This window comes from Dasypus novemcinctus, chromosome 11 (genome assembly GCF_030445035.2).
Source record: "Dasypus novemcinctus isolate mDasNov1 chromosome 11, mDasNov1.1.hap2, whole genome shotgun sequence".
Taxonomy (NCBI): domain Eukaryota; kingdom Metazoa; phylum Chordata; class Mammalia; order Cingulata; family Dasypodidae; genus Dasypus; species Dasypus novemcinctus.
Window position 1 is genome coordinate 61847218 of NC_080683.1, and position 72089 is coordinate 61919306.

Consider the following 72089-nt stretch of genomic DNA (forward strand, 5'->3'; position numbering starts at 1 on the left):
AGCCAAGAGTGCCTACAACTGAAAGCAGGAGGATTGCATCCAGCATCCAAGTGGAATCTAAGCCCCCTCTTGACATAAATGTGGAATGGACACAACCAATCCAAGGTCCACAGGATGGAGGAATAGAATATAGATTAGAGTGGACTTACTGATATTCTATTCATGAATTATTGTGATTAGTAATTGAAGAAAATGTGGCATTGGTGTGGAGAAAGTGGCCATGGTGGCTGCTGGGTGTGGGGAATGGGAGGAAGAGATGAAATGTGGAGGCATTTTCGGGACTTGGTGTTGTCCTGGGTGGTGCTGCAGGGACAATTACCAGACATTGTAGGTCCTCCCATGGCCCACTGGATGGAACGCGGGAGAGTGTGGGCTATGATGTGGACCATTGTCCACGAGGTGCAGCGATGCTCAGAGATGTATTCACCAAATGCAATGAATGTGTCATGATGATGGAGGAGAATGTTGCTATGGCGGGAGCAGTGGGGTGAGGGGGGTGGGAGATATATGGGGACCTCATATTTTTTTAATGTAATATTAAAAAAAGTAATATTATGACAATGTTCTTTAATTATGCATAACAAATGTGTCGCAATGTAAGGTGCTGGTGGTAGGGTGATATATGGGAATCCTGTATGGTATGCATAATCGTTTTGTAAACTCACAACCTCTTTAATATAAGCAAATAGATATATAGATATAATAAAAAAGATTATAAGAGTCTAAGAGAATCCATGAAGACTGAAAAAGTAACAGGGTCTAAGGAAGAGGCACATATTCTTATGTTCATTACTTACGCCGATATATGCAAACAAGAATGCAAAGATAAGTGAAAAGAGACAAGGAAGGTCTCCAAAGTGAGTATAAAGCTGATTGAAGTGTCAGCTGTCATCTCTGTTACTTTGGGATCCATTGTGGAGGAAAAGCTGAGGCCCTACTGGGAAACAAATGTGACAAGGACTGGAGTGTATCTTTCTCTTTTAAACATATTCATAAAAAATAACAAGCAACTATGATTTTATTCTACCCAGCTTGTTTTGCTAGACTACAGGTTTTACAAGTCAAGGTCTTTGTCTTTTTTCTTAGGCACTGCTGTTTGTTACAGTATCTAGTACTTAGTGTGCGTTTTCAAAATTCTAGACCAATTCATGTCCCTCCTTCTTTCCAGTATCTATGTGTTCTGCATTGGCATTGACATTCAGGGCAGATTCAGTAAGATTTGGAGAGATGCCTTTTATAGAAGATGGTCCTATAAAAGAAGGTATGGTGGCGTCATAATGAGTGTAGACTCCGAAACAGACTACATGGGTTCAGATCTCCATTTTGCTTTACCAGCTATGTACTCTTGGACTTGGACACATTTTTAAACCTCTCTATGTCTTAGTTGCTCCATCTGTAAAAAGAATTGTCAGGATTCAATGGCAATATATTTAAAGGACCTCTAATGCCTGGCACATAGCAAACACTCAGTAAATGTCAGTTATTGTTATTACTGTTGACAACCTCCTCTGCTTTTTGAGAAAACAGAGCTGGCTGTGCCCAGTGTGAGGTGAAGCCCCACTTTCTGGAGCTCCTGCCCAGAGGCAAAGGCTGTAATTGTCCCAGGGTTCTGAAGTACCCTCATCTTTAATGGTGGAAGAGCAAGGCATATTTAGAATGTACATACAGCTCAGAGCCTTTTTCTTTCTTTCTCACCTTGCAGGCAAAGGTGATCTATTCCATACTTAATTCCTGAGAAGATGAATCAGGAAGAATGCTTCTGACCATCAATATGCAGAGCAAAGTCCAGAAATATTGCTGTGTTGTAGGGTAATGTTATTTTCAGGTGTTGATAAAGCTGGTGCAGTGGTGAATGGGACAGCAATATGAGGATGATATAGTCAAAGCATAAGTAAGAACAAAATGTGCTTCACTTGGAGAAAACCTCTCTGGGAAATCAATGGGACCAGGTGGTGGAAAGACCAACATAACTGATAGGACTACAGTACCTAAAGGAAGGTGTTCACCTTTCTCTCCACACCTCTGCATCCCCTAAAAAGCATTACAATCAAACCAATTGCACAATAAAATCTTTAGAAAACATTATAGTTTAGTTTAACCCACTAACACAATGACAGACCTTGGCATTTTTCATTACTTACGGTTTCTTTGTGGAAGGAATCACCCCATTCTGTGACAGCTGTCCTTGAGCTAAAATCATATTTAATTTCTCCTTTTTTTTTTTTTTCAGATGCAAACCAGGGACATTTGTGACTTGCTTTCAGTGTCTAAAGCACTTGGGTTTTAATTGATTATTTTTTAGAACAGCCAAGTTTGCATTGGAGAATTCTTTGAATTTTCAAACAAAGCCCAATGCCACAGAAACCCTGCAGAGTTCCAGAATAAAGCAATATTATATCCCAAAGAAAGTGTTTGATTTCAGGAACAGCGGTGCTGATATTCAGCAACAATATCCTTCACTGGCCCCAGTAGGTGCACAGAAGTAGCCTCCTGCTGGATGAGGGGACCGTGGGCTGTGACCTTCTACTTCTCTCCCGACCCAAGTCTCAGATTCTCTGACTGCGCTCACTGCCCAGAGTCAGAGTCTCCAAAGAAGAAGCCACATTCTCAGAAGGCAATAGCAGAGGTACAAAATGAGAAGAAAAACAGCCTTCATGTCCTGAGGTGGTTTCTTTAACAGCTTCTGTCAGAGGCAACTATGTGAGGACATTAAGGAGATTAGGACAGCAGGGTAGATCATCTAAGTTGCCTTTATTGCCTGAATACTGTGCCTTGTCAACCCCTGAATTGTTACTTGCTTATTCTAAGCGTTTCAAGTAATTTGCACTGGTAAAAAAAAAAAAAAATATGTTAAAAAAATAACTTCTGATCCTTACATTTCCTGAGATCACAGCTGGGTGACCCTTTCCTTCTTTTTGGTGGAACAGCACATGAGGGTGAAAGGACAATAGAGTATATTTAGCCCAACACACCTTGACACTAATGGAATGTATGGCAGACATGGCAACATTACACTATTTGCATTAGCTCTCCCTTGCTGCTAGCAATCATGCTGTGATGAGTGTCATCTTCAACAAGAAGATAACCTCAAGCATTCAATTTCGACACAAACATCTCTTCCTAGTAATGAGAAATCCCAAAAAAATAAGTGCTTACACATAAATTTCCCTTGCATACACTGACCTAAGGTAAGAAGAATGCAGAGGCTGACTAATTAGCAAGATGTTTTGAAGCTAATACCCAGGAGAGTCTATGCTCCTGATTTCCACTAGTAAATATTTCCATTTCTCTCTGCCCGTAATGAAATTCAAAGTTGGTTGTAATGGCTGTTGGTTGGCTTTAGGGGTTTTTATCTGGCAGGATTCCCTCAATCTGGTATGAGGACTTAAAATATGCTCCTAGTTTATTCAGAATGTGTTATAAAGCATTCAGCATAAAATTTATGTATACCTTTGCAATATGTTATGCAATATCTATCCCACCAGTCCTTCTACTAGGTCTTTCGGTATTAGAAGATTTAAAGGGCTGATCTGCTTTCCTGTATGGAAAACTGGAGATGGACCTTTGGGGTCCAGCTAACAGAGTACTTCTTGTTCTCACTTGGGGGCTTCAAGGAGACAAAATAAATTTGCAGATGCTATACCTAGAAGGATTGTAGTCAGAACCTAAGAAAAATTTTGGAGGCAACTCACTAAATACAAACAAGTCTAGGTGAAGAAAGTGAAGATGCAAAGCCAAACATTTCAAAGACTCAGGGGATTCAATAAGAGAAAATATTTGAAATAGAGGAAGGAAAATGAGTCAAGTAAATTCTGAGTTGGGATTCTGATCCTTACCTATGCCCCCTGGACTAGGTGCATTAGAGGGAACCAATTGTAAGTGGACAAAATTACTTCCTTACGTATGTGGGGTTTGTGGGCTTTTTACATGAAACCCAGAAATCTCAAAGCATACTCATTTGGAGATAGTTTTCATCTCATGGAACACTAGGAGTACAATAATATTGATCAACAAAGACAGAAAAAGTACATGCTTCCTATGATGGGCATGTAATTCCTCAGTAGTACCATAGGTCTTTAAATATTCTCTTGTGACTTAAATTTGACCTATCTTCCTAATTTCCTCTATTCACTGATAGGGCATGAAAACAATGAGTGGGCTCAGAAGGATGGAGTTGAAGCACAGAGGTGTAGTGGTGGAAACGAACAACTTCCCTGTGATAAGGGCAAAGGAAAACGATTTCTATAGACAAAGAAAACTTTGAGTAAATTCATGAGGTTTGAGAAAGTTTAGAAGAATAGCTGCAAAAGGTAACTTGGTTAACTTGAGAATGGTAGATATCCATCCAAAATACTCAAAGGAAAAGACGGAGATGTGGGAGAGAGGAGCAAGGTAGGAATAAACATAGGTCTAGGCCCCACAAAAGTGCACATTTAATTTTAAGTCTTATTTTTAGGAATACCTGCTCAAGGGCCACCTTTGCCTTGACTATGTGTTGATCAAATCCCTGGGCCTCAGTTTGCACAGTTTTAGGCTAAATCCATAAGACCTGAGTTTTTAAAAACTGGCTAGGCTGCTTATTTTTAATAAGCCCTTATGCAAGTTGCTTAAACTATTTGAATCTACAGTTGCCTAGTGTAAAAGGGCTTCCTACATGGCTACTCTTTCTTGTGAACTATTAGGTAGATCAAATATTTTTAAAATCTCAAGGATGGGCTCTCACCATGTTGCAAACAAATATAGATGCTGCAAAAATATTTCTTCCCCCATTTTAATACATTTACAGGCTCAAAACAATGAAAAGGAAATCTTATGTGGCAGAAATCAAGAGAGAAATCAAAAGTGGAGCACTGTATTGAGCTGATACTACTTGCCTAAGTGGGCTTCCGATTAGTTATGTACTTAGGGAAATGTTGGGAAATGGAGACAGGATGGCCTTGGGAGGATGAAAAATTACTTCTTGCATAGAATTTGGAGGCTAAAAGCCACCCTACTTTTGAAGATCTGGAAAACTGCTTACCAGCTCTGAAAAAGTGGAAAAAGCAAGAAAAAAATTGTTATTTGTCCAAAGAAGGACAAGGAAGAGTTGCCTATGAGAAATTTAAAGCCTCTGTGAATTGTGCCAAATGTAGGTAAAAAACGACATTTATTCTACTAGAGCAGAAAAGAAAATTTAAGCTATGAAATTAACATTAGTGACTGGTCTGGGTTAAAATGCCTTGAAATCCCTAATGGAAACTATCTGAAAGTTTCAAAAGTGGTTTTTTCCCCCCTGCACCATCCAGAGCAATTAGGATCTCCAGGAAAAAATAGGCCCTGCAGAAGATGAGGTCACAAATTTAAAAATTACAAATCACACAAGGAAATGAATCACCATGAAAGAGAGTCAACACATAAAAACAAATGGAAATTAGCAACCCAAGTCTTGAGCATAATACATTTTAGACTATGCAGATTTTTAAAGAATTTTTTAAAAAAAAGCTTCTGGAAAGAAAACTATAGATATTAAAATAGAAAATGCCGAATTGTGATGAGAAGTTATGTATCAGGAAGTGATATGTTTTTACGTTATACAATAATGGCAACAATTATGAGAATGAGGGAGATTTAGGTAATAGTTATTCATGCTTGCCTAGATCTGTATGAAGTTCAGGAGATACCAAAATCAATTAAGACCCAGTCCCTGGTCTTGTGGAGCTCATATTCTAGGACAGATCAACAATAGTACAAAAAAGAAAAGAAAATAATATAGATGAAAGAGAGTTTAAAGGAGGGAGTAGCTCACTCTACGGGAGCTGAGGGGGAGAGCAGTCAGAAGAAGCTTTTAAAAAAGTGTTGGAGATGTTTGAATGGAATTGTGAAAGACAGGTGGGTGTTTTCCAGACCAATAAAGATGGCAAGACCTTAAAAGTAGAAGGTGTATGGTAAAACCACTTGGTATGGCAGAGCCAATTTGTGTAAAAGTTAGAGAAAGGGTAGAAAGGTCCCAATGAAAATTTTTCAGATCCAGGTACTCTTACTGTGCCTTCAGCTTTTCATGGGTTTTTCCAAGGACTAATTTAGGTTCAAAAGACCTTTTTTCTTAAATTGGATCTCAGTAAAATCTCAAAAAATCAATAGCTGATTATAGTCTGTTTGATTTCCTGTCTTCATCATCCTTGAGAAATAGAATATGGGCCCTCAGCCTCCAGCAGGGGGCTCCACGATCATCCAAAGAGGCAAAAGGTCAGTGCCCTGCCCAGGACCAGGCACGAGGGCCAACCATTACATAGGCAGAACTTTGCCAAGAATATATCCCAGGGATTGTGTCTTCTGCCCTGCCACTTGTATGCTAGCTACTTAAAGTACCTATGTGCTTACTGACGGAGGATCTTCTATGGTACTCTGTGTCGGGGTATTCTATGACTTCTACTCTAAAAGTAGGTCCAGTTAATTGCAGAGCTTTTATTTCCTAATTAGGTATGCAAATTGGGACAATACTATCTTTGGCCTTCCTTTTGGCCCTCCTTACAGCTAGTACTCAACCTATATCTTAAGGTATATGTTGAGTAAATATTTAATGAAAATCTATTTCATTAGCTTGCTGCGCAGAGCCTTCACACATCTCCATCAGGCCAGAGCAAATGGATCAGTCCTAGATCACAGTTTATCGAGAAACAACCCAGTGGTGTGTGCTTGGTACATTCTCTGGGACTGTCCAGCTCAAAGGATAGTCAAGCTGCTGACCTAACTGGAAGCTTAAGCAGCAATTCCTGGTTAAAGCAGTATCTCTGATGCTGAATCTAATCTTAGAGGCAAGTTTTGTCCCCAAAGTTTGTTTGTGAGGTGCTTGTTTGGTGTTTGGACAGTGTTTTCCTACAGCCATCTTGTTATCTTCACCAGGTCAACCTACTGTGCCAGAGAGTAGCATTAATGATATTGCTTTTTAATCAGACACAGCCATTATCTATAAAGGACAAGGGGCCATGCATTTGGATGCCAAAACACATTCCTCACCCTCAATGGTGGAGTCCATGGAAGTAACATTCAGTGACTCAGCATTGAGTTAGGGGAAGTATGGAGGAGAAAGGAAGGACTCCTTCAACAAGGATGTTGTGCTCTTTTATACTTCTACATCTGCCTAGTGGAAGAAAGCTCTCAAAACTGTAACTGAGGGTTAAGAGTTAGCAAATGATTATGATTATGGAATCATTACATAGATGCCTTTTTACTCTCTATTATATTATAAAATAGCCAAAAGAAAATTCCTGAAATCACTGACCCCCAATTTGTATCCTCATCCTGTTTTACAACTTGAAAATCTTATCATCACTAGATACCTCCTGAATGTTTATTAATGAGGAAACCTAAACCAAACCCACGCCCAAATACACATTAACATAAACCTGCATGTGTTTGAATACTATAAAATTATCAGAATTACTGCAGTTCAAGGAGGCAGATTTTATGCTGTTAGGCTATCTAAATCCTTGCTATGTGCTGCAAATAAACTCTTTCTCTCTTTGAAACCCCCATGTGTAAGGAACTGGTCATTCTGACATGCATCGGGCAAAGAACCCATTTTTGCATGGTATCAACACTAAATATAAGGTCCCTCTTAAGGTTCTGTCCTAGGGACAGCAGGCGTTTTGGTGGTGGGTGTGGGGCGGGGAGATGGAGGGGTAGGTTGGGCTCTGGATCATTTTAAAACCAAGGGGGCAGAGGGTGAGTGGAGTGTTACCTGTTGGGAGCCTTTGAATGTAGTTTCCCAAATGGAGATGTTGAACTTCTCTTCAGACAAAGAACAAGAAGAGTTATCAAAAATTAAACACTTGTGCTGTGGACAGAATATCGGAATCAATATGGGATGCCTGGTATTCTACTGTTAATTCAGGATACCTGGAATTTGTTTTAGAACCAAACCACAAAGAAAGAGGTCCTGAGGCATGGGGGATTCCATAGGTCTGGGGCAACTTTTTATCTGCGTGAGATTGGACAGTGCAGGGGCAATGAGGGCAGGGGCTGCACTACAACAATGGTGGAAATGATCAAGGCAGGAATTTCAACAGATTTTCACTATAGGAAACTGCTTATTTCAGGAAAAGATGTCCAAGATAATGAGTTGAGAATGTTTACTTTTAATTTTCAAATGATTGACCCACACTGCCCTTTATCTATTATTTCTTATGAACTCTCATAACTACACTATTGTTACCGGATTCTATCTAGGTTCTTGGCTATGCTGCAGAAATGAATTTCAAGAGAACGATGGGTGAGTTAGGCCAGTAATTTATTCAGGTAGGGAGGGAAAAGAAATGGGAGAAAATTACAGAAAATAACAGAACAGGGGTCCCAGGTAGTGAGGAAGGGGATGAAAAAGGATGAAGAGGACTAATTTACAAGTTACAGTTCCCCATTATAGATTATAAATCCCCAGGGTTACTTGTGTGGTCACAGGGCAGAGGAAAAACCGGCAAAGGCATACAGAGGGGAGGACAGGTCCAGGCAAAAGAGGAAGGCGAGAGAGAGCACTCAAACCTCACGGTTTGCTTTTAAATTGCTAATTATTCCCCCCCTTTGTTAATGGCAGGGGAGGTGGTTTCAGCTGTTTGCTGTTTGGATTGATTATCCCACCCATCAATTCCTTAGTGAGAACCCAATGATAAAGTTCCTAGAGAACATCCAGGCTTTTCCTTGTTCCCAGGAAGAAGTCTTTGTTCTAGGTAGCAGAATCTCAGGGGTGGGGTTCCTCCAGCAGCCATCTTGGGTGTTCCAGATCCATCTATGAATTCCCTATCTTATTAGCCTGCTTCACTATGAGGTAGGCACTGTTATGCTCCCCGTTTTACAGATGGGAAAAATTGGGGGGTACAGAGAGGTAAAGTAACTTGTGCCAGGCCACAGAATGGTAGAGCTGGGCTTTGAACCCAGCAATTCCGACTCTAGAGCCTATCCTTTTAATCAGCAACCCTTTGTAAACTTAGTCACTCTGAGTTTCTGGATTTATGGACAGAAGAATGCACCAGCCTTTTGCAGTTGAACCTGTCACAGGCGGAGGAGCCTCTGTATTCTAAACTAATACTTAATGTCACTTACTCTGCAAGTTCAATTATGTATGCAGAGAGACTGAGGGAGATTTCAAAGCATTGATTTAATTTGGAAGTATTCCTTTGGAGTATTTCTCTCACCTCTAGCCTCCACTCACTTCCCCTAAATCATTTAAGGAAGATATTACAATGACTAGAATGTTTTAATTCTCGGATCTATGTGTATTTGTACCTGACCTTAAAGGGAAGACGTTCTCAGGTAATTCTAGTATCTACATTTGTAAAAGGCAAGTAATGGCTATTGCCTGATGGATTTTTAGAAAACTGTTTGTAGGTGGCACTTGGCTTCTTGGGTCAAAGAATTATATCAATTAAAACAGAAATGAAAGGTCTGATATAAACACCAGTTACTGCTGGGAAATGAAAGAGTGAGCCTACAATAAGAGCCATGGAGAACAAAGGGCAAATGCATTCAATTGAGTGAAACTAATAAATTATTGGAAAACACTTTCAAGTAGAAGAAAATGCCACATATATGAACAACAGCTTCCTCACTAATTCTAAAATAATATGGTACTTCCCACATTACAGCCCATAAAAATCATCTTTAACCACTTTTATTCAGAAAAATGAATTATTACAATGTTTATTTAGAAAATGAAATTCCAAAGGTAGAAGAAGCACTTACTTCATTGATGGAACTCTGGAAGCTTAAAAGGCATTAGATGAGGTGGTGAAAACAGCCTACTGGCCTTCTCATAAATGGGATCAAATACACAGGAGAATTACCAGAAGAGCTTTATGTTTGATCTGAAAATGAGGTTGAAAATAGCTCAGGATCTACATTGTAGAAACGTGTTATTTGAAACAGAGAATATACATAAAATCTAAGATTATGAGGCAGTGCCAGAACCATATGGCTTTTGAATCTGCCTAATAACACCCTAACAATAGACAAAGAAAAATCCCCTTTTTTCATATTTAGGCAGATTAAAATTTGTAAAATTTGCCTTCTTACAAGATTTAAATGGAGAGAAACATCAGATTTGGAAAAACTATTTTTCATTGTTCTTTTAGATATCTGAAAGGAATTTGGAATGGCATGAATCCTATTATTCCCTTTTCCCTACTTAGGCTTTGTGGTAGGAATTACTCACTTTTGTTGCTAGAAATTGCCCTGCTCTTTTCTCTGTGACAGTAAGAACAAACCTCAGTATCCATACCATGCCCCTTGCTTTACTAGGAAACTTGTCATGCACAATACTCTTGGTTCCTTCTATGCCTTTTGAGGTAGAAAGGGGTGTCCCTATTATTTTTTCTGTAATAGATGGAGAAAACCAGGCACAGAGAGGTCAAGGATAATTTAAAACAGACTATGAAACAGTAGAGAAATTATCCAGAGTATGGTTTGAGGGAAGGATATCTGTTAAGAATCAGGAAACATTTAGAGCAATACTCAGTACATAGTAAATAAAAGTGCTGGTTAAATGAATATATATAATGAAAATTATTACTAGAAAGAATTCACATTAAAGTATAAATGACTCATAAGTTCAATGTGCCATAAAGGTATTTGCAGTGTAATAAAGGATCTTATTCCAAATTACTTTCTGATTGGAGACATTTCAGCTTCTCTTCTCCTAGAAAAATTCATCTCCCTCATCTGTGAGATCAATGTCTGCCTTATGAATTAGTTCCATGGGATATAAAATGCACAGAATCAATATTGCTTCATTACAGGAAGTCTCAGGTCATCTATACTTCTTTATCCTAGTGTTACCAAGCAAGGGCTCACTGCCTGATGCACACAGAGGCCAGTACTATGACATTGGTATTTTGAGAAAAGAAAGAGTTTTATTGTGATGTCAACCAGGAAGGAGACAGGAGGCAAGGCTCATATCTGTCTCCCTGATCTGAGAGTTATGGGAAAGTTTATGGGAATGGGAGGTGAGAGATGGGGATAGAAGTGGGGAGGTTTGACTTGACATAGTTCAATTGGTTAATTATAAAGTTGTCCATATGTGGATATTAAGCCAGCTCTTCCTTATTGAAGGACCTCTTGTGTTCGATTTGCTTCTGAGGTCTCCCTGTCCTTGTAACCTTGGTTATGAGGGAAGTGATCTTTGTTCCTGGTGTTCCAAAGTTTGCCTAATGGGCAAGAGTCACATGCTTGGGTTATATGATCTGCAGTTTAGCTTGGCTGCCTGCAAAATAAGATCAGAAGAAAATGTGCAGGAACAGAGGACATCCCCCAAACTGGTTTTGGCCTGGCTATGGTTCCACAAACACCTTCACAAATGACTTCACATCTCATGGGACTTGGTAGAAATAGTCATTCTTGAAGTGAGAATTAAGGTTGTCAAGAACCATAATGGATATTAAAAATCAGGAAATATAGATCCATGATTACAGAGGGTCCCTTCTATATTATAAATTAATGAATATCCATATAACCTTCATGGGGCTCTGAGGTGTTTTCCAAAATGGGTGAGAGATTTGCAAAATGAATGTAAGTTGAATGAATAATAAACTTGATTTGTGCCACCTTTTCATCAAGGAATAAAATAAAACAATCTGGAAACAGATCCCTTGATTTTGTCTTCCCTCAGTATCCCAGCATGACTAAATAGTCAAGCACAATGTATCAATAAGCAAGTATAACCAAAATATCATAACATGATATTTTGAGAGTTTGGAATCATGGTGTAATCCTGTGCTTTTTGAATAGTCAAATGCACAAGTTAAGTTTTACAATCCCTACGGTACCAATTCCCCAAATTTTGTCTCAAATCGAGACTGAAATAGAGGAATCTGCTATGTGGAGAAGTTTCAAGTATACCCCTAAACCCACTGGGAATCATCTATTTTTTTTATTCTCAGTGTCTTCAAATCTTTGCATATATACGATCTTTGGAAAAAATAATATCTATTGGAAAGAGTTTAACTTTATGTATGAACTCTGTGCACATAGATTGACTGCTTCTTAGTCACCCAGAAAGCTCTGGGGAGATCTAGGTGGACCTTAATTTGATCAGAGAAGACAGAATCATATTTTTAAAAGAATTCTCCCAGCAATTCAGCTACAGAGCAGAAGTTTGCCATTTTTCCTTTCATTGCTAGCTGCAAATGCCCCAGCCCCTTTCAGGCTGTCAGTGCTCTGGGAGGGCAGAGGGAGGTATGCAAAGTTGGGGGATGAAATAGAATAAAGGGATTGGGCCCTGCAGGAGGCTCAGAGGAGACATACTTTCTCATCACTACTTGCTGCTATCTCATGCTCTAAACCATCCTGATTAAAACCTTTCATTAATACAGCATTTTAAAGATTGAAAGTATGTCCAGAGAAATGATCCCATTTAATCAAAATTCCAGCCCTTTGGCCCTGTAAAACATTCAGGAGAAAGCTTGTTGGGGTCTCATATATGGGGCAAGAAAGAGTAAGATTACCCTGGTGACCGTGCCAGGCACTGCACATGGGCCTGATATCCTTTCTCAGAGAGCAGACAAGCCTTTCTAAGTCTCTGCAGCTTGGGGGAGCCATGGCCTGAGGAGACAGGCAGTGATTGTGGTCCTTCTGGAGAACCTTGGAAGGATTGTCAAGATACCATGCTTGGCCATGGTGCTTGGGCTCCTTGGGACCAAGTGAATGTGGATAAAAACATAGCTAAACTGAAGTAAAATCCCCTCTGGAAGTAGATTAGAGTTTACCAGGGCATGGAAAGAGGAGGGAAGGGGGAATGGAGTACATGTTTGGTGGGTATGGGGTGTTCGTAAAAAACATAATAATAATAGAGATGGGTTCATGACATAACGTTAAATTTCTAACTTGCTTGGGCCATGTTGGCAGTCTTCTTGTTATTTAGGAGGTAAATACCCAGTCATCAGAATATCTCTTCTCCCAGGCCAGGGCTGCCTGCTCCTTAATCTGCCTGTTATTTCTGTAAGCAGGAAGAGGTCAGCGAGAGAAGGCATCAGAATTTAATCAGCCTCCTCCCTCACTTGTTAGCATCAGTGGCAAAATCTTTGATGAGGACAGAATTTTTCATATTTGGCTCCTGAGATATTTGAGGATTATTTATGGATTTCATTACTCTTTTGATTCCCATCCACTTATGTTGTAAATAGCTGACTATAGCCCTAACATAATTTCACATTTGCAGAGGGGTCCCATACCCTAAAATACTGAATGTGTTCAGTTCATCATGTCTGTCCCTAGTAAAGAATTCTGGGTTACTGAATACAAAGCCCACAAGAAATGTAGAAGTTAGAAGATAGGATAGGTGAAAAAGTCTAAAATGCAGGAAAATCTTCCCTTGAACAATAGAGCTGTTTCTGAAGAGTTCTTGAATACTGGATTTATGAACACTTAGTTACATTTTAATCAGAAGAGATGACAACTTAAGACACACCCCACTATGAGCTCTTTTGCAGGTGCAAAGTATTTTTGTGGGGAAATAATTCCCTCCCTGTTTATCCTTTTTTGTGAATTTGAATTTTAATGTATCAGCTTGTCTTAAAACACCTGTATAGCCAATTCTGCCAAGTTGCTTCTCATTGAATACCCAGTAGATGAACGGACTTATTCTCTCAGGGGAACATTATAATCTGCCTGGCTGTTTCCAATTTCAAAGCCAAGAGGTGCTTTGGACATAAGGTTTTCAATGGGCCCCACCTGATCAGGTTCCTACAATTCTTGAACACTCACTTTCTGCATGTAGGAGAAAAACAAGTGGGCCAGTAAAGAAAGGCAGGTTTAGTAACTTCTGCTTTATGTAATATTAAAAATATTGGTTATTGTGTTTATATATATTTGGGTAAGAAAGACCTATTTGCTTTTCTTAAGCTTCTAAATCTAGTATCTTTATAAATACTTTAATCATTTGCTGACAGAATTTTCATTTAGACCTCAAGAGTTGGAAGGAGCTCATTTTCATTTATAAATTCCATGTTCTTTTCTGCTGTTTATGCCTCATCTTTGCTCTTCTATCCCTAGATGAAAGCTTGCATTTTTAACTCTCCTTTTCCAGAAGATTGCTCTGTCTTTGCCATCATTTGTGCAGACAGCCTCAGAGTTCCAGCATAAACATATAGTCCCATGAAAAATATGCCAAATTTTTAAGAAACATGTTTAAAGCATAGTATATCTGCTTTTGCCTACTGTTTGAGTTTCTCTTGGCCCACTGCCTGACATCCATTAGATGCACTCTGAATATTCTAGCTCTGGACACAAGGGAAAGAGCTTGCTTTTGACTGGTTTGTACAATTTACTGGCAGGGATGGTATTAATGAGAACAAGGGCATTGAGCCTTGTTACCAAGTCCTTTGATTCACTGTTGTTCCCTGGCTGTGGTATTCATTCTTTGCATGTAAGATGAGAAGTCATATTTTGGCTAATGACCACATCCCTCAAACACTCATAATCATCTTTGGAAGCAGACCTGGGAGCTCTTTTGGTTTTCATTCACTCTATTTTTTTTTTCCCAAAACATTTATTTATTCCACCCCACCCCCACTCCCCATCTTTGTTCTTGCTGTCTGCTCTCTGTGTCCATTTGTTCTCTGCTTGTCTTCTCTTTAGAAGGCACTGAGAACTGAACCTGGGACCTCCCATGTAGAAGAGAGGTGCTCAATCACTTGAGCCACCTCATCTCCTTGCTTTGTTGTGTCTCCTTGTTGCGTCATCTTGTTGTGTCAGCTCACCATGCTTGCCCATCACACCAGCTTGCTGTCTTGCTCATCTTCTCCAGGAGGCACCGGGAACCAAACCAGGACCTCCTATGTGGTAGGTTGGAGCTCAATCACTTGAGCCACATCTGCTTTCCTTCCTTTACTCTTAAAAGGACTAGGCATGTGGCTAGTAACAATTAGAAAATGGAGAACAACGGAAGATGATTGCGGTGGTGGGTAATGCATTTGAACCATATTGTTGTTTGACACCAGCTCTGAACAAGGAAGAATAGTCTGGTACTATGCACACAAAGCCACAAGAAGATCCCTGTTCCACTTCAAGCATTTCCTGAGGCCACCTTGCTAAAGAATTTACTTTCCTAATCAGTTTTGAGGAATCAATATTCATTTTCCTATTTCCCTTTTCTTGGATATAATGTGATTAGAACAAAGAGCTCCCATGCTGTGGGACTGATCCTAATTGTTGCTATAGAAAATACTGCTCAGCAGTCCTCTGCTCACTGCTTTTATTCTTCCATTTGGACATTGTAATCATGTGAAAAATGGGGAGCTCAACCAAGCAAGTTGGGGTTCTAGGAGAAGTGAATTCATGAGTGCCCCATATACCTGGAGGGCCCTCTGGGAGGGACAAATGATGACAAGGTCCTGTTGCCCCGTATGTGCTATGACAGCTACATGTCCCATCATACTCCCCTCTCTCTTGAGGCAGTCCTTGGGAGATGGTGGCACTTTGCAGTAACTGACCCCTTCTGGGCCATTCCAAGGAGTGTTTGCATCCATTTAATTCAGGCAAACAATGCCGAAGTACTAGGGGTTTTCTCTCGAAGAAATGGAGGGCATTTCCCAAGGGTTTTATCTCTAATTCCTTGATCTGTGGGAAGGGATTAACACTTGAAAATATTCACATTGGATGATAGATAAGATGAATTGCCTATAGTCACCCAGGTGAGAAAGATTGGGATTTAATAAGACAAGCAGTCAGAGGCTGAATTGAATGGCTAAAGGGGTCTGTGTCCCCTTGTACAATAATCAGAGGTTTTGAATGAGGCACACAGCAGAAAAAATGTTAGGTTTAAGTAAAGTCTTTTAAAAAACACAGAAGTTTCTCCCCCTCTTAAAAATTTAGACGTGAAATTTATTTGTGCCAATTTTGTGGATTTAGGTGAATCTTTAGAAAAACCATGAAATATGAAATTAATTTGGAAAAAGGTTAGTGCCAGAATATTTTAGAGCTTTACTCACCTCCTCACAGAAAAACTCAAAGATGTCCTCAGTCTTTTCCATCCTTTTATAAACTTGAACTCCTAAGTGATAAAAAAAAAGCCTGTGTTATTCAGTGTGAATAAAATAATTACACATGGTTCAGGTGTAGGGTTGGATGGCTTTGGACAGTTTAAAAAGATTCTCCTTCTCAGTCTTTCTGTGCTTGCTCCCTGAAGGATTTCTGTGTCCCTTCAGCAGCAGCAGTGATAATCTTATTTACAAAGAGGGCAGGAGGGCAGAGGGTTGGAGCCCCAAGGGCCAGCATTGAATATGGTTCCTGTCATCCTGAGATCAGAGGGTTTGCCCCAGCCCAGGTGAATAATGACCAGCAGCACTTTGTGACTGATGACTGCTCTCTTTGGGCAGCTAATTGATGTCCCTCCAGCTCCTTGTGAATAATGCCCTTTCTAGCAGTGACAGTAATGTCCTCATGAAGGCAAATATGTGGCCAGTTAATAAGGAAACAGGACATAGACTCCCAGCCCCCTCCCCTCAGTGCTCTACTGGGTCAAGCAGGAAGTGATGCTTTTACATATGTATATGATGCTTTGTAAAAATCTCTTTGAATTAGCAGAACTAGGGAAAAGACTACCAAAACTTTGACTCTGGGGACTAATATTATGAATTTGTTTAGGACTGTAAATAAATGTGCAGGCTCACCTTGGTGATCTTGCCCCTGGCCTCAGGCTCATCTCTCTCCTCTGGGTACCGTCCCAGCCAGGCTAGACTCGGCCATTCTCTGCACATATCATGTTCTCTTACATCTCTAACCTGTCCCCTGCCCCCTCCATCATTCCTGTCTCCGTGACAGCCTTGATCTTCCATTTCCCCTTTGCTTTCTTCCTAGCCAGCTCCTCTTCAGTCTTCAACACTCAGTTCAAGTATCACCTCTTCCTCTAAGTCAGGCTATGTGTGCCCTTTCTGGTTTCCCATAGCCACTTCTGACGTAGTGTTCATAGCACTGCATTGAGATGATTAGTTAAAGTGTTCACCTTCTTTCTTCACATCTTTAGTAATATAAGGGCAGGGCCCACAACTTACCGTGACTTGCCATGGTAGATACTCAATAAATGATGCTTATGTTGAGTAGAACAAATGCACAGTACAGTTTGCTAAACAAACATTGGCTTGTGGATCTCAGCTTGTCAGAAGTGAAGGGGTTAAGAACAAATACAAGCTCTACCACTTAATTGTATGACCTGGACAGGTTACTAACTGTCAGATGGGGATGATAATAATGTTGAGAAGATTAAGTGAGACCATGCATCTCATTATAAATGAGATAAATGCTAACCATTATTACCAGTGCCAAGTACAAGGTAGGTTCTCGGTAAATACTGACTGAATTGTATTTTACAGTTTTAATAAACTACCTTGCATTGGCTAGTAGAGCATTTTTCTTTATATATCTTATTCTACTTACAAGGTTTTTTTGAAAAAGCAAATGAAGCAGTGTTATGGAAACATTCCTATAATAAGTAGTCAAAGGGAAAACAGCTCCTGTAATGGGATCAGGAATATATTTGTAGTGCCCAGCTCAAGGCATAAAATCAATTAAACTTCCTTTCAGCCACTGTTCCAGCTACCAAAGGTGAGGGATGACTCATGCTAGGCAGGTAATAAAGAACACAAATTTAACTTATTTTGACATCCAGAATAGAGTTGATAAAGTTTTTGAACTGCATTGCTTCTATCTGGAGAATGAAGGAAGGAAAATGCAAGTAGCTGGCTAAAGCAATGTATCTTATCACACACATTCCATGCTCCCCTAAAGTACAATGGAAAGATCCAGAGTTTAGAGCCAAAGGACCTGAATGTGAGCCCCAGAGATGCAACTTACTACTAACTATCCATGTGAACTTGAGCAAGGCACTTGATCTCTTTGAGCCTATATATTAGGAAATGTATTGTAAAACACTAGAACTTTGGGTATTATTTTTAGTAGGCATTCTGGCAGGTAGAGGTGGTCTTTAGCTTTGTATTTCCTAGCACTGGGAAGTTTTCAGTAAATACTTGTGGAATACATGGCTTTAAATGAATGAGGAATGGAAGTAGTGTAATTTATTAAAAATAATATGGACATGGGGATCAGGAATGACTGGGTTTTAACCTTATCACACTGAGCTTTTCCACCCACCTATGGTATGAAGTTAATAACATATATATCACAGGACTGATGTGAAGATTAAATATGTAAAATGCCTATGTAAAGTGTGGTACAACACCTGGGACACAGTGGGCACAACAAAATGTAGCTCCTTTATTCATGCTCATTAGCTAATGGAAAGGTATATACATCAACTGAATAATTAAGATAAAATTGTTTGAACACAATATTAATTGTCATACTTTACATTGGTGTAGTCTTTCACAGTTTTCATAGCTCATCAAAACACTTTATATTACCCAATTCTACTGATATTTTCAAAGCTGGCATTTTTACAGTTGAGAAACTAAATCAGAGGCTGTGGATTGTCCAAGGACAAACATCTAGAAAGTGAATGATCCAGAACTACATTATAGGTTTAAAAATTTCTCCTCCAATATTCTTTCCAGCACAATAGCTGCCTTTGTCAGTCAAAGCTGGATATCTTTGACATTTGCCATGATTCTGATGCTAGCCCCAAAAATTGTGTACTGGGTAAGGAAACTTGGAACTTTTTCAAGTGGATCCAGCTTGTTCAGAAAAGTAAAGAATTCTATTATTATTATTATCATTTTCATCATCATCAACTAATGTACTGCATTTCATTAATCACTTATTTCATAGTGTTAAGAGAAAAATTAATTCATTTGCTGTACAAATATTTGAGTATCCATATTCAAAGCAACAACGAGGTGTTGCAGTTAATACTGGGAAGTTCCAGGGTCTCTTTTTTCTCTTAATCCAAGACTGCAACTGTAACATTCAAATTATTCACCCCATTTGTGAATTTCTTCCTGTCATTCTCTTTTCCTTTGAATATATCACAGGGAACTATTTATGCTATAATCCTACATATTCATTGCTTAGCCTGGCCCAGGAACTGCTGAAGTGTTTAAAACAACAGCTCAAAGACTTGTATTTCTTAAATGTCCAGAGACCACCTCAATCCATGTTTCATCCCCTCCTAAACTAACCAGGCGGGTACATCCCAAATTTCCCTCACCAGCATTCCAGGGACAGGAAGCTGAGGAACAATGCTGAAGTGTATTGTTCACCTTCTATATTCCAGCTTGGAGCTAAGAACTTCTCATTTGTCACCTTCAATCCAGGAAAAATGCTTATCATAGAATATTCTAGGAGTGAAAATGGGCATTTTTTCCAGTTGGAAACATCCATGGGTGATGCTGTGGAGCTTCTGCAATACCTCCACTGGTTTCGTTTCTACATAATTCAAATGCATATTTCAGTATAGATGGCAGCACATATTATTGATTGAGGGTCTGTTTTTGAGTTTTTAGATGCCATTTGAAGACACTGAAATATGTGTTCTTCTTCCAGCAAGTCACAATACAAAATTTAAAATGTAAGAATGCATACCATTTACTTTTTTAAAAAGAGCATTCAATATATGCAGTTAGCCACAGTGTTTACGAATAAGGTAGAATAATGAAACTCCCTTAGTTATTAAACAAAGATAATCTACTTTCAAATATTGATCAACTCCTCATTTGAAAAATTTAAAACGTTCTTTCAAAATTGACTGCAAGCATACTTTATCTTAGTAATAGTATGTAAACTTAACTGTCATGCTTTTTATTTCATTAGAAAATTTTAAAATGTATTTTCTCCAATTGTTCAGATAAAAATTGTGTGGGTTTTTATAAAATGTTGAAAAGCAATCTTCTCTTTTACATGGTTCAGAATATATGATGCTTATGAACTCCTTAGATTTATATAAGTTTTACTAAGTCTGCTAGGTCCCAATTTAATTTATACATTGTGAATAGTGTATTCATTTTCATTCACTGGAAAATCATTTAACTTTAATGAAATAATCTTTAAAGAGATATGGCAGGCTGTTCTCCTTTACTGTGCAAATGATGACTCTTTGTATGTTCTTCCCATGTTAAAAATGAATATATGAATTCAACTCGTCTCCACATCTCAAATAAAGTATAAAGATCTTCTTAGAGAAAAATAGTTGTCCAACATTTTTTTAAAGACATCAAGTCCCTAGTGTTTTAACATCAGACTGTGAAATAAGAAAGGCAAAATTCAAAGCATTTTATGATCCTCATGATAATCTAGAATTTTATTTGATTCCAGGTAACTTTGGACAATTGACATGATGGATGTTTTCGCTTTGAATAAGTAACAGTTTAATTACATCATTGAAATAAAATATTGCGTGGGCTTAATACATTGTAAATTTTACAGAAGTACTACTTTGCTGTAGGAATTAAATGACTGAAGCTACATTTAATAACAATCTTACCAGTAGTTGTATACAAAGTATTATACAGATCACTAACGAAGATACTGCAGCAGTTGCAAGGATGATACCAGTTCAACAAACATCTAACAATACAATATTCTTCTAAGAGGAAAAGTAATAATGTTAGATTTACAAACAAGAAAAAGTTATGTTTTCCACTTGAAACATTGGAAATAAGAATTCAGATAATCTGGTATCTTGATTCATATTATTACAAGAAAGGCTTCCTTTCTTGGGGAATCTGATCCCCAACAGGCCTAGTACATTAAGTGCACATGAAGGTAGCTTCTAGGATGCCACAGCACTGCAAAGAAACTTTCCTATCTGAAAATTACTGATTTGTAAGCCACCACTTGAACATCTGTTTTTTTTAAAACCTATTTACATACATTCGGCCCAAATCAGTAGATAAAATGTTTTGTCTATATTACAATAGGCATTGCTAACATTTCATCAGAGGCCAGTGCAAGGCAATTGTTAATAGCCTTTGCCCAGCATTTAGGAGATTTTAAAATATCATACAAATATACAGTTAGATTGTGAGAAATCTAATTTTGCGCATGGTCTCAGTAGTCTCTTGTACACACATGGAATGGCAGAAATCAAGCAACAGGACGGTAAGTAGATGCTACTCATCCAAGGCTTAATTCTCATCTGGTGGTTGGGCCTGTTTCCTGCAGAGCGGGTTTGGGAGGCAAAAATCCCTTCCCACTTAATGCCAGTTCTCTCTGACTCAAAGGGTCAAGGAGGCTTGGATTCATCTCCAGGAGGATACAATTGTAGCTTCTCCGGATCCCATGTTTCTTTTACCTAGACTTCTGATGCAATGAAAATAGTGGTTCTTGAAGACAGCCTTACTTGTCTAAATGAAACTGTTATACTAGGACCAAAGATTCATCATTACTCTGAAGCAACTGAGCAGGTTGGGAATTTGGCCCTTTCTGAAGACATGGGTGATGGTGAAATGCCTGGTCAGGACAAATATGTATCCTTGGAGGGAAGCTGGTAACTATGGAATTGGACCTTATGCAACTTACTGATATAGAAATTATATTTAAATTAATGGATTTAATTAAGGGTTAATTAATGAATTATACTAATGAATGGTAATCCTAATGAGTATGGTCATTAGGGAGAAGATTTTAGCCACTTGGGTTAGGAAATAATATTAAAAATGTTAAAGTGAATGGAACTAATTTTAAACATTTTAAAATGAAGGTGGTATAACATACATGAGAGTTCACAGATATTTCTTAGAATATCATTAAGCACCAAGTTTAGTGCTGTCAGCCCCATTGTCCCTTATTATATACGATTTGGATCTTGAAAGCACAAGACACTATAAAATTTACATTGCATACACACAAAAGCAGTTTCAACAATGAATCCTGGTATTTTTTTTATACCTCTAACAAGGATTTCCTCTTCACCAGGTCTTCAGAGCTGAGAAGAGTTGATATATCCCTGAGCTCCAAAACCAGTGGACTAATATCCAGGATGACTCAGGACAAAAGACTAGTGATTCTTCAATGGAAGCATGACCCAGTGAATTTTTTCATAAGCAAACTTCTGTCCTTCAAAAGACAATTTATTAATTTTCTAGCACCCTGAGCCATCATCTGCATATCACAGAGAGGTAAAGTGAGGGAAACTTTCAAGTGGATTCCAGCTGTATGGACAGACAAAAGTATTCCAGCATGGTACACAGATCACACTCAGCCTTAGGCCATAAATTGTAAGCAGGGACATTCCCTCATCAGACTGTGTGGCCATCTCCATAGCTAGAAATCCCCAGAGAAATACCAGCTCCCCAACTTTGCTTTATGCTATGCAGGCCTCAAAGCACTGCAGGAGTCATGATTTATCTGGATACAGACAAGAGACAGTAAGTAAAATTGGTGAGGGTCAAGCAGCTTCTTAAGCAATACCATTCCTTTCTGGAAAAGGGCCCAATTCTGAGCATCCCTGGCACCATGAAGGAATAGACGACAAAAGCCAGGCTCATTTGCATGCTTTAGCAGAGCTTGACAAGCATGAGTGGAGGAGCTACTTCTTCAACCTAAGCCTACCCGGGCAAAGCCGGGTGGCTGGGTTGTCACCAAGGGCACCCGAGGCAGGCACAGGCCATGTGAGCCCCAAGCATGAGTGTGTTAGCTTCTCACTGCCCTTTTCTCTCACCCACTGCCTGACCTGACTTCCCTAGCCATGTTGGGTGGGGCTGGTAGTCTTACTTTAGCATGCTGTGTCCAGTATACCCACTTACTATAGTGCTATTTAAATGGGGCCACACTACTTACAGCATGGGCAATAATCAAAATGCTGAATTACAGCATGGGTAGTAATCAAAAAAGTGGTCTCATTGGCATATATGCACTGCTTGTGTTCTACTGTTTTCATAAAAATCTACCTTTCCCTTTTGCTGAACTGAAAAGTGTTACAGTTTGTAGTTTTTAAGAACCAATTCCATTTTAATGACTTACAACTCCATGGACTTATCAATATTAGATGCTTAGAAACTAAAACACTCTCATTTCTCACCCTTAACACTGTAAATACAAACCTTCACTTGAATGTTTGTCATTGATGATTCCTTGCTAAACATGGGCTTTGTGTAATATTTAAAGGTCAATTTATTAATACTTGGCCCGATCTCTTAAAGGGAGGGAGGCTTCTGAATATTTATAGTCAGTATTTTTTTTTAATCACCAGTATTTCTGGAAGAACTCAATTTTAGAAACTGAATTCATGTGCAAGAGTGCAGCAAGGTACAGTTTATACTTGATCACAGTTTTCTCACTTTATGACATTACTGTAACAGTTACGGGGTAGAAACACATACACACATTTATATTCACACTCATACACACAGTATAATTTTACTGACCCAGACAATACTTCTTTTCAATTAAGAAAAAAGAAGACGACTCTTGTTTGGTCACCTGGGCATGAAATCTACTTAAACCTGGAATATAAGAATGCAATATTCTTCAAGTAAACAACTGCACAGTGATAACAATATACATTAAGATTGACACATGCTGTCTTAAGAGGTCCGATAGCAGCTAAAGGCTAAAAAGGTCAGAGATGCCAGCCAGAAAAGTCAGTATGCTTTCTCTCTTCTGTTCTGATTGTAATCCATTACTCAACAGAACCACTAGAGTCCAGAAGATAAAATGTCCTCATATAAAAATGCAGGGGTAATACATTTTTAAGTGTCAATGAATTCTGGTCAATAGTTTGAATAGTCTTCAAATTCTTCTTGTTGTGTGCACAGAAAAATAAATCTTTATGGATATTTCCATGTCAAATTTAGATACAGATATTCGAACTAAGACTAAGGTTTCTGAATTACAGCATGGGCAGTAATAAAAAGTGGTCTCATTGGCATATATGCACTGCTTGTGTTCTACTATTTTCATAAAAATCTACCTTTCCCTTTTGCTGAACTAGACAAATATAAATAACACATAGTAAACACTGATACACATCTCACAGGACACAATACATTTTACAAAAAATCTCTACTTTAGTACTATAACTTGTAAAAATGGACATCTTTGATACTTAGGGACAAATACATTTCACATTATAATGAAATTTATGGTTACAAAGGCATTACTCATTTGATGGCGTTTTCTATGGCTACAAGGACTTCAAATTGCGTAGCCAAAGGTTTTCATCCTACTTCACTGAGACTTTGAAGGACCTTTGAGTTGTAAAGCAGCAGGCTTTCTTCACTGTAAACCCTTGGGGGACTGAGTCTGAGAACCTAAACCACTGAAACGTCAGGGAACCAAAAAATGATCGTGACAGTCACCTGTGCACTGAGCATGGGAAAATTAAAAGTATAACCGATGAGACGCAGACTCCTCTAGATTGTGAGCTTTAAAAAAAAAAAAAAAAAAAGGATTTCTTTTCCCGTGCTGCCAGGGTAGCGTCAGGCTCACAGAGCCTCAGCGGACGTGTCTGTGGACACGGACATGGTCACTTTGGCGATCTTGACCGTGCTCTTGATGCAGCTTTCCGCGGCCCTGTGGACGCTGGCCGCGTTGTTTGCGTGCTTGTGCAGACAGTCCGAGTCCCCCACGCTGTTATCGAGGGGCTGTGCGGTGCCTTCGCACGAGGGGAACATACTGCGGAAAGCATGTCTCAGGTCCTTGCTCCTCAGGGCATAGATGATGGGGTTGACGGTGGAATTCAGCAGGCAGAGCATGCTGCAGAAGGCAAACACCGTCTTAATGAGCTTGTTCATCTTCCCGAAGACATCGTAGACCATGATGGCGAGCAGAGGGCCCCAGCAGATGATTAAAACCACAAGGATCAGGACCAGCGTCTTGGCCAGCCGAATGTCCATGCGGGCTTGGTCTGGCCGAGTCACCTGCACTTTGCCGTCCTCCGACGTGTGGATAATGATGCTCTTCTGGGTGCCGCGTTGGATCATGCGGACCGCGTGGCTGTGGGCCTTCCAGAGGATGTACATGTAGGCGTACACGATGAACAGCAGCAGCACGCTAGTCACCCCGATCCAGAACATCAGGTAGGTCTCGTCGATGAGTGGGAAGATGTCCGAGCAGACTGACTGCAGCTTCTTGCAGTTCCAGCCCAGCAGGGGCAGCACGGCAATCACGATGGCAATGGTCCACATCAGGCAGAAGGCCACCACGGCCTTGGGCCTGGTGACGATCCTCTTATAGGCCAGGGGCCTGTGGATGGATATGTACCTGTCGATGGCTGTGAGGAACAGGCTGCCCACCGAGGCAGTGAAGGAGGCTGTGACCCCGCCCAGTTTGAACAGGAACACATTGGGGCTGTCTTTGCGGTGGAACACGTGGAAGTCAACGAAGCTGTAGACAAAAATGACGCTCCCCAGGAGGTCTGCCACGGCCAGGCTGCCAATGAAGTGGTAGGAAGGCCTGCAGCGCAGGCTGCGAGAGTGCAGGATGACGCACAGCACGAGCAGGTTCTCCAGGACCGTGAAGGTACCAAGCGTGAGGGACAGCACGGCGATGGCCAGCTGCTGGCTGGGGTTCAGAATCATGAAGCACTCCATGTCCATGAAGTTCTCCCCACACTGAATGTTCTCCTCATTGTCCTTGTAGGATGAAAGAGACTTGTTGTAAAATTCTGTGATGTTCACCTGGTCTGCTGGGACTAACTGGGGGCTGTCTCCTGCAGTCATCTTTTCCTGGAAGGGACTTCCCCTAAAGGAAGTTAAAGGGAATTTCTGTGGGAAGTACCCTAGTTTGGATGCCATGTCGCCTTTGATGTCTTCGTACTGAATGTCATTCGAGCCCACGTAGAGGAGGTCTGTCGTGATGGTGCGGAAAGTGGTATCTGCGAGGCCATCTAGGATCGACTTCATAACCTCAGTCTTCAATTAGGCCAAACTCAAAACGATTGGGAAAGAGACCCGCAGGAGTGAATCCTAACAGGAGGGAAAACAAATAGGCTGAAAAGGATGAGAAAACCAGGAGAAATGAAAAACAACAATACACATCCCAAACATGTACCATCGGGCCATTTCATTCCTTTCTCTGAACACAGGTCAAGTTCATTCAGATTCAGTAAACAAAGTGAGTCAGTCACTCAGAGAAAAGCCACCTGAGTCAGGGGATGTAGCCACACACCAGAAAAAGTTGTTGGCTTCCTTATTTAAGTTCTCTGGAGTTAAATCACCACCTCGGTCCCATAGGGACCTCCAGAGTCTGAGAGGTCAAGCTAAGTGAAATGCTTCTTGGGCGCTGCATGCATTTCTGTCGTGTTACGGTGCACCACCTGACTTCTAACGTGTGTGCATGTGGAGTTCTAATGCCGGAGGAGGCAGGGGGAGAGTAGCTTTAATGTGTCACACAATCTCTTATCTAAGGCATTGTCACCTTGACAGACAGGTAAGACAAACAAAGAACAAGACAGTGTAGAATCAGGTGTTAGTTGTGTCCTCTGTGTTCAGTGTAAAGGGGAAGGAAGAAATCGTTGAGAACCAGAGGAAGCATGAGGACCGGGCATGAAGATCTCAGTTCTACTCTTGAGTCCAAGCTTCCTCACCCAGTGAAGGTGAGGTTTGACCTGAGCCATGGCTGAGATGAACTTCAGTTCCAAAATTCTACACCAACCAAGAAAACTTTCACGAAGGGCAAACTTGCACAGAGCCTTATGGGAAGACCAAGACTTTGAAGACTGGAAAGAAGTGATGGTGGAGGGTGCTGCCTGACAGTGTCCCCCAAGAGCAGTGCAGAGAGGCAAAATGCACCAGTGACAGGAGATGGTGGTCAAGGCTCTCCATGAGGGTTTCATAGGAAATCAGGATAAATGAGCAGAGGGGGCCAAATACTAAGAATTTGTCAATTCCAAGCAAAGGAATTTGGCTGATCTTACTATTTACAATGTTTGCTAAAAATGTGGTTGTTAGGCTTTTTAATTTATTAAAAATGTTCAAAAGAGTGACTAAAGTAATCATAAAAACCAGTATTTCATCTATTTCCTTTTATTGTTCCTAAAGACACGACACTGCACCAGGAGAAAAAGAGAGTGATTATCTTAGAACTCTTGGTCCTCCTGTTAAAATTCAGAAATTCTACCTTTCACTCTTTATTCACCCATTCGACTAACTGATGGGCACCCCTGGTGTGCCAGGCACTGTACTAGGCCCTTGGGTGGCAGCAGTGGCAGCAAAGGCAGAGCCACTGCCCACACAGAGCCTGCAAAGCAACAGCCCTCAGCAGTCACATGACAGGGAAACCAAGAAAGGCCCCTGCAGTCCTTTTACCTGATCGGTGTCGCCTGTTTTGGGGGCATGGAGACACCACCAAACAGAGAGCCCAAAATTGACTCTTCCATGGGTAATTTGCCACCACTTAGAAAATCAGAGCTTTCTTTCCTCTCTGGGTCTGTGAGCCAGGTGTGTACATTCTCCTGCATTGTCATAGAACAAGGCACACGTGAGTCATGAGCTTCTTGACGGGAGGCAGGGTTTTCAGGGCTCAGACCAGCCAGACACCCAGTTTAGAGTCTGTTCAGCCAGCCAAGTCAGGGCAGAGGCACAGGCTAGTTGTGAGGATAATCAGAAGGACACAGAAGATGATATGTAAGGAACCTATTTGTTACAAAGCCCCAGCATATTCTCAACCTATCTTTTGCTTCTCAACACCCACCCCTACTTAAACACAGCTCACTGGCTCTGAGGGATGCCTTGCTGCTCTTAGAATATACCACTGCAGTGGCACATCTTCCTCCTCACTTCCTGCCCTTCCCTGTCTGAAATACTCATTTCCCAGCTCTCTGCCTGTTAAACTTATCTTTAAAGCCTAGTTCAATGCTACCTCCATTCTGAGACCTTCCTGACCAGCTCTCCCACCAGGCAGACTAGTTCCACCAGCTCATTTTTCTATTATAGGCCTCATTAGATCACAGAATCATGAGTTTACCCATTTCCTTCCTAACTAGAATGTGGTTCCAAAGCATAGGATTATGTCTGTTTTGTTTTGGTTTTTCTTATGTGTTTCACCAGCATAACTGCAGCAGAAGATGGGGGTGGGGGAGGACTGAGCTCCCTTAGAGTTCTGAAATGTTCCTATGAACCTGATAAAGTGGCGGTTGAATTCTGTTAGCTGAGGCATTAAAACAGTTATTTAATAATAGGTATTTGCCTTTGCAAATTTACAAAATTAACAAAATTACAGGAGAGGAAAGGTAATTAACTCAATGGATAGTTAGTCTGAAAACTAAAGCTTGAGTCCACATTTCTAAGCTGCTACTGGGAGCCATTCCATGACTTCCATTCTGTAAGTCATCTTCCCACAAGGAACTAACTCTCCCTTCACAATTCCGTTTAAAAATAAGTCTTTTAAAATTTCAATTATATACGTGTGTGTGTATACAAATAGCTGATAGTTGTATATAATTCGAAACTCAAAGGGTACAGAAGGATATACAGTGAAATGTCGATCTCACCTCAGAGGCAAGATGTAATAGTGTGTTACTCCCTCCAGAGATATTTCAGGCACATCCCTTTGATTTTCTTTTTAACAAATAATAACATGCCACATATTCTTCTGAACCTTGCTTTTCTACTAAAAGTTGATGTTGAAGAAAGTTCCATGTAGTCCACAGAGGTCCCTCATCATTTAGCAGCTGCCTCGCAGATCTGATAGAGAAGACCAGCCTCCAACTGAAGAAGGTGTGGGTTACTTATAATTTTTTGCTATCACAAATAATGCTGCAATGAATTACCTTGAACCATGTCATTTTTCTTCCTTTTCTTACAGTCATCCCAGCTCACACTTTGGACTTTCCTTGGACTCCTTCTTGGCCTCTACAAGCAGGTAAACCACTAAGTCTTGCTGATTTTTCCCTTTTAAGTCTTGAGTGTTTATTACATGCAGGTGACATTCTATGTCTTTTACATGTATCAACTCATTTATTCTCACAGTGGCCCTATGAGATAGGTGCTGTTGGAACCATGTCCATTTTACAGATGAAAGTCATAGGGATGGTAATTGATTTGCTATTCGTATAGCCAGTAGGTGGCAGAGCTAGGATTAGACCTAGATGTTCTGATGTTCTGGCTCTAGAACCATGCTGTCCAGTAAAAATATAATGTGCACCCCTAGGCAATTAAAATTTTCTAGAAACCAGGTAAAAAGAAAAAATGAAAGGTGAATTAGTTTTAATAATAATATATTTATTTAAACCAGTGTATCCAAAAATACCATTTCAATGTGGCACTGGCTACATTTCAAATGCTTAAAAGCCACATGTGGCATTCACTTCCATTTTGGACAGTGCAGCTCTAGAGCCTCTGCTCTTAACCTTCATGATGTACCATCTCTCTAACATAACACAGGTTTACTACCATCTCTCCTCTTTTCCCCACTGATACCAATGAGTCAAAGCACAAGCTAATGGAGAGAACCCCAAACTAGGGGTTATGGATCCATCAGAGTTAGGGTCACATCTACACTTGGGCAAGTAGTTACTCTTTCTAAGCCTCAGTTTTTCATCTGCAAAATGGGGATGATTATGATGATAATAATGACAGTAGAGGTGATGATAATAATTATAATAATGATGGATGATCATGTCTAAATCGCAGGATTGTTCTGAAAATTAAATTTTAAACTGCGTGTAAAGTCCTTCACATAGTGCCTGGCACAGAAACAACTCTTCAACAAATATTAATTATTATTATCATTACTTAGTACTTATGGTTCTTTGCCATATATTATTAATTATATCTCAAAACAATTTATTGCCTAATTAGATAATAGGCTGCCTGTTTGTTTCCCCGAGCACTGAAAGCAGGAAGCAAACAGAAGAAACATACATGAGTGAGAGAGGGGAACCTTCCCCGAATATCTTTTATATTCCAGGTATTTAAGTGCCTCTTCATACATTTTTTTCATTAAATCATCACAACAACCCTATTGGGTGCTTATTTATAATTCCAGTTTTACAATGGGAAACAGATGCCATTAGATGTTAAGTATACTTTAGTTATCTCCTACTGAATCACTATTTCCTATCCCAGTCCATCTAGTTTTCCTGGCCCCAAAGATTAAAATTTTAGTCAGTATTTGGAAAAGCTATAAAGCTTCTTCAGTGAAGACAAAGGATCACGGACATTACTTCAGGAATGCAACAACATGTGTTCCTGTGATTTACTCTGTATTAAGATCCCACATATATGGTACCAATTTCCCATTTTAATGTGACCAAGCACTTTCATTAAAACAAACTAGCTTGTTAAAAGCTGAGCCAGGGCATGGCATGGTTATGAGATATTGAGTAATTTCTGTCTAATATAAGCCAATTTTAATTAAAGAATATAGTTTAAAAATACATGGATTCTGTGCAGTTCAAGGATCTTAGTAATATTAAAACACCACTGTGAACAGGCGATTTTAGCAGTTAATGGGATCACAGCAGGAAAACTGTTTCTGCATTTTAGTAATTCTTTCCTTTATTTCTACATTTGGATTATTATAGTAATTTCCACCTTATTATTTTTTGCATTGGGCGTTTTCTTGGAAAGTTCATTAGTTATACAGTTTAGGCTTTGGGGGATGCAGCTGCCATTAATTTTTGTTTGCTATTGGGAAAATCATAATCAGAAATTAATACTAGAAGATGTGTAGATGCACCTATTAAAGTAGTTGGTTTTTGTTACAACTATAGTAAAAGAGTGATTCAATGACATTTTAGGGGATATTACTAGAATTCTATTTTTAAGTACATGGCCAACATACTCTAACAATTTAAATTACCATAAATCATGCCATTATAGTAACAGTAAGAATATTTTAATGTGTCTTATCTATTATGTTTTAAACCCCATATTTTAGAATCATCTGTTCTTTTTGTTCATCTCTACAGATCCTTTCCCCCAAAACATAATTCCTCCCACCCCCATGATCCCCACCACATACATCAACTAGTAGGTTATGGTATCATCAAAGGAATTTTATAGACATGGTAACAGTAGAGAGTTTTCTCGTTTTTTTTTTTTTTTCAAGAAATGTTTATCCAGAATCTATATCTTTTATAACCATTTTGGGTATAAAACATCCATGTTCTGATTAGGTTGAGCATAAAGTAAGTCCTCAAAACAAGACTGCAAATAGCATTAGAGCCATTTCTAAATCAGGGTAATTTAATATCAATGTTATTTTAGTCTGTATTTCCCCACTGAAGAAGATGACCTGCTTTGTTTTAGAGAGGCATTTCAATAATTTAGATATTTATCACTGTTATAGCTAGGGTCAAAATCCTTCTAAGATGTTCTGGGCTGTGTAGTGTCTCTCAGAGAACAAGCAGTAGACGAATACTTTCTCCCCAGAGAAAAGGAGAAACATGCTTGAAGTGCCAGAAGCTGGTATTCCCTGATATAGTTATAGTTATAAGCGTAGAGTTATTAGCTCCTATTTCCATATATGTTCCTTCTCTAATATAATAAGTTTACAAATGCTCTAAGAAAGCAATGCCAAGCTAACAGTGTCGAAATTAATAAGAGTCCAGAAGAGCAAAAGCAGGAGAATCCCAGACCTTCTTTTAACCCTGTTTTCCCTACTTTGTTAGTTCTGTTTCTTAATGAAAATATTTAGAAATTGACTTTTCTCTCTGCATTTATTTACTCACCCAAATTCTGGGAGATATGAACCTGGTGAAACAAGAAATGGCTTTTAGTTGGACTTTGTGTGCATGCTCCCTGGTTCAAAGAGAAAATACCTCTTTGTTGATAGGTGAAGGAGAAGAAACTGTAAAAGGCATGCTGCACAATTTGGACACCACTTTTAAATACTGCTGTCGAGTGCTTGGTAATGAACTGTAAAGACATGAACAGAATTACTGAGTTCTACATTTTTTTTGGACCAGAGAAATACATCACTTTATTCTTTTAATGATCAAATCTCATATACAAGACAGGCAGCCTTATGGAGTATTTCGTCCATGGACCAGAGCTTCTATTGCACAGGAAACACTACATGTTCTCAGTGGCCTCATAAAAGAGTCATTTGAAGGGTTCAGAAGAGTGAAGGTGCCATTGATATCATTTATTTTCCATTCATTTTTGAGAACAAGTTTGGTTTTACTAACATGATAAAGAAAAATACCTTGCTGACATATTTCTCTAAAGTTGGTAGGAACAATTTTAATTGACTCTTAAAACTGCATTATGTCTAAATCATGTCTCCAATGTGCAGGGCAGATCTTATGAGCCAAAATATAACTCGAAGAATGCGCAATTGTGTCTTTTCTAACTCTTACCTAATCATCATAATTTGCAATTATTGAAGTAAGTTTGGTCACTTTTCCCATCTTTTTCTATAGCAATGTGAAATAAAAGATTGACTTAATTATCCTGATAATTCAGGCAAAAATACATAATCTTTCTTTCTTGTATTAATACCAGCTCCTTTTTCCATATATAAGAGAAAATTCCATTATGCTGGTAATGGTTGGTTGGCTCTAAAAGCTTTAGCTTTTCATATATTTTTTAACATTGAACAGAAGTTATTACTGCAATATCTTCTCTGGTCTATTCTATACTAACAATATGAGCGAGTGTTAGATTTTTCATAGAAATATATCAATTAATACGGGCAAAATAGTTGCTGAGGCACTTATAAGGCTACATTTCTGTTCAAATTTAACCTGAAGTACACCTAATGATTTAATATGTACAGGCTTATTAAAAGAAAGATTTTCAGGGCCCAGGAACATACCTTCAAACTACATTGGCTTAAGCCTTCACAATCAGGTGACAATGCTAAAAGAAAAAGTGAATTGATACAAATTGAGTTACTGACATTCATAATTGATTCCATTTACCACATAATTTTCTTCTGCTATTCAGATATTTCCTCCTCCAAAGTGCCTTTGCCTATTTTTGATAGAGATAACTTTTCTACATAGTCTGTAAGGAAAGTATTCAAGCATAAACCAAGTGGTCTTTCCCTACAAGAAGTCACGCAAAGTTTTCAATGCAATAAATGCTATGGTCCATAGACAAACTACTCCCTAAGCCTGCATAGGAGATTTGATCATTAAAAGCAGAAAGCCATATATTTTTCTGGTCCATAAAATATATAGAACACATTAAATATGTTCATGTCTTTATAGTTCATTACCAAGCTCTTGACAGCAATAGTTAAAAACGTCATCCAAATTGTGAAGCACAGCCTTCATAGTTTCTTCTCCCCTCACCTATCAACGGAGAGGTATTTTTCTCTTCGAATCCATGAACATAGGAACTAAATCTAACTAAAAGCTGTGCCTTGTTTCTCCAGGTTCAAATCTCACAGTAGAGAAAACTCCAATTGTTCAATATTTTTACTAAGAAATATTTGAATGGGTATAACACACCAGGCATTGTGCTAAGTACATCAATATACGGTTTTTTTTTTGTTTAATATTTACATAAAATAGGTAGTATTACAATCTCCATTCAACACACACACAAAAAGAATTAGAGAAGTAAAATTGGCCAGGGTCTCCAACTAGACAACAATGTTGGAACTTCACCCCAGGTCTCCATTACTCAAAGTCCCTGCTATTAACCCTAAGGTCCAGGGAATCATTTAGTAAGACACCCCTCCTTTCATGTCTAGGGAAGGGGAAGAAGTTGGTTTGGGGGGAAGGAGGTGATAAGTAGTACATGACAATTTCACTCAGTGAAAAACTAAATCTGAAGGAACTGACAGCAAAAAAGGGTGACCACAGAACCTACAAATCAACCTTGCCCCACGGTCCTAAAGGACCAAATATGACAAGAAACTATCAGCTGTAAGTCCTAGATCTGGATCAGTATGTTATTTGCAGTGGCTATTGGCAAATAATAAATAACATCTAACTAAACTTTGCCACCATTTTTAAATTTTAGCTAAGGCTGTTTTTGCTCTTCATTAGTTAATTGTAAGGACTATTACTTCTCCTTGTTGTGATGACACTTTCCATAACACCAGTGAGGAATGGAGAGGGCACCTTCTTCAGGTCTGAATGAGACGTGATGGTTGTTAGTAAACGAATGCCTGAAACATCCATTACCCTTATAGAGAAATTCAAACTCACCTGGAATTATTCAACTTCCCACCATGAACACTGTGCTTCTGTCAGACCCAAAGAGAAGAGGACTCTTTGCAGCTAATTACTAAGGTCTTGGCTAGAGGTGGAGGTCAATGGAGAAGAAATGCCTGTAAACTTTACTAGGGCTCTAAGAAGTTACAGACCTCTTGGTGTCCAAAGGGCATAGAGCTTTGTTACTGCAGCAATATGGCCTATGGATCCAGTTACAGGCCCCCACCTGCTTCATGTAGCACATTTTATTGAGCACATACTCTGTGCCTAGAACTGTAGACTTTATACCCCAGGCCATGAACCTTTTCTGTGACACGTTACCCAGAAAATACATTCATGTAGCAGCCCTGGGCATGGAGAAGAGACACGGGAATCATTTACTAAGACACCCTTCCTTTCAGGAAGCAAGGGAAATGACTCTCCACTCCAGCCCACTCCACCAAACAAGGCCCACCCATCTGTCCTCCTCCTCTCACAGATGACAAAATAGAGTAAGGTGTGCAAATACGCAAGGGATATGCTGTTTAATCATCAAATAGTAATGGGCTGTGTAAATCCCCATCAGTAATAGATGCTTTGAGGTTTTCTCCTCCCAGGAGGGATGGGCAATGCTGAGCCACCCTGGGGCAATCCTTCTTGTGTCTAAATGCTTCAGCTCATCACCACCATGAGGGCAGGGACCTGTTATATATGGCCCTCCTTGTCCTCTGCCTGGCAGAATAGGTACTCAATGCCTATTGACTGAAAGAATATTGGTGTGCATCGGCACCATGGCCAGTATAACTTAGCAGATGGCATGAAACTGTGGATGGTTTTACCTGGCATATAGCCAGCTGAGCATTACTGAAATTAAACCTGAACTCTAGTTTCATATAAACGTCTGCCTGGGAAAAAAAAAAAAAAAAAAAAACTGTTCAAATGTAAAAATTATATAAACTGCATGAACATTATTTATCCCAGGATCTTTTATCTCAGTAGCAAACGGAAGTTATATTGATGGGAAGTAGAAGTTGTGGGCCAATGTCAAGTATTTGTTTTTTATTTCATACCTTATTCAGCCTGTGTGTGTGTTATGAACCATAACATTTAGCAACATAATGGTGTTTTACAGAAAGATCTCTTTGTGACATGCAAAACCTTGAATGAATCCTAATTACGTGCTGATGATAGCCTTTAAGGTCAATATTTAAAATTATTATTATTATAACAGGCTTTTTCCTTCTTCCAAATGCTTGTTATTATGCATTGGTCCTTCCCAAATGGGTTTCTCCATAAGCAAGTGTGATTTCAGAAGGTGTCAAAAGAAGCTATGTGAAAACTCAACCACTAGATGGAGTGGCTTTAATAAGCCCTCAAGAATCAATCTGTTATTCTATTCAGTGGCCATAATTCTTGCTTTGGTTGAGCAACTTCTCCTGCTACACCATTTTATGCATTTTACAACTGTATCAATTAAAACATAAAAAAGAAGATATGTAATGGAGGATTAAAGTAGGTTATTACTATTGCCTACAAAAAATAAATTTCTAATTGCTTTTCTGGGGCAAAAGGGCATTGAGAGACTTTAGCATATTGATAAAAATTAATTGTGAATATTTGGAACTCTCCCTGAAGTCAGGAATTAAGAATGAGAAAAGGAAAGTAGTTCTACAGATAACAGATATGTTTATGCCAAGAGATGCAAAAAATAAAACAGGAGGTCTCTGGAGTCCAAAATCAATTCTAATAGCAAAGTCAGCTCATTTCTATTTCTTGAAACATTTGGCGTTCCAATTTCCAAAAATGAGATCGCCAACACTGGTCTTAGCTCTGTGATGGAAAAAAGAGGAAAATTATTTTCTGTTATTATAGGGGCTAAAATGGAATATTTCATCTGATAAGTGAATATTTGTTCAAATAGTCATACAAATCGAGGACACAGTATCTTTCTGAATAGTTAAACTTCTTTCCTGTTATTCTCTCACTGGAAAAATCGTTAAATGTTTTTTATTATTGCATAAATTCAGGGTTCCCTTCAGACATAATTTTAGGATCTAGGTACTTATGTACCACTTACTTTAGTAGAAATGTTCAATAGAAAATTTTCAGTCTGTCCTAAGATACAGACAAAAAATGTTTTCAAGATGCAATAAACTATGGACAAACAGAACTGGAAGAACTAGGATTCAGTGGAGATGCAAAATATGCTCTGAAAATGCAGTTATGATTAAGAAGTAAGCATGCAAATTGGATGCAAGTACAGAATTTTTATGACACTGAATCCATGAGGTAGTTCTATTGTGCTCATTCAAGGTCAAAGCCTTCCCAGGATGCTATGATGCAATTATGACATTCTGAAGAGACCCAAAGAATTAAAGTATTCAGAAAAAGCAACATAAAGATAAAGAACTAGGAAATAAACTGGGTGAGAATGAATTGGGAATTCTAGTGTGCATCTTAAAGGCCAGCCTGAGAAGTTACCCAGTGGTTTTTAAGGGCATGCAGGATTACTCTGAGTCAGTGGCTCTTAAAGGGTGGTCCCCAAATGAGCAGCTTAGCATCACCTGTGAAGTTACGAGAAATGCAAATTATCAGGGTCCCTCTCAGAGCTCATAGGGTTGGGGCTTGGGCGTGTGTTTTAACATGGCCTCGAGGTGATGCTATTGCACTCCAAAGTGTAAGAAACACCGTTATAGATTATGGAGACCTATGAAAAAAGACTCAATGGGGATGGGGTGAGTGGCAATAGAATTAACTTTTATTAAGAAGACTTGAGATTAGAGAGGAAGAAAGAATATTCAATGAGTATAGGTTTTTAAATCATTGAAATGGATTTCTAAAGAAGCCTGCTCATGATAAAGTAGCCTCCCATGGGTGATCTCTGAAAGCAAGGTATTCTTATTTGACTGGAATAGAATAATGTAGTCTAGCCTGGAAACAAGCATAAGGCAGGGGAACTTCTCCAGGTTTTTCAGTCTACAATTCAGGGCTGCTCTGGACTTTTTCAAGAAACATGTATTTTGCCTCACAAAAGAAAGTGCTTCAAGATGCAATATGTACTTACAAAGGATGCAGATATAAATGAAGAAGCCCACACCAGTTTCTCTCAGTTCTTTTTACAAAACCTGTGCAACATTTTTTAGGACTGCTAGCCACTTCTTTCAATACCACTATAAAGAAACTCATGTCTTTAACAGAATAGGAAAAAAAAAAGTAAAAGTAATTAACATCCCAGATAAATATTTTAAAGCAGGGAATGTTTTTGTTTCTGTTCTTCTTTCTCCAAAAGTCATAAAATAATACATCACAGGAGATTAACCCAGAAAAGACAAACTTAAACAGAAATTTTTTAGTGGGCCCAAGTAATTCACAGACCCGCTGCACATTATCTTCATAATTGCCCTGGTAATTATGCAGTTTATTTACACTGCTTATAGCTGGTCAGCCTCTTTCAAAAAAACCTAGAAGTTATACATATTTGGAGATATAACCCAAAGCACTTAAAGGTATGACTCTTGGCAGACCATTTCCTCTCCAATTATCTCATCAATAAAAATGAATCACACATTACTCAATTAGCTTTCTTAGATGAGAACTAAAATCATTGAAAGGTTTCCTTTTTTGTTGTTTTTAAGAACCTAGATGTCATTTCCAAAAGTAGTTATATATTTTCAAAGCAAAATGCCCACATATGCAAAGACAATCTTTGGACAATCTTTTGCTTACTTTGATTATGTGTGAAATTATCTAGCTTTTCTTCTTCTCCACATGCATACTGCTTGCTCACCACAACTTGTACACAAACCTACAGAAAACATTTACAAATTTCAATAGAAATGGAACTGAAATGGTTGGAAATCTGCTCCGTTTAACCTGTCATACTGGAATAAACCAAAATAGCCAAATCATAGTGACATTAAATTAGGTTCCTCTTATAAAGAATAAATAAAGTTGATTTACCTTTAAATATAGCTGAGTTTAAAGCAAGCAGTAGTGAAGAAAGGCATATGACCTAAATAATCATTTTTGCCAGGAGACCAATGGAATTGGTTTACTTGCTATATTAAAAACATCTTTTAGTCTCCTGACCAATAGAAATCTGTATTATTAAACGGCCTAGTACAAATGTTCAAATGTGAATGTAAAATGTTATTTTTCAAAAATGCACCAACTTAAATGTAAAGCTCTTACAACTTAACTCAATTTGTAGACCTCATATTGGTTTCAATTTTCTTCTCTAAAAATGTAGTTTAAAAGAACAGATGAAGAAATGAAGATGGAAAGGGGGGACACTTTCATTTGTACTTGAACTTTGAAAAAGTTAATTTCTTAATTACATTGTATTTTAATTATATTTAAACATGTTACTGGCATATATAGTTTGTGAAAGCAGTTGTCAGTATGTTAAACTACCACAGCAGATTGCCTGGCATATCTTTGAGAAATGCCTCTGTAGTTTTTTTTTTTTTAAAGCAATAGCATGGAATTTGCTAGTAGGAACCCACAAACATATTACATTGTCAAATTTAGAAAACTATACTGCACTATATCTTCTGAAGTTAAAAAGGGGGAAAAAAAAAAGGTAAATGCCCTTCAAAGTTGATAATGGTAGTAAGGAATCAGCCAGATATATCAAGTCTCTCTTCAACGAATCCAAACTCTGAACAATTAATAATCCAAATAAAGGTAGGAAAAAAGACATTAGATAAAATATTGTGTTCTTGGGAAAAAATTATTTGCCCTCTGTGTTAGGAGAAAAGGGAATCTAAATCCCTTTTTGCATTAAAAAAGGTGCAAAATCTATTTTATTAAACATTCAAAAATAGTGAATGTAATACAATTGCACTATGGGTTAATGAAAGAGTTGGCTAAAAAACAATGATTCTCATCTAGCCAGTTTCAATTCACATATTCAAAGAAAACCATAAAGAAACATAACATAACAAATAAACAAATAAACAAAGCACAACTTTGGAAGCTTTCCTGAAGTGCAGGTGTGAATGTCTCCATCTGAGGCTAAAACGGAATTCATAGTATTCCTGGGAACAACAGCTATAGCTTGCCAGGCCCATTTGCTCAAGTTTGATGAGTAAACAGTTCCTCCCTCAAAAACTCATATAAACACAACTACGACCCTCCAGAATTCCATGGTCACCAAACTATTACATTTTGAATAATTAGAGAATTGCCTGTCACAACCTGCTCAAATGAAAGTTTCAATTAGAGAAAATCCCAGTGTCATTAACAATCTGTATGGAAAGTATTTCAAATATATAGAAAATATCAATAAAACTATATTAAGAATATGTTTATACATAAAACTGTCCTAGAAAACTATTACAATGAAATACACTTTATTTCACCATGTGGCACCTTTTTTCAGTGAAGGAATAAGACCCAGGAAAGCTTTTAGTAAATATTTCATGTTAAGAACAAATGGTAATCACACTGATTACTTTATGTAATGGCTTTGACCTATTACTTCCATAAACATATCTATTATCCATGTGGGCAAGTTTGAGATAGAAGTTCATCTAACATCAAACCATTTGAATGTTAGCAAGAGAGGCAACAGGGAATCACTAAAAATCTACCCTTCCTTTTCCCTCTCACACATTTCTTAGTTTTAACTCACTTCTTACAGTATTATTATAACAAATCTAGCTAAGTTTAAAATGTATTTTGTGATACAGGATAACCTTCTAGATTTTCTTCTAACTGGTATAGCCCTAATTTCCATAGTAAACAGCTAGCAAGTTCAGTGAAAATTATGTTAAGCTCATCATTATGTCTCACTAAACTATAATTGAATGCAGTTATTCCCATCCTGGCATATTTTTGAGATTCCTGGCACATGATGGACTGGAATGGCTTTCTACCTATCCCAGAAAACAAGAATAGCCTTGTTTTGATTCTTCAGAGTCCATTGCACAACTGCTTTAAACTTGGGACATTTCCCCAAATATGTAGCACTCATTTAAAATTCCAGAATTGTATCTTCAAATATATAAAGGCAACACATCTAAATTTTTATTTCAGTCATGGCATACATTTTTGAAAAAGTCTGTTTATATATACATTTAAAAGTGTGTTCATGTATCCAATCATCTAAGATTTTGCAGTATATAATTTTATGTTAGGTATATGTTAGATGACATTTGTTTCTTTTAGTCTAGAGAATATTTTGGAGAAATATGAATTGATCTGTGATATGTTATAAGGGTAACGCAATCTAATTTAAGAATATACAGATAAGTGGATTAAATGGTTATCAAAGTATTAAACAGGAATTCGATAGTAAAATGTTGACTACCTCATCACCCAAAAAACAGCATTCATGCAGTTATAATATAAAATTAGCATTTTTATAGGTAGAGAATTAGGAAAGAGCTGGAGTTCAAGTGTTGCCAATACAAAGTACATATTAATAGACTGGTTTCAATTTATTCTTTAACTTCTCTACCAATATTGAGTCAATAAAAGAAAAATCATCAGAGCTTTCCATCTCTTGAACTACAGATAAATATGTAAACATAGACCCAGCACAGTTTTTCAAACAATGTTGGGTCTAGGTTGTTTCAGAGTCAAAAGCAGAATTATAAATAATTTAAATCCAAAGGCTGGTTGCGCTCTAACTATTCGTCAGTTCAATTAGAAAATGAAGAACACAAAAATAGAAGAGGCAGACTTACACTGGTGGAGACACGGCATTCTTTTTAACAGGGAATGAAAGCTCTCATCTGTGTTCTTTATGCAACTGAGCTAACATAATTACCCCCAAGAATAACAGGCAGCAACCTAAAGGACAGGATCCATCTTACTAAACAAATTCAAGAAGCTATAACCAAATTTCATTTCACTAATCATAGGTTTTTAGGTATTTCCAAATTCAATTTATTACTTTTTTTTCCAGCATTCCTGGATAGCTAATTATGGGAAATAATCCCTTCCCTTATTAAGCCAACTGTTTTCTGGAGAAGAAACATTTGGTGAGCGTGGTGAACTACAAACTGCTATTGCAAGTTCCGTTTCATAATAGTTTATTCTTATACAGCAAAATATTCCTCTTATTCTAATTCCAAACACTAATATGCAAGACAACCAAGGAACCTGTCTAAATTTCTTGGTGGTTATTACTAATTCTGAGTCAAAGCAAAGAATGTTACACGATTGTTTTGAAAGAGTTTTCCAGGCTTTGCCTTAGTAATTAATAAGCTGACACTGCATACTAAACACTTATCAACACAATCAATGGGGCTGCTTCTTTCTTGAGAAAATAGGTAAACCGATTCAAAGAGTTTTCTTTTGGCATAGACTGTAATATGTCAAAAATATTGTGGTTCTTTTGGAGAATTTCATCTCCAGCAGCTTCATCTTGGTAACATTTAGCAATTTCACTATTTTAACATTTTGAAATGCCAAAAAGAACACACTGATCCTGCAGCTAAGCTTATTAGAGAAGAGCAATCTCACAGGCAAGACAGAGAGGAACACAGTCCACTGGGAAAAGGGTAAAAGAAAAAGACAGAAAACAGGGGATAACAAACAAAGCCAAGCACTATCCCAATGTGACACCTAATTTTCACCAGAATTTAAAACTTTACACACCAAATTAAATATCACTTATGGATTAAGAGACTAGTCCTAACATTCTTTTATATACATAGATACTGATGCTGTTAAAATTTGGGGACATGAATATCTAATTTGTCTTCCTAACAACGAGTGTATGGGATAGTAATTTTATTTTAGAAAGGTCAGAACCAGCATTTCCACCCTGTGGCATCATTTTACCCCCACGGAGGTTTCGGAGCACAATGAGACTTCTACCCATCAGACACTTGATACATACCTCAGCCAAGATTGCTCCTCGCCTGGAGTGGGAGACATCTTTGAAACAAAAAGAGTCCATTTCCATTAAGTTCTCCTGATAACCTAAATGGATTAGTTTTTAAAAACTATGTCCAACATCAACCCTCTTGCCCAACTACGGTAACTGTTATCATGGCTACAAATAATGCCTGCAGTAGGCAATAGTTAAGATTCTGCAGGTGCATGGATTCTGTTCTTTTATGGATATAATCAGAAAATAATTTGTCTCACTTAAAAAACTATGCATGACCTTTTATTGTGATAAAATTGCTCTTAACTGAGTTAGAGAGGGGGAGGGGAAGGAGCACCAGGAAAAAAAGGGACAGAGAAAAATCAATCAGTATATCTTCCCTTGCAAACTGTCAGTAGGGTGGGATTAGAAAAGCAACACTTTAAATCAGATAAAATCCTATGGGAACCTTAAAGGTTGGTTGCTCTGAGCTTCTCAATATTCTGCAAAATAGATTGATGTCAGTGGTGACACAACTGATACTCAATGTCCACTGAGTTTCCGCTAAGAAATTGCATTTCCCCATTGTTCAAAAGATATTAACTTTGCAATAAAAATGAGAAGTTATAGGCCCAATAGATTTACATTTCAACACGTTTAAAACCAGTAAATCTGTTCTAATCTCTTACTGGATTAAATGCAGCGGAGGCTGAATATACCAAGAAAGCAACAACAAAGGCAAGAATATCACTTATTTGGAGGAAAAAAAAAGATTGGAGGTATAATGATTAATGGGTTACTAAATATTTTTGTCTCATATGTCAATTTAATAGCTTTGAGAGAGAAACAATCTATTAAAATTAGAAACATGCATGCTGCTTTTCAACTTCCAAATGACCAAAGACAGTTTCTCAAGTCTAACGTCTATCACAGCAAACACATTTGCATTCAGAATGTGATCCGTTTATGATTGTGAGCCTTAAAAACAAGAAATGTCTTTTTAAAATGCAGAATCAACTTTATTCCTCTAATGGCCAGTTGTGAGTTAAACGGTTTCATCAACATTCAAAATGTAGGTATCAGTTAAATGCACATTTGTTTTCCTCAAAGAAAAGTGGCTCCTACAGCTAGATTTTCTATATCAAAAGTTTATTATTTGACATACATTACATGACATTCAATATTTTACTTTAGTCCATTTCTAAGGTTTGCTGCAGACATTGATGTATTTCTCTGGGAAGACTTAGTTGATGATATGGTTTACAGACATAAAGCAGCAACTGAAGCGCCTGTTTTTCAAACATTCACATTACACATTTTCTACAGACATCAGTGTACACAGAGAGCCAGGTGCACACACATCCAATAAATAGTAAATGGTGGAAACCTCCAGAAGTAGCACAGACCACAGTTCACAGGCTGGAGCCAGGCAGCTAAGTAAACACCGACGCACGATTAGCTCACACGGAATAAGAACTCAACGAAGGACACTTGGGGACTGCACTGGTCAGTACCCGAGGGAGCGGGAAGAAGAAAAAGTATTTCCAAACCCAACTCTGTCAGGTCTTACCCTTCGCATCCCCCAGTCCTCGGAGGAGACGCTCCCTTGGCACCTCTCGCCCAGGGCAGGGGCTGGTTCTCCGTTAGAACGAAACGTACCCCCTGACTCTACGCAGAGCTCTGCAGGGAGCCGAGGCGCCCCTCCTGGGCCAGGGGAAGGCACTGGCGCCGCGGGAACCAAGGAGAGGTGGAGGCGGAAAAGAAGTGGAGAAGGAAGAGGTGGCAGAGGGAGTAGCGGCAGGAGGCGGCGCCGGCGCTCGGACGCCAGCGAGGATGGGTGGGGTGGAGCGGGGTGTGCCTCCGTCGGTCAGTCAGTAAGTCAGTCGGTCCGGACTGCCCGCGCAGCGGCGTTCCCCGCCTCCGGTACTGGCCCGCAATAGCGACGGGGGAGTCCCTCCGTCCCCCTCCGCTCCCGCCGCCCGCGAGTCTCTCCCCTTCCCCGGGCCTTTACTGGGTCCTCCCGCTCGCACGGCCGGGCCCGGCGCGGGGCCGCCGGTCACCGCCAACCGGGGCGCCCGTCGCCTCACCCCGCTCGCGCGGTCCCTGCCTCTCTCTCCGCTCGTCCGCTGTCTCTCGCTCCCTCTCGCTCTAGTGCCATTTATGAAGCGCGGTCCCATCACGTGTTAATGAGCCTTTGTCCTGCCCTGGCAGCGGCGGCGGCACAGACCCCGCCAAGGGAACTGCGCTGGGAGGGACCGAGCGCGCCGCGCAGAGCGGCGCCCGCGGCTCCAAACTTTGCAGGCGCGGGGCACCTGCTGGGGCGCCAGCCCCGGGACCAGAGGGGACGAGCCTCTCCGGCCCGTGCCCCCTACTTCTCCTCTTCCTCCTCCTCTGCCGCCGCCACGATCCCGGGGTCTCCGGCTGCCATGACCCGGCTGTCTTCCCAGATACCCTCACATCCCGGCCGGCCGAGCAAGGGTCGCATGCCTGCGCCGCCCCCGACCTGGGGGCCATTAATCACGCGCGCCGGGACTGCGCGCAGCGCCAACACCTTGCGCTGGGGTCACGTCTGGGGCAGTCGGCTGAGCCGGAAGGGGAAGGGGAGCCGAAGGAGTCAGGCTGAAGCGTACCGGGCCTGGGGGTGCGGCCTCCAGCCCCACTCCACCTACCGCAACCCACCCCAAACCACCCCCGCGGCGGAGAGCCGCGAGCCGGGTCCCCGGGGCGGACGAAGCCTTGGGGCCGCGCCGCGCAGCCCCGAGCCGTTGCTACCTGGCGGCGGTCTCGTGGCCACCTGTCCTCCGCCCTCGGGGCACTGCCCGGCTAGGCGCTCTGCGCTTTCTCCCTCCTCCGCCGCCCCCGCGCGGCGCAGACCACTCGGGCGTGCCCCAGCCGCCGGGCCCGACTGCAAACAGTTGGCACTGTAGGCGGATGGCTACACGCCTCCCGGCCCAGGGCGCCCTCCCTACCGCCCCGGGGCCCCGCTCCTCGCACCTTCTTGCTGGAGGAGGACGCCCCCCTCCAGGGCCGGGATGGGGGCGCTCGGGCTTGGGGGCGGCCCTGGCAGGCGTCTGGGGATCCGCGGTGCGCCCGGCGGCAGCGGCAGGAATTAGGGGACATGCTCGTTAATTGGTTCCACTATCAGCCGCCGTCTGCCTCCCATGTGCACGGATCAGACCTTAATTGGTCTTTACATTTATCATGGTGAATTGCGAACCTACAAACAAGCCCCAGCCGCTGCCTCGGCCGAGAAGGCGTCCCCTTCCCCTGAGGTGCCCTGGCTGCGTTGTGTTGGCGGCGATTGTTGTTATTTAGACGTCTTTATCTCTCCTGAGCTGAGTCGCGGAAGGACTGCACGGTATCCACCTGATGGAGCCACCACGTCGCTACGGCCCCGATGGCCCCGCCGAGCGCTAGGTTCTGTTCCTGACCCGGGTCTCTCCGTGGCTGCCTTGACGTTGAATTTATGACACCTTGTGGGGGATCCGGCAAAGTCTGGGTCCTCATGCCTCTCCATCCTCTGGTACCGCCCCTCGCTCTCTTCCCGCTCCAGCCCAGAGCCTAACAGCAATCGTAACACATTTGGGCCCCATATTGTACTACGCGGTGAGAATCCAGAAACTGAACCTCTCAAGGAAAGGGGCCAGGCTGGTGAGAAGGAGCCTGGAGATTAGGAGGGCCCAGACTCCTGGAGGAAGGAAGGCTGCAAGACCCTTTTGGAAATAGCAGGCCAAAAGCTTAGAAAGTTTTCTGCTAAGCGTTAGTTCAGTCTCTGAAAACCCGCCTAGACTGCTTTAGGTTAGAAAATGTATTGCCCATTCCCTATCAGGGAAATGGCCATTTGGGATAGAATCCACAGCTGAGAGGATCAATTTCTACTAGGTAGGCAAATAGAGTAAGTTATTAGTAAAGACAGGTTTGATTGATAGATAGTTGGGCAAATGTGGAATTAGTGCAGGCAGGGTGGCTGTAATCACGGTGGAGAAAACCAACCTCAAAACACCTCCACAGCAAAGAGCTCCATCTAGAGATTTAAGGCGGGAGCCAGGGGTCTTCGACGTCTATTGCTTTTTTTCTTTTAGGGGTTAAGTTTGTTAGATTTTACCCTTGTCTAGCAAGAGGAAATCTTCGCAAAGTTTTGCCCTCTTTCCCACCTCCCAGACTTATTTCCCAGGTGACTGAGTGACAAAACAAAACTTCAAAGTCTCTCCAGCATCTGGTAGCAGAGTTTCAATGATTGCTGGTAATCAAAAGAAAGGACCTAGGCAGCTCATTTTCTCACTCTTTGTAATGATGATGTCTTCCACACAACGAGAAAAAAGCCGGGGGCACTGGGCTCTTGGAATGTTGTGAGATAACAGGATTTCATATGGATGCTGCTACTACCCCCCCACACACCCCCCTTACCACTCACTCCCCTACCCAACCCCCCAACCCCCTCTCCCATAGCCAGGATCTCTGTGTACCCTTGGGGTGGCAGAGCTGTTGAGCACCCCTCAGGTACACACTACTACCACACCCTCGTGGACCGCTTCTAGAGCATTCTCCCCATATCTGTTGGCAACATCAAATCCAAAAGTTTGAATCATTTACATCCTGTGGAAGATACTCTCTGGAAATCTTAACTCTGGGAGTATATCAATCACATCACTTCTGTTTATTCATGAAAGAAACCATCTCATCATCTTGAGTATTTCTAAGTCAAATCTCTTTTGATTGATGCTTGATTTCTTCACTGAATTCAAGGAAATTCCAAGCAGAAACCTAGGATCCGAATGGCTGAAGTTTGTTGGTTGAATGACTGGCCAGAAGGGACCTGTGGACCCAGCCAATCATTAAGAATCTAATCAAGTAGTGACTCCACTGACTAGAACTGTTTAGTCTGTTATTCTTTGTTGTTCAGGGTAGGGGAAAACTGGAGCCTGACAGCTGGTGAATTGTACCGACTTTCCATTTAGAGCTCAAGAATAATGTTCAGTAATGGAATCAAAATTTGACTTGTGACCTGGCATTTTATCACTGCAAGTGAATGTTCTGTTGAAACTAAGGGATTTATTATGTTGTTTGGAAAATGCTGTTCTTGTGGGCATGTGTGTAAATCTTTAAAATTTCAAATCTGTCCAGGACTCATCAGGGTGTCAGGTTGACAGTTAAAAAGCTGCTGTAGTTTTTCCTTGGAACTGGGGGCGGGGGCGGTTGGAGGGGGAGCTGGGAGACAAACAGACAACAGACAGCATGAAGGCAAGATTGTCTTCAGCGCCTCAGAGTTCACATTTTGCACAGATCACCTTTATATGCCAGGAAATGATTTAATTTCCACATGTGGTTGGTCATTCCCTGTACTCTTGAAGGAGTTGGCAAAATGGCAAATACAAGCTGTCAGCGTACCTATTAGGAACATTATGCCGAGGGCACACACAAATTTAACAAAAGGTGTTGAACGGTACTTGGTCATCACAGACTTAGGCTACGTTTGAACGTATGACCTTCTGGGGAAGGACCCTGGCAGCCATTTAACAGTCTCCACTGGGCCCTTCAGCGCTACATGCTAGGCTGCCTGGTTTTGAAAGTTTTTTTATCCTTTTAAAATTAGAACAGGGCTATGATGAGCCAATTTACTGCTGTTCTGTGTAATTTAGGTTATTCACTCAGTGAAATATAGAGGATGAGAACCCAGTTAAGGCTCTATGTTTCAACTTCAAAGATCTCAATTTATTCCTGCCAAAGTGTTAACACTTATACTGGACATGGAACATTAGAGCAGCACATCCTGCCTCAGCCAGAGAGCTGTTGCTCCGATTGCAGCTGCACTTCAAGATTTCTTCTTTCACTTGTCATTGGTCATCCCTCTCTCCCACTCCCCAATGGGGTGGTCTGTTGGAAAGCATGAGTAAGTTTTCCAGGTTTGGAGACTAGGGACACAAAACCATCACTCTCTCTTAGAGGTTTGGCCCTCGTATGTGTTTGGTATTTTCGGTGTGATGCTCACACCACAGAGCTTGAACGTGTACTGATTAAAGACATTTTCGTAATGATATTACGACTACACAATTCCATTCTAATTTGGCATTGCTTTAGAGTTTCGACAGCTGTAATTGGCTCTCCTTCGAAGCATTAAAACATTTTGTTTTTCTGTGGCTCCGCATTGCTAGATGGGAATTTGCTTCTTTGTGCCCAGCCTAAAGGGCAGATGTCACTAAGGGCTGCGGGCCAGACTGGGCCTCTGTCTCCAGGAGCCTGAGGTCTGAAATGCTCGCACCTGAGATGCCCCACCAATGATGCAGGCAATCCAAAGAAACCCTGTACTACTTCTGGGTGTTTCTCTCGAACTACGGGCTGGTGATGGAAAATAGATTCTTTTTCACTTCACAATCAGAAATTAAACTTCATGAAAACTGCTCTAACTGGAGAAACTGGTTGCCAGTGTAGGGAGTGAGTGGGTGAGGAAGCATGGGCTTCTTTGACCTTGGGGGATCCTGTGTTAACCTTCTCTAGGCATAGAGAAAAACACTGCTGCTCCTCAGTAATCTTTCCATATAACCAAACACACCCTCATTAGGGTTTGCTTTTTTTTTCTTTCACCTTCTCACCTTCTTTAATTAAACCCTACTCTTTAACATCCCAGCTGAGCAGCGGCAGGGAAGACTGAGAAATGACAGGAAGGCATTTTCCTTTGTTCATATGTTTTGTTTTGTTTTCATCACCAAGAAGAGGATCAGTAATGAGGAGATGGATCATTCTTTCATTTCAAGCCATATGAGGAGTATGTTCTAGGAGATAATAAACAAGCATATAGTGCAAATAAGAGAAGTGAGAAAACAGATTAATAAAACCTTTGTTCCCCCTTGATTAAACTCTTGCAAAATTGTCATCAAACTATATTTAAAAGGCTAAAAACATTATGTACCTAATATTTCATTTCATTAAATCAGGTGAGCAGTAGTATAATGTCAAAATGTGGCCAATAATAGAAAAATAATATCAAAAGACTTGTACTTCTTAAATAGTCACCTGGCCACATTCTGAGTAAACTCTCTTCCTAGTATTCTTCATGGTTTGGATAGAAACTGAAAAAAAAAAAAGACATGTCTGCCCATCCTGGGTTATGAGGATAAATGAAATGATATACATATACCCCCAGCCTGGTGCCAAAGTTAGCTCTCACTTAATGATAGCTATTGTTATTTCTTCTACTATTACAGTTGCTCTTTAGTGGCATCTGTGTTAAATATATGCAGAAGAACACAGTACGGCTGTATACTCTGTAATTCTCAAACCAGAGGGCCAGTGGCTGATTCATAAACAAAGTGTCCTCATTTTGAGGATTTCTTAGGACTCAGCAGTGACTTTTTTGCTGTCCTTCCCATTCTAAACAGATTATCTGCTTTTTGCTGTGGTCTGGATGTTGTACTGATACCTTGAGAAGTCCCCATTATCTACTCCCTGCAGTTCACCAGCTTTTCCTCGAAACGCAGCTGCCAGTAAAAATGAGAATTGGCAAAAGCCAATGGGGTGTATGATTGGTCTGTGGGATTGTTATCTTATCTGTTGTATCCAAAACATGTTCAAGATACTGGTACAGCTTGGGCTTTACTGTTTCAGCAGCACTGAAGAATTGAAATAACGATGTTTTCTGATTTTTGTTTTGTTAAAGAACTATTGAGTGAGAAGGGATGGATGTAGGTGAGAATTGGGAGGAGAGCATCTGGGGATATAGATTTTAACCTCTACCTCTAACACTGACAGCCCAAACAATTCTTACCATTTCTAGACCTTGCTTTTCTCTTCTGTGAGATGGGAATAACAGTAACTGCCTAGGTTCTTGTACACAGTCTTTGGGAGTGTCTAATAAAATAATGGAGATAGTAATACTTTGGGAAAAACTCCAAGAAAATTTCAAAATAAAGGCTTTATAACCAGTAATAATTTACTTATATTAATGGTCCACTGATTCCTCAGTTGTATCAAATGACTTAGAATATTTTAGTTATTCTGCTTATTTCAAAAAGAATAATAAATAGTAACTCTTAAGCTTTGATGGCATTGATTTTTTATTGAAGTTGTAGGCTGATAACCAAGGTGAAACTCTTGAGCAAGAATTCTGTGTATATAATGGACGATTATAGGTATCAAAAGGAATTTCAGTTCATGATATGGTGGTGTGTTTCTTTAGGCTGTGAATTGACTTATCCACCTGTGATTATTGCTGCTACTCACTGCAAGCTGTTGCTCACTAAAGGTTACTTTTTCGATTCAGCAGGACATAGTTTCCTTTATAAGGAAAAATCTGGAAAACGTGATTTATTATTTCCTTTCAAAACATAATTTCCCCCAAAACTTGTTGCTAGGTGTTAAGGCCTGTGTAACTTGTATTCTCCGTGTAGTAGGCATTGAGTAAAATAATGGTAACCATCTGTATTAGTCAGCCAAAGGTGTGCTGATGCAAAATACCAGAAATTGGTTGGTTTTTATAAAGGGTATTTATTTGGGATAGGAGCTTACAGATACCAGGCCATTTAGCATAAGTTACTTCCCTCACCAAAGTCTATTTGGAGCAAGATGGCTGCTGACATCTGTGAGGGTTCAGGCTGCCTGGGTTCCTACATTCCTGGGGCTTGCTTTTCTTTGCTTCAAGTTTCCTACCTTCCTGGGGCTGGCTTCTCTTTCTGCTGCATGCTGACTTCCCGGGACTCCAGCTTAAGTCTTCAGCATCAAACTCCAACATCAAAACTCCAGCATCAGAAACCTAATCATAACTTAATCATGCTCAGGTACAGATCAGATTACAAGCATAATCCAATATCTATTTTTGGAATTCATCAATTATATCAAACTGCTACACCATCCCTCTGTAGTGTGTGAATCTTAGGAGTTGAAGAATAACTAAAAGTATAAAAATCCCATGTGTGGAGTTAATTTAGAAGCTGTTAGTAATTTGTCAGATATAAGCTCATGTATCAACTCAGCACCACACTCTAGCAAAAAAAAAAAAAATTATGCTGCTTTTTGTAGTGTCAAAAGTATTATAGCAAATATAGGAGGAAAATGATGCATGAGTAAATGTTGTTTTTAAAAAATCTTCAGTTCTGAGTTTTCTATGATCTGCTCCAAAGAGAATCCTAATGCCAAGGCCACTTCTCTTATACTGTAAAATCTTCTCTCCTCTGTCACCATCTGGAGAAGGACTTTTTTTCCTCTTTTTCCAGTTTTTTCTCCCTTTAATAGCTGTTTTTGATAATAAGTTGCCCTTAGGGAGAAAAATGATAGAGGAATAGAAAGATAAATGGAAGTTAAAAAGGAACTAGAAGGAAATAGAAAATAAGAAAGATTTTCAAGAATATTTGTATCTCCTAGAGTCCCTTTGATAGTAAAAATGAGGAACTTGAGAAGATAAGTGAAATTCGTGACCTGACACATTGCCTAATATGAGGTGATAATGGTGCTCAGCTTTCACAGGGCAGCCCCAAGGGTCTGCCTTTGGAGAATTCATCACATATTCTACGAAAGCAGGCCCCTGACTAACTCATTTCTCGTCTGAAGACCTTGGGGAAACCAAGTGGTATAGGCATATGCCTGAAAGTTAGAGTACATTGAGACAAGGGGTGGATATTTAAGTTTATTAAAAATGAGTTAAAGATAGTACAATGACAAGATGATCTCTTTTGGTGACATCACAGTAATGTGTTGGTGCCAGGAGGTTCAGTTGGTCACTGAATCAAGCCATGGACTCAATACTCAAGTTGATCATTTCATTCTCAGCCCTTTATTATTAAATTTTCAGTAAAATCACTGTTTGAATAAACAGTGAAACATGCTTATTATAATGGAAACCTGTGTCTTGTAAAGTAAAAAGTCAAAGTCTCAACCTTGTGTCCTCATTTCCCAGCTCTTTACCAGAGATATTTGCAGTGACATTTTAGACATTGTTTACATATATAATGGGTTGAGAATCAAAGGACAAATTCCTTGAGGTGGAATTTTGGAGTCAAAGTTTTGTGCATTTCAAATGTTGAAAGAAAATTCTAGTTGCATATTGAGCCATATAAATGGACATGATCACCTCATGTGAACACAAATAAATACATGGCTAGAGTCAGGTGAAAGCCCAAACTTGGCCCCATCTCTAGACTGCACTGAGTTAGTTCAGAGAAGGTGGACTAGTAGGCAATGCTGCCCCCCCCCCCACCCCCATGGGCTTTGGAAATTTGTAGAAGGGTTCTGCTGTTGTCATGATTGGGAAGGCAATTAGGGGAGAAGTGAGTAATAGGTAAATGTCATTTAAAAAAAAAACTTCAGTTCTTAGTTTTCTATAATGATCTGGTTTGAGGAGAATCCTAATGCCAAGGCCACATTGCTAGTACTCTAAAACCAGCTTTTTTCTGTCATGTAGAGGGTAGATGTTAGATGTGGCGACAGTGCCACACAATGAAAATTTATCCTATGTCCCATACAATTTACAGACATTTTGGTGAGCATTCATGTTGGCGAAGAACCTATTTATTGTTGTAGGCACAGTCTAACTACATTTTGCATGTATATTTAAAGTATATATGTATGTATTTGTCATGGTTTCAATATACATTGAATTTCCCAGGAATACAAACACCACGTGAATTGAGACTTAAACATTAGGCAGATTGCATCACTGTGGCATGTATGTCACTAAACCAATATATCTTTATTGGTCTATATTTATTACGAACACATTCGGTGTGATTCTATATATAATCTGATGATACTACCACTATGCCTAAGCTTATACATAATGATGTGTATTATATAAATTATTTTCCCTTTGGTTCTTTTTAATATTTCATTTTAGGGCATTATATTGATTTTAAAAGCATATATGTATTAAATTCTATTATCTATTAATTGTATTTCATTTTAAATAATGACTTAAATATGTAAATAGGTTATACTACAAAATATTTGTTGTAAATAGGGTCAGCTGTGTTTGACAGAGCTGAAATCCATTGTTCTAGAGAACATCCCCATTCCCCAGTTCTGATGGGATGTGCTGGCTCATGTGGCCCCCAGCTCCCTGACTCCCTTTGGCTTGTTCAGGCTTGTGGGTCCTTCTTTCACCCTGCAGGCCCCAGAACCCACAAGTTAAGAATTGCTCCCATATTACAAGCAGCCCAGCCAGGCCAGTTCTGCCCAGCTCTCCTCCAGAGGCGAGGGGAATTTGTGAGCAGAAGAGCTTCTCCCTGTTCCTAGGAAAAAGCAAGTCAGTTAAGCTAGTAACCATGAAGCATGCTGAAGAGGAGTAAACACATGAAGGTACACAGACACTGCCTGAGGCCTTTCAAGAAGGCCTGGTAAGTGATTATCACTGATCATGCAGGGGACAAGAAGCTGCATGCATAGGAGAAAATACTTGAAGTAGGTGGGTGGTGAAATCATATAGAAGCAGAGAACATTGCTGTTGCAATTATTATTATTTTCAACTGGAAAGAGTGCCATAAAGTTTTTCATTATTAAAGTAATACATGCTTCTTTTTTAAAAGGTATAGAAAAGTCTGAAGAATTAAAGTAAGTTGTCTATAATCCTATTACCCAGAAATGATCATTAATATTTGGCGTATATTTGTCCAAAGTGTTTACTCTACCCATATACATAATTATATATGTATATTGTACAAGGATGGGATCATATCATAAATCTGAATTATTGTCTGAGTTGTCCCTTAAAAATACATTATATGGGGAAGCAGATTTGGCTCAACTGATAGAGCATCCACCTACCATATGGAAGATCCAGGACTCAAACCCAAGGTCTCCTGACCCATGTGGTGAGCTGGCCTGCATACAGTGCTGATATATGCAAGGAGTGCTGTGCCTCGCAGGGGTGTCCCCCTCATAGGGGAGCCCCATGTTCAAGGAGTGTGCCCCGCATGAAAAAAACACAGCCTGCCCAGGGGTGGTGCCACACACATGGAGAGCTGATACAGCAAGATGATGCAACAAAAAAGAGACAAGATTCCTGGTGCTGCTGACAAGAATGCAAGTGTACACAGAAGAACACACAGCGAATGGACAAAGAGCAGACAATGGGGGGGGGGGGTAAATATAAAATGATCTTTAAAAAATACATTCTGTGTATATCATATATCATATATGTTAATGCTACTCATATTTTCCTTTATGTTTGCTTCAAGTCCACCTCATGTTTATCATACTTCTAAAAATAGTTAACAATGTACTATACCTACTATACCTAAAAGCCGAGACAAATTTCTTTTAATTTGTTCCTCTTCACTAGAACATAGGCTTCTTGATGATAGGAACCTTGTAACCCCAAAGACCAGAAGAGCACTTGCATATGGTACTCAGTAAGAATAAATGAATTAATATATGCATCTACCTATTCCCCAAAATTAAGATATTAATTTAATAGATAGAAGCATTAGGAGATATTTTTCCTTCATCTCATATAAGAAAAACTTTTTTTCCATGAACACATTCACATTTTATGTAAATGTCAGGATTCCCTCTAAGAAAGTTAAAAAAAAAAGACAACCCAAAACCCCCCATAAAAGCAAGACATGGAAGGAAGCTAAATATTCAGGGTAGTAGTGCATCAATGGAGACCCCAAGGGCTATTGTTTGACCCTTAGCTCTGCATGATAAGCAACATAGTCTTGTCATTGGGTCCTGAATTGATTTAGATCCCCTAAGTAGTACTGTCTTACGGTAACCAAACTCATGAGAGACTGAGGTATATAAGCTGAAATGAGCAATAAATGGCAAAAACCACAACTGCGTATTTTTTATTCTTTTGACCAGGCCCGTCTTTTTCAATACACAGGAAATTAAATTACTATAAGAAGGTAGTTCGCGGTGTGAAATTAGCAGAAGGAAGTTTGGTGACCTTACCAGCAGATCTCATGAAGCTAAGAGAGCCTAACAGACCAATCTCCATTATAAAAATGTGCTTTTATTACATGAAACATAACAGATCTTATGGTGATAAAAGACATTTTTAAAAAAAGGTTTTGGCTTTGTTTTTGGGCAGGTTTTGGATTACAGAAAATTTAGTGATGGCAGGGCAGGATCACTGGTACAGTGTGTCAGTGGTGGGAGGATATATGGGGAAGGATGCACCTGGCATACCTCAATGGAATATGAATGTGTTCATGTGGTCATGGAATGTCATCTCAGTGGGTGGAGACCCACAGAATAGCTAACAAAATATTAAATTCCTATCGTGAAGTTCTGCTACATTCTCTAATAGAGTGTCAAGAATCTCTAGAGTACATAGGCAGTGCCTAGCAAAAGAGGACAGACCAATTCTCCAGGCCCTTGATATTAATGATTGTACTTATGAAACTTGGCCTAGTAATATATACTGCCTGAGAGTTACCTCCTGAAAATCTCCTTGCTACTCAAATGTGGCCTCTGTCTAAGTCAAACATATAGGCTCACTGCATTCTTTACAGGTGTAGGACATGACTCCCAGGGGTGAGCCCCTTGGCACCAAGGGATTATTACCAAGCACCAACTAGTGATGCATTTGGAAAAAGACCTTGACTGAAAGGGAGAAATACCAAATACAAATGAATTTTTATGGCTAAGAGATTTCAAAGTGAGTCAGGTGGTCATTCGGAAGTTATGCTTATGCACGTCTCAGGAGGATCTCATTGACTGCCACAGTAAACAGTGCCTCAAGCAGGGGTGCTCCTGAGGGCTCTAGAGACATCTAGACACTATAAGCAGGTAGACAACTCCAGGAAATTTTTCTTAGAATATGTGATAACCTATCTCCCCAGTGTAACAGAATTAGACTTATAATTTTCCTACACATTGTTCTTCTGCCCTTTAATTTGAACCTATAATTAGCACTATACCCATTAAATAGACTTAAATCTTCAGTCCATTCATATGCCAGTTGAATCCTGAATCTCAGCAGAATTGGGTCAGTACTACTCTCGAGTTCATCAGACATGCCCAGGACAACTAACAAAAGGATGATGATGGACAACACCCATCCTAAATAATGGAGATTATCTACAAATGAAGCAAGAAAGTTCCATCCATCTGCCTCATGGGATCTACGTCCTCTTTCAATCTGAGGCAGAGTGGGCATCACTATCCTGAAATCCTCAAGATTGAGGAATGAACAAACATAAGGGAGGAATGCAACTAAGGACCAAACTAGACTTATTATTCTAGCAATGGAAGAACTTGTAACTTTGATATAAAGACAGTGGTCACCAGAAGTTCTGAGGGGAGGGAGAGGGAAGAGTAGTTGTAACATGGGACATTTTTGGGACACTGGAATTGTTCAGCATGCTATTGCAATGATAAATATAAGCCATTATACATTTTGTCAAAGCCTATAAAATTGTGAGGTGCAAAGTATACACCATAATGTAAACTATAGTCCACGGTAAGTAGCAGTATTTCAATATGTGTTCATCAATTGTAACAAATGTACCACAGTAATAAAAAATGTTATTAGCAGGAGAAAATGTGAAAGGGGGATTGGGTGGGGTATATGGGAATCCCCTATATTTTCTATGTAACTTTTATGTAATCTAAACCTTCTTTAAACAAACAAACAAAAAACCTTTTGAGAGAACAGAGCTGTGCTGTCACCTGCTCAGAGTACCTGCCTCTTGGACACAGTCTATGAGTCAGTTCTTGTTCAGACTTCATGTAACTGCCCTACTTCTTTGTACCACAAAAAGAATATATGTGATATGTAAGTAAACTTAAAACATTAATTAAATGAATGCTTATGGACATACCTTCCAATTTAAGAATAAGAACATTTCTAATTCTTTAAGATGTATGTTCGGCTCCTTTCTAATCTTAAGCCCTTGCTTCCCCTACCACAAGAAAATTTGTATTATCATACCTTGCTCTTTTTACTTTAAAAAAATTTTTATTACATATTTATCACTAAAAGTGTTGTTTTCAACATTTATAAAAATGGCCTTGGACTAGATGGATGGCTGATTTCACTCAATATTATGTAGATAAGATTCATCCCGTTTGTTTTTACATAGCTATATTTATTTTCAGTTCTAAAATAGTACTTCTTTGTGTTAATATGGCACACTTAGTTTTAGAGAATATTTTTTTTATAAACATACTTGTACATATGTCTTGATAAGAAGCAATAGTTTCTCAAGGATATATACCTGAGAAAGGAAATGCTGACATGTAGTACGGCATGTTCTGCCTACGTTTATAATGCCAAATATTTTCCAAAAATGCCTATATAATTTTTTCACCTATCTTCAGTATGGAAGAGTTCTATTTGCTTCACATCAGCATCAAAACTTAATATTGCCAGATTTTTAATGTATTTTTTCTAATTTAGTGGGTATAAAGTTGTATCGCATTTTGGTATTAATGTGAGTTTTCTTGATTATTATCGATGATGAACATCTTTCATATGTTTATTCACATTTCTATTTGTACATCTGTGAAATTTCTGCTCATTCCTTTGTCCATTTTTAATTGTGTACATAGTACATAGTTTGTGTTTTTCTGTGGTAATTTATTGGGAAGAGTAAAAGAGAGAGACAGAGAGGGAAAGAGACAGAGAGACAGAAAGAAAGGGAGTGGCAACATGTTATTGGTTACATGTGTTTTAAAGATCTCCCATTTTGTGACTCAGCTTCTTAATTTCTTTACAGTCTTTCAATGAATAGGAATTCTAATTTTATTTTTTCTTCTACAGGCATGTCTTTAGCCATTCTTCATTCTCTGCTTTTCAATATAAATTTTAGAATCAGCTAGGCAATTTTCTCTATAAACTTTGTTAAGATTTTGAACAGAATTGCGTAGAATCCATAGATTAGGGGTAGTTAACTTCTTTATTATAATGAGTCTTTCTGTCAATATGGTATATAGTTCCTTTCATTTAGGTCTTTAGTGCATTTCAGCATTTTATAAAGATCACCATTAAGGTCTTGCACATCTTTTGGTAAATTTCTACCTGCACTTTTTTATTGCTATTTTCAAAAGGTTATTTTTTCTGTGTTTTATAGAAATGCAATTGATTTCATATATTGACTGCATACCCAGGCTCTTTGCTATACCTTCTTATTTAGTCTAGTAATTTGTTTGTAGTTTCTTTTGGATTTTTGATGTAGACAATCATATTATCAGCAAGTAAGATTAGATTTGGGTTTTTTTAAATTTCCAATTATTCTGCCTTTATTTCTTCTTTCTCTCTTACCATATCATCTAGTATTTCCAGTTGAATGTGGAATAGAAGTGATGATAATGGGCATTTTAGCTTGTTTTGGATTTTAAAGAGAATGCCTCTGTCTTAGTTTGCCACAAGGCTGCCAACACAAAATACCAGAAATGCCTTGGCTTTTAAAATGGGAATTTTATTTGGGGTAAAAGCTTACCTTTCTGAGGCCATGAAATGTCCAAATCAAGGCACCATCAGAGATGCTCTTTCACCAAATTCAGTTGCTTTGGTTGGAAAAGTGATGCGTGGCGATCAGGCATTGGCAAGGCTCGTGTCCTCAGTCTTGAGCTGCTCTGTGGACCTTATTCCATGCCTCTGTGATTATCTGCCAGATCCTCTCTCTGCTTTCTCCTTTTTCTCACATGGCAGAATCAAAATGGTAGCTTCCTTTTCCTGTGTCTCTGTTTACATAAAGCTCTAGTAAGAGGGTAGAGACCCAACTGGAGTCACGCCTCACTGCCATAGCCCAATCAAAAGAACCCCAAACCCACAGGAATGGATTAGTTCAAGAACATAATCTTTTTTCTTTTTTGGATTCATAAATTAATTTCAAGCTGTCACAGGTTCTAAATTTTTCTAACTTTTCACCATTAATAATGATATTCACTATAGCTTTAGGAGATACCTTTTACTGGATCTTAAAAGTTTTTTTAACTTTTGCAAAAAGTTTTTGAGTTGAATTTTATCAAATGCCGTTTCTCTATCAATGGAAATAATTATTTTTTTCTCCTTTAATTTGTAATTTGATGAATTCCTTTTATATATTTTCTAGTGTTAAATTACCTTTGTATTATTGATTCAACTTGGCCATCATTTACCCTTTGTTGTACGCTGTTGTGTTCGTTTGCTAATATTTTCTTTAGGAAATATACTATTCTTGAGCAAGATTGTCCATTTCCTTTCATATACTATCTTAGTCTTATTTTGCATCAAGATTACCAGTTTTTAGGATGAGTTGAGAAGCATTTCCTCCTTTCCTATGCTCTGAAAGGCTTTATGTAAGATCAAAATAGTCTTTTAAAAAAGTTTCTTAAATTATCTTCAAAACCATTGGAGAATCACGTTTTCTGCATGGGAAGATTTTCAACGACTAATTCAGTTTTTTTTTAAATGGCTGTAGACATTCTTGGCTTTCCATTTCATCTTGATTTGGGTTGGATAAGTTATATGTTTTTAGGGATTTATCAGTATCATCCAAGTTTTCAAGTGTATTGGCATAAAGTTTCCATATATTCTTTTATCCTTATTATCTCTGGTATGTCTGTAGTAAGTATGCTGTATAATAGTAATTTGGTTGACCAGTTCAAAATTCTTGTGTAAATATAACTGCACCAAAGCAATGAGTCAGTAAATTAACACATTGATGTTCCTCATGGAATTTCTAAAAATCTTTTGTCTCAATTTCTCTCAAATTAAACCTCTGGCAAGACTAGTCAAGGAAAAAAATAAGGCATAAATAAACAGTATTACTATTTCATTATTTTCTGCTCTTATTAATTTCTGCTTTCTTTGCGTTTATAATTTTTTAAACTTCTTTAGTGTGGGTGCTTAACATCTTAATTTTTAGCCTTTTTTTTTCTAATATGCATTTTAAAGGTATGCAATTCCTTTGAAATATATTTTCAGGGTATCCCATAGGTTTTGGTATGTTGTATGTTCATTTTCCATTATTGCTATGTATTTAAAAGAAAATCTACATTTTTATTTATTTTCTGTCCCTTGATTTTTTTAGACTGACACTTATTTAGCATATATATGTATAGAGACTTTAAAAATTTGGTCTTTTTGTTATGAATTTCCAACTTAGCTGTAATATGGTCAGATAATGTGACATATAATATGTGATAAAAATTATTTTAAACTTGTTGAGAGTTGTTCTGTGGGCTAGAGCATAGTCAGTGCTTGTATATGTTTTAAATATTAGGGGCATCATTCTATATAAATCCAGTAGCCCAAACCTGTTTATTTAGTTGTTCAAATTTTCCATAGCTTTTCTAATTTTTTTGTGTTTGTCTTATCATAAATTGAGAGAAGTGTGCTGAAATTTTCCAGTATAGTGATGAATTTGTCAACTTTTTGAAGTTCTCTAAATTTTTTTATTTAAAACTTTTAAGTATATCCATGTTTCAAATTGCTATATCTTCCAAGTGAATCCTATTAGCATTATGTCATAACCCTCTTTATTTTTTAGTAATGCTTATTGTTGAATACATTTTCTCTTTTCTGTGTAGAAAAGTAGCTACCCAAGTTTTCTTTTGCTTAGCATTTTGCTGGTATATCTTTTCCTGTTCTTATACTTTAATGTTTACCTGATGATGTGTTTCTTATAAATAGTATAGGAATTTTTTTTTATATCCAGGATGAAAATTTATGGCTTTTAACTGATAAGATTTGTCCATTTACAGTAATTGCAATTATTGATGTATTTAACCTTGTTTCTAACATCTTACTTTGTGTTATCTGTCTCTTTACATGACTGCATTTTCCATTGTTGGAATTTTAAAAAAATATCATTTTACCTTGATATCTATTCTAAATCTATAAGGTATCTATCGTAAATCTATTCTTTTAGTAGATGATCTGTCTACAAAATGCCTTGTGCAATTTAGCATAAGGCAATCCTTGTCAACAGGCAAATTAGAAAAGAAGCTTCTTTGGGGTGTTTGTCCCAATGTACATTGCATGATGAGTAAAGAGATTTTGTGAAAAAAGGCTCACCATTCCCTGGATTGACACAGTCCTGTATCATGGCACATGAGTACATAGTCAGAATTTTAGCCCTCACTTGCCACGTGGCATTGCCTATGTACATACTGCAGAGCCATAAGCAGCAGGGTTATTTAGCAGTTACCCACACCTCTTAAACATATATTCTTAAATCAACAAAGTCTAAAGTTAATTCATGTCTTAACCTTCATCTTGAAAGATACATGGACCTTAGAACACTTGAACTCTGCTCCTTCTCAACTTATATTCAAGCATTATCAATTATGTTATATTACTTTAAACCTCACAGATTAAACTATTTCATCATCAGCAGCATTTTTTTAGACAATATTAGTTTCTATTTACCAATGTATGTGCTGATTTTTTGTCCATTATTTTGCATTTCAGGCCATTCAAGTAACATTTTCTGTCTGCCTGAAATACCTCCTCACCTGGACCTTGGACTTTGCCTGAGTTAAAACCCTGGGACTGCCATTTATTAGCTGGGTAACTTTGGGCTGGTCCTTTAACTTCTCTGAAAATGGGGGTAATGATGAAGCCTACCACATAGAATTCTCATTTCTAAACATTGTAACTAGTTATTTAAATATGCTTGATCTTTTTTGACATCCCTTGTTCTTTACTTATTTTTATTTCACTACCATTACTTAAACATATTAATCACAATTATTTTGCATCTGTATCTAATAATTCTAGTATCAAAATCTTTGATAGTTGATTGTCTTTATGTATTGTCTTTGCTGACTTTCACTCATTGTGAATTGCTTTCTTATTGCGTGGTGATTCATGATTGAGAATTCATATTCTATTGAACTGAATCTTAGGAGGTCTTGAGGACCTAAATTGTAGATGCTTTCCTTCAGAAAGGTTTTGCCTTTGTTCTTGTTGGAAGTCAGAGGTTGCATCCAAAGTGGGTCTACTTTAATCCTCTTCTTACGTCCTGACTTAATGAGAATCTTGGTGCCTTAGTGTCCTAGGGCTGCTGTAACAAAGTGCCACAAACTGGATGGCTTAACCAACAGAAACTGGTCTCCCAGTTCTGGAGGCCAGAAGCCTTAAATCAAGGTGTTGGAGGGGTCATGCTACTCTGAAATCTGTCGAAAAGAGTCTGTTCCATACCTGTATCCTGGCTTCTGGCAGTGGCAGGAAATCCTTGGTGTTTCATGGCTTATGGTATAACCTCTGCCTCCATCTTCTCTCTGTGTCTGTGTGTCTTCTCCCCTTGTTGTAAAGACATCACCTCATAAGGCCCACCCTACTCCAGGATGGCCTCATTTGAACTTGACTTATTCCATCTGTAACAAACCTATTTTCAAATAAAGTCACATTTTGAGATATTGAGGGGTTAAGACCTGACCATATCTTTTTGGGAAACATAACTTAACCCATAGCACTTCAGTTCTCCTTTCCCACCTGACAGGGAGACTAAGGCTCAGTCTTCCGATCTCAGAGTTAATATCTGCATTTGTCTTTATGGTAAACACTGCTCCCTTACCTGGTTGCAGCACACTTTACTTCCCTCTTTCTTCACTTGCTTTCTCACTTTCTTTTTCCTTCCTTTATTTCTTTCTCTCTTTGATATTACTCTCAATTTCTTGCAAGCCCCCAGTGGATTAAAAATTGAATTTCTTGTAACTTACTGAAGACCAATTGTATTTGAACACCAAGATTTTTTAAAGTGTGTAGTCCAATAGAATCGGAAATCTACACATTTTCCCTTCAGAAAAACTAGAGGTACAAGTGCTAAGTCGTGTGGCTACAGGCTGGTCACTTGATTAGTCTTGAGTATTTCTCAAGTCTCCTCAGCAACATACCTTTAAACCATCTCTTAGAGTGTACTATTTCTGCAAATGACTCATTTCATCACTGTTTATTTTAAAAAAGATTATGTAATCTCCAAACTTTAGATATACTTTACTTCGAAACGTCCTAACCATAACTCCCATATTTTCAGAATGAACTTAATTAAAATATTATTCAACAATACTTTAGAGTATTTTTCAATCTCCTTCTTTGTCTATCAAGAGGATTTACTATTGTTGCTGACTTTCATTTTACATGGTGTGAAAACCCTTTCTCCAAAATATTGACTCTTTTTAATATTACCCTCAAGACCCTGAAATTTAAAAAAATAATTAGGAAATTTGCAATAATCAGTAAAATATCAACTCCATCCACTGGAATGCAAGTTCCATTAGTACAAGGACTCTGTTTCTCTCATCATGCTAATCTAGTTTCTAAAATAGTACTGAAAAGGGATTTAATTGATGTTCCTTTTTTTTGAGATTGCAGAGAAATGTGACCCTGTTTCATCATGCAACTGTGCTTAAGTTTCAAAGGTTCGGAACCTTTTGTACAACCTTATTTAACTGTAATCTACTCTAGTGGCCATTGAAAGAACAGATATTGGGCTGGTTCACTGTTGCGTAAGAATATTTCACAGTAAGGCATGTTTTTCTAAATGGGTATAATGTAGGAATTATGAAATACCTCTTATGGCATTTCATTTTTGACACTGTTGTTTTTTCTTCATTCTCTTTCTTTTGTATATAAAATCTATTATTCTTTTTTCTCTTCTAAAGCAATGTGTAAAGCTGAATGTTGCCCCATTTAATGACACTGATAAGATGTTGCTGAAATGTTTTAAAGGTATGGTTCATCAAGCATTGTAACTTATGTTCAAGGTTGGCATGCCTATTTGGGTGTTAGGTATAATAGATTTCCTTTAGCTTGTGCTGTAACTGGTGTTTTTGCAGATTTAGGTATGGAAGGAGAATGTGTAAAAGTAGACTAATGATTTGGCATTGCTCCCAGCTTACTATACTTTGTCAAAGATCATGTTTGGAAGACTGGTTTTCCATCCAGATGGTTGATAACATGCCTCCACAGAATATTACTTACCCTATCAAGCCGATCCATATAAAAGTGCAGAATGGAAAATAACTGGCACTCTTTTTGTTTTTATTCATTTATTCATTCACTCTTTGGGGAAGTCTGCTGAAAATTATGTATTCTCCAAACCTTTTACTCAGTTGCAATCATGAAATAATCATCATATTTGTAACTGACATAGATGAAAAAATAAATAAGATGGGGTCCCTAGCCTTGAAATTTTACAGTTGCTGGGGGAGACAGACATGAATGCAGAAATTTATATGCACTGGAAGGAGTCCTTGGATACAGAGTACTGTGAGAGCACAGAAACAGTAACTAATTTTACCTGGTGTGAGGATTGAGATAATGGGAGAGAATTAGGAAAGGCATTGACAGGTAATGAGACTCGACCTCAGCCTTGAAGATATGAAAGCAGTTCAAAAGGTATTCCAGTTGCAGAAAACACCGTATGTAAGGTTGAGAAGTATAAATAGCAATGACCTATCTAGCAAGTGCATAGTCTTGAATTCCTAGAGGAAAAAATATGGGAAAAAGCAGAAGATGAGACTGAAAAAGACTTGGAACCTTTTCTTCAAGGGTATTGTTTGTTGTGCTAACAAGTTTGGAATGAAGTCATAGTTTGGAGGATGTAGTTGAAAGAAGAGAGGTGGGAGGTATGGAGACAAGTTAAAATGCTTTCAGGCAAGCATAGGAGGAAAGATACACACGCTATCAAATATCAACTATGGTCTTGTCGTTCAGCAGAAATCAAACCTCAAAAGACTTTAGGCCTCAGCAAGAAGCTTTGATTGGTCAAAGGGCTGCATAAAAACAAAAACAAGAGAAAGGGGTGGAGACTACAGCAACAGAGAGACTATGTGCCTAAAGTCACTCAAATTCAACTTAAAAAGTAACAACAATAATATCTGCATTGGTCAAATAAAGCTCATCTACCAGGTAAATTTGGTGTGCAACATATAATTGGCCTATTTATTCTCTTTTGATGCCCTTTTGGAATAGAGAACCCCCAAGACCTTCTGGGGTAGAGCAAGCCAGTCTTAGTCATTCCGAAAGTCCCTTTGGTACTTTCTAAATTTCTCCTTCTTCTTCCTTTTGTTTTACTTTCAGTGCACCAGAGATCATTTGCTTTTTCTCCCAACCTTGAAGCATTTCATATTCTTTACTTTCTAACTCACTTTGTTTATAATCGATACAGCACATGATATAGTAATAGTAAGCACCACTAAGACTTGCATAGCACTTCACGATAGTACACTTTCCTTCTCTTCTTTTCCTGTAGGTAGGCAGATATTTTAGATGAGAAAACTGAGGCTTAGGTTGACATACCCAAGTCATATGGCTAGGAATTGTGAAAATGGGACTTTCATTTTCTCTGACTAAATCAGTTTCCTTTTTTCCTAACTCTGTCATGCCTTTAATTGTCTATTTGCAAGTCAGATGGTGCCTCTGTTTATTTGTTCTGTCCAAGTACAGGGAGAAAGCATATTGACTCAGGACTTAGAAAACAATGGCGTTTTATAAAAATGACACTTTGGGACTTAAAAACATTAAATTAATCTTTTCTTTAAACCCACAGTTTTGTTGAGCTGACAGTGTGTTAAAATAGAGAATATTAAAAAGCTTGTTTTTTTTTAAATATGGAAATTTCTTATAGTAAATACTTTAAAAACTGGAACATTGAACTCATTCATTCGTTCATCCATCCATCACACCTTTATTACCAGATAATGTGCTAGGAATACAAAGAGGAATAAGACCCATATTTTTGCAGACTTTATTTTTAACCATTCTTTAAGGGACATTTAAAGCATAAAGAAAGCAAATAATAACAAAAATGATTTGGGCAATAAAATACATATACCTTTGAAATGCAGATCAGTAATTTAATTAGAACTGCTCAAAGTCACCTCACCCCTGGATAAAACAAGACTTTTATTATATTTGTAATTAAATTTATAATTATGTAACATATCCATGTCATGTAAAAAAGCAGGTTTATACAATATACTTTTAATCAACTTTAGATTATTTCTAAATAAAAATGAAAAATATGCAAGAGGGCTTTGGTGTTTAATACAAGGATCTTAACTTTCACAAACCATCACTCTTGTGGGAAAATGTAAACTGGTTGGATAAAAATTATGCTGATTTGGCTTATTTTTAAGTTATGAAAATAGTGTGGTTTTTGGTAGCTCTCAACATGCAATAATCCCTAATGAAATAAATGCTTGAAGGGAGCCATTAAGTCATATTTTATCTTGTTAATCTAGGCTTGTTATAAAATGTACCCCACTGCTTAAGGAAAAAAAAGTGCTGTGAACTGAAAAGCTAAACTCTCTCTCAAGGGACTAATGGTTCTTACATTAAAAATGTAAATGGAGTAGTCCTGAGTGCTTTAAATTTGTGTGGAAAGACTGTGAAATGGTCATTTCAATGCAGGTATATCCTTTGACTCCCCACAAGAGCATTTGTAAAGATGGGGAGGGTGGACTGAGCCTCCAGGTGTCGGGCTGCTTCCTGCAGAGTGAGACAGTGAGGAGAGCCTGGCACATGATCACTGATGACTTGGGAGATGGCAAGTTGGCAAGCAGATCAGATGAGAGAAAAATTGAGACCAGGTGCCAGAAGCCCAGCGCTGCTGGCTGGTTGGTTGAGAGTGAGGCTGTAAAGGCTACTGGCTTTTTTAGAAGGCAAATTGGATCAGTTTGGGGTTGGGCTCAATCTGGGAATGACCTTATTTTTCAAGTGGCAGAACAGGGCTCAAAGGCCATAAATTGTCCTTGGACTCAGGGATTGGAAATGGAGTGGCATAGGGTAGAGGTCCATGCCCTTCTGACACTGTACTGAAAATGTGTGTCTCTGCATTTTATTTCCTGGGGAGAAGATCAGATTCTTAGTGGGCATCAGATTCTCAAAGGGGTCCATGACTCCTTCCCTCCCTCTCCCCTTGCAAAAGTAAAGCCAATAAAAAATCACTGACATAAAAATGAAACACTACATTTAGGGAATTCTTGTCACCTGAAAATGGAGCACTGACAGGGGCCACCTACAAGAATCTTTTGTTTTAGCCTTATGCCAAGAGAAATGACCAACCCAACCCAAGATTACATTTGCTATTTTTCCCTCAACTTTATGTCATCTATCCCTAAATTCCTTCATACTGTAAGTGAAATTTATTAATAGTTGTACATTTGAAATGAATCTGTGTTAAACTAATGGATAGGATGGAATGAAGGCCTCTTATGAGAAGAAATGGAGGTCCAGAGCTCAAGAATCAGACCTTCATCTACCATTCCTGTGCCCCATCCGCTGCCTCACTCCCCAGCCAAGTGTGGTGCCAACACAAGTCAGCTTTTCCCTACCAAACTGTACTACCCACATTTTCCATTTTGATAAAAAAAAATTGGCCCTTCTTCCTTTATCTGCATCCTCTGTAATGTGGAGTAGCAGAACCTGGGTACTGTACATGAGGACGATGTCATTCTCAGTGTGGCATTCACTGTTGGATTTGCCAGGTGACTTGCAGTCCAGATATCTGGTAAGTGCTCTTTGTGCAAAATTAGATCCCTTGCAGTTCTAAGCCACTTTCTAAGGAGGCAGGTAGCATCAGAAACCACAGAGAAATGGAAGCAGTCGGCACTGAACTTGGTGACTGGACCCCCTTTAGATCAGTTAAGGATTCATTCATCATTTAGCTGAAAGAGAAATGTGTACATGTTCTCAATACTTATAAGTTTAATGCCAAAATACAGGCACACATTGCTGGCAGTCCTTTTAATGATAGGATAAAAAGCTTTCAGAGATGAGAAGGTAATGGTGGGGAGCAAGAGACTAACAAAAATAGAGACCTCTTAATTTGTCTCTCCTCCACACTCCTGAATTAGAATATATGGGAAATTGACTCTGGGGTAAAGCTATTTCCTCTTCTCCGCTCTCATCCATTTAGTGCAGATAAAAAATGCTGAAAAATTATTAACACCAAAATCTTAATGTACCATGTTATAAAAGAATAGTAAAGAAATGAACAGGAATGTCTAAAAATATTTTAATTGATACAGATCTGATATAACCAGGAAATATCATAAGGTTGTAAATCAATCATCCTACTATTCTGGAAAGGTAGTTATTAAGACTAAGGTTGTGGTATATAATGTAGAGAAGAAGCCTTTTCCCCCTCTCTGGAGAGATTGTTATTCAAATAGTATTCAAAATTTTAAAGATGAAAAGTAGGTACTAGAATTTTGTATACACGTATCTTTTGTGGGTCAAGCCTTCTAAAGAACAGACAAACAAACAAAAAACCTTAATGCACTCTATGGATTTTATATTTCTTACAAAGGATTCTGAATTAAGCATTTAAAAGTACTTAAAGTGTGTTTTTAGAGGCACTATATTTGGCCAAAATCATTTTGTGGTATATGCTATCTCTCTACTTTTTATTTTTTTCACAAAATATAATTGTGTATTTGTTTTACCTTAAAGATGATTTTAGAATACTTTTATATTACAGGCAGTTTTGCTCTTCACAAATTCATGTGCAAAGCATGTTGTTCAATGAACAGTTTGCTTAAAGGAAGGACTTATATAAGAAGAGTAGTTGTTCGTAAGGAACTCCTCTCCCAAACATTATGACCTATGTTGTAGTTTGAAGTTTGGAAGTCTTTAAAAATGTCACTCTGATAGTATATGTTTAAATAGTCTGTTGTATAAATCAAGTAGATTAAATGAAAATAATTAAACTTTAGGAACACATTTGTTTATATTCTTAGAATATAATAAATTGTTTTATATATATAATGTTAGGTTAAATATATGATGCTAGAATTTAAAAAATTTTTAAATCCATAGAACTGCACAATGCAAACAGTGAACCCTAAGTTAAACCATGGACTATAGTTAATAGCACAATTATTTAAAACGTGCTTTCATCAATTATAACAAATGCAAGGTACTAATAAGAGAATGGTATATGGAAATACTGCTTTATATGCATGATTGCTCAATAATCCCACTTCTCTATAATCTCTCTCTCTCACACTCTATATTTATATATTGTGTGTAGGTGTGTACTAGATCTATCTACTGAAAAGACCTAGAAATGATGGCCAACACAATAGGAATGAGCAACCTTAGCACCCAGATTTGTAGTTTCTAAATAACTAAAAAGAACAGGATACTTGGAGAAATGGCTGATTTCAGGTGAAGGAAAAATAAGCCTGGGGCATACATATTCATGTGTGAAAGCTGAGAAGCTATCAGAATTTATCGAAGTCCAGTCTAGAAGACTCAGAAGCCAACTTGAATAGACACCCCTGCACCCAAAGATAGGACACACTGATCCTCAAATTGAAACATAATTCAAATATATTTAAATTCTTAGTTAATAGTGATACTGGGAAGAAAACTAATTGGTCAAATTTTGACTATGCTAGGGACTCAATTTACTACTTTGAAATGAAGTAAAGAAAGGGAAAGTCAAATATTTATTCTGATTTTCCTATATGAAGTACACTTCAGGGTAACCAAGTGAAGAGGATAAATGTCTTTTTTATAGGATTCTAACCACTAGTTGCAGAGGGAATAAGGGAATTAGAATATAGCCATTTGCAATTACTAATGAAATTATTAGTCTAGGCAATGACTATGGTGAACTGCTAACACCACAAAAGGAAAGACAAGAAGACATCATGTGCTACCTGATGAAATCACACACTACCAACCATGAAATATTCCTGCCACAAATGAGCCTGAAACCAAATAACTCTAAATCCAGCCACCAAGTTATAGGAAATACAAAGGATAGAGGAAAACGTTAAACTATCTCACAGGGATGCAATAGGCAAAATCTAGAAACGGTGTAGGACAACCCAACAAACCAATCAAAGTTCTCTTCAAAAAGTAAATTGCAAGGGAGGTAGAAAAAATGAAAGGGAGATGCATCTATATGTTAAGTGAGATGTGAAAGACATACCAACCAATTGCAAAATGGGCCATGTTTGATGCTATCAAACAAAACAAACCATTTACAAATTATGGATAAGTGGGAAAATTTGAACATTAACAGGATATTTGGTGATATTAAAGTATTATGGTAATTTTTTCAGATGTGATAATGATATTGTGGTAACATTTTTTAAAAAGGAGGTCGTATCTTTTACAGTTATATACTGAAAAATTTACAGATAAAATTTTTCCAGAATAATCCAGATGTTTAGCAGGAAGAGGGGACATAGATGAGTATATAGATGAAACAAATTTGGCCATCAGTTATGATCATTGATGATGAGTGCTTGTCCACGAATACTCACTACTTTTAAGTTTTCTACCCTGTTTATGTAAGAAATCGCCCATAATAAAAAGTTTAACACATATTTTGATATTTTTTCTTAAAGATTGTTTTAATACCTTTTCTTACCTACCTATATTGAAGTAAGAATGACCAATTAAGTAAAATTTCTCAAATAGAGATGCTTTAGCAACCTTAGGTCTTTCATTTAGTGAAGTCAAAACTTAGCTCTGTTTCTGATGCTGTTTCCTCTACCAAGATTTCTAGCAGTCACTTCCACTGAAGCATTAAAGAATGTATGCGCTTTTCCACTGTTCCAAAGGGAGACAAGTTTCATTGCAATGGAGAGTCAAGCTGCTGTGATCTGGAACATACTCTTTACTCTTGGGCTGTTACTCAAGAGGTACTGAATAGTAAGGATTCTAATTTAATAATGTACATACACTAATAAATGCCCATCTATTTGAAAATCTTCAGAAGAAAAATGTCAGAAGGAAATGTAAGTATGAAAACTGATCTCAAAATTTCGATATGTCGTAAAATTCTATTTAGGTATTATTCATTCATATAGCTAACCATGAACAAGTATCTATTATATTGGTAAGATAAAACCTCTATCCTCAAAGAATTCAAAGTCTTACAATAAGGAAATCAAGGATTACAACTTGCTGTTCATTATAGTAGTGCCTGTCTATTTTACTCTTTCGCATTAGTACCTAGCAATCCCTGGCATGGAAAGAATCTAAGTTGATATTGAATGGATGGATAGTGATATGGAGGGATGTAATGGGAGATAAAATAGAAGAGGTATACCAAGGTCAGGTCATGAAAGGGAAGAAATACCAGGCTAGGAAAATAATCTCTATCTTGAAGAGTGGGTGGGATTATTGAAGATTTTCAGGGAGAGTGTGATATCTTAAGAAGCCAAAGGAGAAACTTCTTAAATTGACTTTCATTTACTGTTTCAGGGTAAAAAAATATACTATATCATAATAGAATAAGGAAATAACATCATTATTGGGCATTAAAGCCATTAAGTTCACTATCCCAGGCCTACCAAAATACTTATATATTCACGGTCCTAAAAGAAAACATGAGCCACACAGAATTTCACTGTTATATTAGGCTGAAACTTATTATTATGAATTTAAAATATGTAATTGAACTAATGAACAAGGAATCACATATGAGATTTCTACTCAAGACAATAAAAATATTCTGAAAACTAAACTAAAGAAAATCTTGGGATTCACAATATTATTGTCGTTTATAAGAACTCTTTCGAGTACAAAATGGGATTTTTATTTTATTGTTTAAATGAAAATGCAAGCTCCAAAAGATAATTTCATCTAATGTTATTCTTAATAGTATAAAATTGTTTTAATACAACAACTCAAAAACTATACTAAAAAATCACTCAAAAACTACAATAGAAAGGATTAAAATTCTGTGATACTAAGAAGAGACAAAGACAGACGTGACCATTATATTCAATTCCGATGTGCCCAGATTGCAAAATTGGAAGTTCACATTTTACAGTGACTCTAGAAGCAAGATAAGTAAAGCTCATTAATAAATATGGCCGATTCTATGCCACTAAGGTTTGGGGGCATAAAACAATAAGAAGTATGCATTCATTCATTCACTATTTATTAAGTCTGTAACACAACTGAATAAATGAAAAGACAGAACTAAAGCAGGTATAAAGATGTATCAGTGTCCCCTCGGCTTCCTGCAAAGAGCTAACATTCCTTTAGTTTGGATAAGAACTAAAGAAATGACTTACAACAAAAAATAGAAAGTGATCCGGACAAAAGAGAAATAAATAAGTTGCTAGAGATTTCGGAGAAGAAAAAATTATTGCCCGTTGGGGAAATCAGGAAATAGTTCATGGAGGAAAAAACTTTTTGTGCTAAATCTTAGGAAAAAAGGGGCCTTACCATCTCTCAAAAAACCTTTAGTGCAGAGCCTGCTTATTTCACAAATCCTAAATACCTCAGTGTGGGCAAGTGGGGTTGGCCCTCTCCTTGCTCCCCTTTACTCCTCCTCTCTCTTGTAAATTTTTTTTCTTCTCAAGTCCATGCCGGTGGACTTCCCACACTCTCCCTCTCTGCTCTGTTGTCAACCAACAGCCTCTGGTCACCCTCCTTCAATGGCTCCTATCATTCTTTCTGGATTCAACACTCATACAGACAGG

At 38.5% G+C, this 72089-nt stretch overlaps 1 protein-coding gene across 6 annotated transcripts; it reads right to left on the reverse strand.

The window, feature by feature from the left end:
- Positions 1 to 20183: 20183 nt before the first annotated feature.
- Positions 20184 to 45337, reverse strand: CNR1 (cannabinoid receptor 1). Of its 6 annotated transcripts, none has more exons than XM_004454508.4 (2): positions 44763 to 45337; positions 20184 to 25820 (listed from the first exon to the last, which is right to left on the reverse strand). In XM_004454508.4, the coding sequence occupies exon 2, from the start codon at positions 25755 to 25757 to the stop codon at positions 24339 to 24341; it is 1419 nt and encodes a 472-aa protein (XP_004454565.2). In that variant the 5' UTR covers positions 25758 to 25820; positions 44763 to 45337; the 3' UTR covers positions 20184 to 24338. The 6 variants fall into 6 exon arrangements, with proteins under 6 accessions (XP_004454565.2, XP_004454563.2, XP_004454562.2 ...); XM_004454506.3 differs by lacking the exon at positions 44763 to 45337 and adding an exon at positions 44541 to 44685; XM_004454505.5 differs by lacking the exon at positions 44763 to 45337 and adding an exon at positions 43856 to 44372.
- Between the last annotated feature and the right edge of the window lie 26752 nt (positions 45338 to 72089).

Excerpts from the sequence above, each read along its gene's own strand:
- CNR1 (XM_004454508.4), bottom strand. The coding sequence starts at position 25,757 with ATGAAGTCGATCCTAGATGGCCTCGCAGATACCACTTTCCGCACCATC.